Genomic DNA, 72089 nt, shown 5'->3' with positions numbered 1-72089 from the left:
AATAGCAGTAGATTGTTCAGCTGTTAAGCAAGTATTGTTCTCATTTTTCTTATTTATTTGCCATCAGACTATAAATTCACTTGTGACAGTCTATGCAAAACAGCTTTTAACTGTATCTTTTACAACAAGGATGCCTGCCGGTGAAATTACTTCTGACTTACTTTGATTAAGGAACAGTAGCTGGTGTTTCTAAAATCCATTCTGAGATACCTTAAGCAGGCCTGTCAGTGTTGACAGGAGGTGAAATTATGTAATTTTAATTCTGACATCGCTGAGAATGTAAAAATAATTTTATATCTTAGTTTTCAGAGCTCAAAGCCAGACCTTCCATCAGAGCCATGTTCTACTAACAGATATTCTCTTGTTCTGCAACCTTTTTTTGAGGAAGGAGTTTAGTGAACCGGTCTGCTCTGCCTATGGGCAATTGAAACTCTTCTGACAGCTTGCTGAAATATGCTTTGATTCCGTGACAGCGATGAAACTGATTGGGCTGTGTGCTTATGGTTACCTCTGTACTCACAGGCCTTAAGAGAACAAGGCTTTGTACTTGATAAGATGCATGCTTTATTAGCTTTATGTAGCAAGGTTTTGGTAGTGGGGGGCTGCAGGACTAGACCCTGAAATAGCAAGCTTGTTTTATGAAAATGTAAATTTGCCTTCCTTGCCTCAGAATACTTGAACTTGACTCTCTTAACAATCCATTTGGCTCCTCTCAGGTCACCTGACAGAGGATCCAGGAATGTTCTCCCGGACAAGACTATTTGCACTCATGAGACTGTGGCTTTAGTCAGAATAGGAGAGATGGGGCAGCTTGAAAGTAAGACAGAGTGCCAGTCCAGCAGGAAAAGACAATGACGACACAAAGTGTGTTTTGGTTTCCTTTGACAAATCTGGCCTGATTGCAGGTAGAAGCAGGGTTATGATTCTAGACAGCAGGTCTCTTTCCCCCTAACCTTCCCCAAGTTGGAAGCCAGTAATTTCTCCCAGTCTGTATGCTTTTGAACCAGCATACAGACTGTCACGGTCTGATTTCGGGTGGGAGGAAGGCCCCCTTGCGTTCTAGACTACCTCAGACAAGTCTGGGAGGCTAGGGGCGGCTGGACCAACCTCACATACACTGGAGTGTGGTTTTGTTCGTATTGGGAACAGAATTAAGACTGAAAGCGGAGTCAAGTGCCAGGTAACTTTATTAACCCGACAAGAAGTTTGTAAATGGAAGAGAAAAGAGAGAAAGAAAGGAAAGAGGGAAAAGAGTTTCAGTTGCAATAGCTACCACCACAGAGCTGCGGCGTCCCGACAGTCCAGTTCACTTGGTGGTGGAACGATCTGTCCAGTGTTGTCCTTTTGATGTTGATTCCATGGATGTGTATTCTGTCAATGTGTATTCCCCTTTTATATTCGTGTACTTATTGTCTTCCAAGAGCTGGTTTTCCTAGCTGCACCCCTCACCTGGCGGTGATATGTATGCCCATCACCGAGTGATATGCATGCCCATTATCGTCTCTGGGTGCATACCGGGGCTTAGGGCTAAATTTCTCAGAATCAGCTCTGCATTCAGGTTCACAGGACAACAGGAGTTGGCTTGCAAGATAATGGGAAGCCAATGCTCGGGTGGTGGTTTGATGTTTCGACAATGTTGAGACAAATACTCGACACAGTCTTTTACACAGACAAAGTATGAATTTAGGTGCAAGTAGAAACTGAAGCTTGAGCTTTCATGACTGTATAGAAATAATAATGTCGGAGTATCAGGTACTAAGGGTGTATCCAGTACCTTGTACGAGGTCTTCTTAGAACCTGGAACTCCGAAATTGGTATTCAGAGCTTTACTTGAACATTTTTAAAGATCTTTTTTATGAGCTTAATATTTGTCCCTGAGATTAAAAAAAAATACTCTTACGTGTCTGAAATTCATCTTGAGTGGCCTTACTGTCATTTTTAATCTTCTGTGGCTCCAGACTTTATCACGTGTTTGATGTGTTTATCAAACACCCTGAAAAATTTCCATTGCTCAAAAGGTAACTTTTTCTCACATCTCGTCTTTGTCTTATTTTGTGTCTTGAAGAGATGTGTGTAAAGTTTCTCTGAAGAAACTTGTCACTGAGGCCTAGATGTCTCCTTTAAAATAATTCATTTTGTAAATGGCAATTCAATACATTTTATATAAGGGAATTGTTACCAACTAGACATGGGGATAGCAGTGGATTTTTTTTCTAGTGCACATACTCAGTTGCTTCACGGAATTTCATTTCACAGTTGGAAACTTGACTCCTCACTAGAATTGTATGATACTGCCAATTTTTGCTTTGACTGTTTAAGTGTTACAAACTTTGAGATAATAGAGCATATTTAATCCATCTTAAGGGTGTCTTGTTACTGTAAAGAAACTGATTCTTGTCTGTGAAAATAAACGGACTGAAATCCTGGAAATCTGAAACAGAAAAGCCTCATTTTCCTGTAGGTACGCAGGTTGACTCAAAGATTATTTATGCCTCATCTTAATCAGAATGTAAGATGAATAATGTTGTGTTCTTATTTAAAAATACACAGAACGAGAAGGTTGATGGTCCTTTATACTCACCTGTTTCCTGGTATTCTGGTAGCACACAGCACACCTAAGAGCTAAACAGGTTCTCCTATGGTTCCTCAGAGTGAGGAGCAGGGCCAAGGCAGCTGAGGCATGGGCTTTTGCAGTGAATGCTTTGCTGGCTTTTGCTTTGATAGGGCAAGCACGTGGCTTAGTAGCTATTGCTGAATCTCGCTTCAATTCTACTGTTAAGCTTTTCAGGTAAATATGATGCATGGGAAGAAACATTCAAGGTTAGTTTTGTCTGCTAGTAGGACTACAGGACAGAAATACAAAGCTTCTATAAGAAGCACAGTTTTCCCACAGTTGTTTTTTACTTATGTGCATGATGTCATACACGAGCTTAACTTCTCATACAAAACATTTTTATTGCCAATAGCACTTTCTCCTAGATTGTATCTAAAGTGTGAGAATTGCACATGTAGAATAAGAATGTAGAAAATTATTGTCTCTTCAGATTGAGGGTGTGAGCCACAAGTTCATCCCAGTTCTTGTCCCCGCTCTGTATTTCTGAGATTTCTTTCCTGTGGAAACTGCTTGCAAGTCATATGACCAGAGTCAAGAGATGTTCTAGCATTTGCTCTTTTTCCCCAAATCTGAAGTCTCTTTCTAGTCCTGTCTTAGCAGACTCCTTGGGGCCATTAAGAGTGTCTTAAACTGCAGTACTCAGTTTCCTCTCTTGAGTATTGATCCATAGACAGTGATTTTGGGGTGAAAGCAGGAAGGAAGCAGAGCACTTGGGCTGGGGGCAAATACATCAAGGAAGGATATTTGGAAAAAGATACATGACAAAGTGAATGGAATTATAGGAGATTGGATGATGCATATCCATGAGATCAACAGTGTCAGCTTGTGTTCTGTGCTACCGCTCAAGCTTGGATTCAGCTAGGCTCTTTGGTGTACAAATGCATAGTACTGTGTAGTACTGAAATATATGCTGAAGTGCTTCCCAAACTGAGATTGGTCTTACAAGTGAGCCCATGTTTGGATCTGATGCATCTGGTTTGGTGTCTAAATAAAAGGATGATAGTAATACATTGTTCTGTTATCAAAGTCACCAAAAGGTGTGTGAATAAGGAAGTATTTATTAAATGTCCTGTGATTAGAAGGGACAATATAATATACATTTTCGGTTTTTATTTACTGTGTTTCGTGTGTTGTTTATTCTTTTGCCTCCTGCTGAGCGTAATATATGTGTTGAGAACATAAATATTTTTCACATCTGTCACTTTCTTCTTTTAGTAAAGCATTTAAACAGTAAGCCAATGCCCTGAATGTAGCGTGGAGGCGTACTTGTGTTGGTGATACATGTGATGATGCTAATGTATATTTAAACAATAGTTTGTAGGTTTTTTTGGTTTTTTTTTTTTGTCAGAATATTTTTCTGCAAGTCTTTGTCCTCTTGGAATCTTGGTCTGCTAACCATTCTTAACAGTCCTACCATTCTCTGCAATTCTGCCTTTCTCATTTTTCATGGCTGTAGTTTATGGACTTTCTCATAGCATTTTCTGACAATTTAGCATTTTTATTTTTATTTTTTTTTTTAAGAAGCTTGAGCCGAGATTACATAACTGTTCTCTCAGAACTAGGCTGGGTTCAAGTTGGCTGATCACTGAAGATTACATAGCCCCATGCTTTAAAGGAAGACTCCCTTGCTCAGGAGTCCAGTAGTGATCTCAGCCTTAGGGAGCTTTCCTTAAGAGGTGGCTTCATTCCACATAAAGCGCAAATATGAAGCAGTTTTCAGTTCATGCTTGAATTTTTGGCAAGCATAAAGAGTTGAGTTTGTAAGACAAAGTCTGTATCTGAATTTTATCTGTGATTTAGATTTGAAGGGGTCAGCAGCGTCTGCTGTCTGTATGAATTTATACTCTTCGATCAACAAGACAAATGAGCTTATTGTTTTTCTTAATCTTGTGCCTGTAGCTGTATGATCTTTGGAGTGAGTCTTGTCAAGTCTCAGACTGAGTGGTGCAGAGATTATTCCAGACTTGGCCACAAGACTGCTACAGAAAACACAAGTGCAGAGACTGTTCTGCTGATGTTTAGTGCCTTTCTTTGTTGTTCCTGCTATGAATTATTCCTTCCCCTGAGTAAAAACTGCCCTCAGCAATGTGTTCTAATGATTCTCTTTTTCAGATAAATTGTAAATAAATACATTTTTTAAAAAGATAATCCCATGACAGTTTTTCTAAGCAATATGCCATGGTTTCTGGCTAGATTTCTGTTTGCCTGCAGACATTTATAACCTTTTTAATTTAACTACAAAGACTTAACTTACAGTATGTGAGAAGATAATGAATTGTTCTTGTTTCTAGTCACTGGATCTCATTCTAGAGGAGCAGAAAAAGTCAATCCTTTGCTGGTGTGCATGTAAACAAACAGAAAACCTATATGTGCTATTTGGTATGGTGCAAGGGCTCTATTAACATACTTTTGATAATCATGGTATTCTGATTGCAAAGCTGCGTTCTGGTTATTTAGTATATTTAGTCCTTCCCATCAGGACTTCCAGAGGTGTAGCTACTTAATGAGGAAGGCCATGCATGATAGTGATTGACGTGATACTGTAGTTATCATGAGTTCTGCTGTGTAGGACTGTGAGTCACTATAGTGGCATACAAAATAAATGAAGAAATACGTACAAATACGTAACAAATAAATAGCTTTTTTTTCTTACCACTTATATAGTCTTGTTGTCTCAGAACTTTGTGCTACAGTAGAAAGTGATGAGCACTGGGAAGCATAGAGTCTTTATGCAGTGCTGTGTAGAGAGTTAGAGCTCACAGAACTAATCTAAAATGTAAAAATGCCACAAACTTTTAAAATAACAATTTTGCATTGATTTCAGTAGAACCAGAATTGTTAGGAAATTTGACTTGTCAGCCATTCCAGGAGTTTGTAGATCCTTCTTTGTAGTTAGGTAGCAATATCTGAGACTCTGCTTTCAGTTTCAGCCCTGGAACTGACCATCCTGTATTTAGAGATTGGTATATCAGAGTCATCCTATCTAGATGAGGAGTAACCTCTACACTTTTTTCCAAACTTGCAGTAATTGAGGAAGCTTTACGAGCTGGCTGGAACTGGAACTAGAGAAATTTCCTGGGAAAATGACTGAAATAATTCATGAATACTTTCCTGCTGGTAAGTTTTTTTTTTTATTGTTTGAAATTAAATTGTGTGTCAATATTTTAGATAGTATATACCAGAGAATCTCAAAATGAGCCGTCTGTGCCCTTGCTTTACCTTTTAGGGAAGAAATGGAAAATGAATGTTACATCACAGGAAGTCATTTAGTTTGACTTAGTTCCATTTTAATTCAAATGAGTCAAGATTTTTATGGTCTGTAAAAATAACTCTGCTTTACAGCTATGTCAACCAGTAGAGAAAAGACTTTAACCAGGACCTATAATGCCTACAGAGATGCATGTAGAAGGATCCTTGTGGTTATAACCTCAGAGCTACACTGAGAGCAGCAGCTGATGGCAGAGCATTTACACAGCTGTACTCCCCTGTGAAGTAGCGCTAAGTGTCTTGCAACATTAAGATTCTCAGGGTTTGGGTTTGTTTTTAAAATCAAACACCAAAACTTTAAGGGTGGTGTAAATAGTTTAAAGAGAAACATCTTAACACAGTGAACGAGAGACTGAAATGTAAGCCTGGAAGGGTAAAGTAAATCACTGTAGAATTGCAGTTTTGGGGCTGAACCGTATACGTTATTTTTTTCTGTTTAAAAACAGGGACAAAATGTTGTCTACTTCTCCGGAAAAATGTGAACTCCTAGGTAGCAGAAAGAGTTCTAAAAGTAAGACAGTGCATTTTCCTCCTGTTCCTCTGGGTGTTAGATAAAAGTGGAGGAAATCTAATGTCTAGAAGAGATGTAAATTAAAAGTGAAAAAAAAAAAAGTTACTCTGTGCTTCAGTTCAGTAGAAGAATTGTTTGAAGAAAGATAAAATACAGAACTCTAATACAGAATAGAAGGCAAAATAGTGTAAAACAAGAATACTTGATAGCAAATTCAGAGAGAGATTCTAGAGCTTGTAAGATGAGAAGCCTGTCTGTGGCCTTGTATCTTACTTTGACAGTTCTATCCGGTGAAAGCAGATACAGAAAACTGACCTGCTCTCATGGAGGGTAGATATAAATGACTAATAAATGTGAGAGGCAGTGCATGTTTATTTGAAAGTTCCTATACAAATTACTTAATATTAGGATAGAAGAGAAATTCAGAAGGAATTTTCTGAGCCTTCCACTATTTCCATTTTTGTCTTAATATGTGACTTGGAGTTAGGATAATCAGAAACAAATACAGAGCCTATATTATCTCTTAAAAAAAGTAATATGTATTTTTTTCCTTCTTCCCATAAAAGATGGACAATGTAGTGATTGTTTGCTTTCTGCACAGTGCTTATATCTTATTTTCTTAGCACTGAAGAGATGTGAGGAGTTCATTTCATCTGTCTTTGGAGAGATGAGTTTGAAACACTACCCATACTGAAAATGAACAGTTGTTATTTGAGTTATCGTTAGTCAGCACTGTTTTCTGTGGGTTTTGCTCCTAAGCCAGCTGCAAATAGGAACAAGGTAAGAGCCATGGATTAATATATATAATGTTAATTATTTTATTTGCACCAAGCCAAATTCTGTTAGTTTCTTCCGTTTCATAGGCTATGTATTTATTTGGAAAACAGACAGAAGAGGTCGGGTCTGTATGTGCAAATCATGATTCTCAAGTCACTTTCTCAAAAAGGAGGAAAAATCCAGCATGTGAGGTTGATCTTTATATAGTAATGTGTTTTAATATGTGCAGGAATTGGTATACGGTCTCTTCTATAGAGAAACCTGTCAGAATCCCCTCTGTTAGGCTGAATTACTTAGGAGAGGAGATTATAATAAATACCAGGTGTGATGGGTTCACTGATGTTCAGAGCTGCTCCAGTTTGCATATTCCCAGTGTTCACTCAGCTTGGGAAGCTGTTGCATCGCCATGGTGCTGAGCCAGAGCTGATGCTGCAGTACAAGCAGAAAGCATTGACACTTGTGACCATCAGCTGGAGCAGAGAATACAAATGAGTTTTAAGAGAGGCAAAGGGGGAGGTGAGGAATGAGTGAGGTGAATGTTAAAAATTTAAATAATACCTGTCAGCTAACTCAGTTGGACTGGAACAAGTTAGGAGATGCTGACACAAAAGGGATGCTAGAAAGTAGGTGGTCATGATGAGAAGATGGGGGAGGTAATCTCTCCAGCTGTTACAGCAGCAGCCAGAAAAAAAAAACTATACTGAAGGACCTCTGAAGGTCACTAATCTATCAAGAGCTAACTAGCTTGTAAATGGTGCTAACATTTCTATTGTATGTGCAAATGTTGAAAATGTCAATTACTACAATAAGCAGTGCAATTTACTTGTGCAAACTGATAAAACACAATAGGGAATATCCAGTTAATATAATGATTTAATTCAGCCATCTAATGAAAAGAAATTTTTCTGCTCAAGATTAGGAGTTGGATTAGATGCTTTCTTACACAGCAACAGAACAGTAATACTAAGTGCTATAAAAAAGGGTTTCTTAGGCAAAATGTAATTTAAATTGTAGTAGTTGTAGGTTTCCTTTAAATATTTTAGTACCTAATAAATATTCCAACAACAATGTAGGTGAATTTTAACAAAGTGTCTTGCTGGTACTACTCATGCTAATTTACAAGATTTATAGCAATTACCGTTCCTGAAAAGCTAAAAAATAGTGAGTTATTTTGTGAACACATAAAACAAGGCCTTTGAAAAGATTTAACAGGACTCTTAAAATGAAATATTTGGCTCAGATATAATTTGAACTGGATACAAAATTAAAGTGCACTGTCATTCCTGACATTCATAAAAATAAATTATTGTGTATTGTTTCCTTCTCTTTATTTCTGAATACAGATCAGTTTGAAAGAAACTAGATGCTTTCGTTCTCTTGTTTCTGAGGATGTTGGGAGATTGCTGTGTGCACATCCAAGTAACCAATTAACCCTGGAGTCAAAGAAGCTTGTCTCATAAGCTTATATATGGTAGAAAAGATAGATTAGATTCAATTTTTAATGGCATTTCCCTGTGTTTGCTAGGATATCAGATCTGCAATCATTTCAGCATGTATGATATATCTAGGGATTTTTTCTTTTGAAGGGGAGGCAGAGAGAACATAAGGAGGAGTTAACAGTATTTCAGTTCAGAGGTGAAAACTTGTTTGTAGTGAAATCAGTGAGAAAAAAAATCTGTTGCTTAGTGGGCCAGGATTTATTTCTCACTTACAGTTGGCTAGGAGTTCCCTTTGTGGGTTTAAATGAAAGACTGTGCTCTTCCCTCCCACTGATGTTTATTTAACTGTTAAGTTTTCATGTATATACATGTATATGTGTATATACACACACACACACACACACACACACACACACACATATACACACATATATACATATCATATGGTCCTTGGTAATTATTACTTTGTTTTTAATGTAATTTAGGGATCCCATATTGATCACTGTAAGACTTGAATTAATAATCATTTTTTATAATCATCAGGAAGAAAAGCACTGTAAGTCTCTGTTTTGTAATTTTGTACCAAGTCTCTGATAAATACTCTCTACTAGAATCAAAATTCTTCTCTCAATGATGTGCTTTTACTTACATAAAGATATATAGAGGTATAAAGAGACCTTATAGTGGTCTTCCAGTGCCTTAAGGGGGCCTACAAGAAAGATGGGGAGGGACTGTTCAGTAGGGCCTGTTGTGATAGGACGAGAGGTAATGGTTTTAAAATAGAGGGGGGTAGATTTAGATTGGATATTAGGAAAAAATTTTTTACACTGAGAGTTGTAGAACACTGGAACAGGTTGCCCAGAGAGGTGGTGGACGCCCCATCCCTGGAAACGTTCAAGGCCAGGCTGGATGAGGCTCTGAGCAACCTGACCTAGTCAGAGATATCCCTGCTCCTGGCAGGGGGGTTGGACTGGATGGCCTTTGAAGGTCCCCTCCAACCCTAACCATTCTATGATTCTATATGCCATACATAAATGGCATAATGCCATATATAAACTGTTTGAAATTCAATGGGGAAAAAACTTTGTTAGTGGATTCTAAACTAGCAGTTTATAATTAAATGAATTTGTGTCTTTAGAAGATGCAGAAGAGCTGTGTAAAGTACTCGCAGTATAAAGCTATACAAATTAAATCCTCTACCAATGTCATAATCTTTGCTGAAATTAGGTAGTTAAAAAAACCAGCCACCGCCACGTTATGTGATTTCCCCACACACATCCAAAACATTCTTTGATCATTTTAAGCTCAGGTAAAGAACTAGAATTATAAAAAGTAGTAAACTAGTTCACCTTGATTCCAAGGGAGAAAACAAGTGAAAGATGACAGAGTGGATTAAGCCAACCAGGCATACGTAATAAAGCATGTTATATGTAGCTATAATTATGCAAGCATAAGCATGAAAGTGATAAAATTTCTCTCAGCCTCATACTGCAGCCATGGGAATAATAGAGTTGTATACTTCAGCCGTTCTTTTCTTCAGGTGTTCAAAAAGCTCTGTGCAGTAAAGCAAGTATTCCACACCACATTAGAAAATAAACTGGATGATTTTGTTGCAAATAATGTCTTTTTAAATAGCAATACGCTGACAAATCTGTTCTTTTCCTTCTCATTTTGATACATCCCTCTCTCTCTATAGATATATCAGTGCTGTGTCTACACCTTTTCTTGCAGTTGTTTGCAGATGATACAGAATCAGCGGCCCAAAGGGCGAAATGAAAGAGAGACTCTTACTATTAACTTTTCATGTGGTAGAGAGGCAGCTGAGTGGCAGGCTGGCTGTAAGCCGTGTTCATTATTGCTTCTGCTCTAAACACATGTATCTTCAGCTGATCCTTGACTGACCCATGCAATGGCAAAATTTCCTAGTCGTATCAACAAGTTAGTCCAGTTACACCACTTGCCTCGTATTCAGTGTTGACAGGAGTCTTCTTTTTGAAACTGCCACAAGCAGGCTTGGGATCAGGAGGTAATTTCTGCCATGGCGTGCTGGAAGAGCAGACAGCTGCAGGGCAGGAAGCAGTGTTCTTGCTCTTCTGGCGTGCTGAGAAGAACATGCTGCTTACTGGAATGTTTGCCTAGAATCCCAGATGTACAGGATGGAGGAAATGGGTGATGTGTACTTTCTTCATTTGCAAAAACTTTCTGAGAAGATTCATGAAGTGTAGCTTACTGCCATGCTGTCATGGAGTTTTGCTCAGGCAATATGCAGTCAACTGCAGTTTTTAAGATTGTATTCAGCCTAAATCTGTAAGTCCAAGTAGGTCTACAACTTTAGCATGGTTGTCAAAATAAGGAAGGCCAACCTGAGAGTCTGCCTGGTTGTGGAAGGTGATTCTTTCTCAAAACTCTTAGTGCTGGGAAGCTCAGTATTTGTGGATGCTCTTTTATTTACAAAGCAAGATGTACCTCAGTCAGCATGAGATGTATTTTGCCATCTGGATGGACATCAGTTGTTATTTCCTTTAATTACTCTGAACACGCAGAGAAAGCAGCACTGTAAGTAAAGCTGAGTTGAATTTTGTATTTTGGTATAGATTTATTCACATTATCTGTGAGTTATACAGAGTAATTTAATGCAAATCCCTTCTTCCTTGACTACTGAATTATTTTTAGAAGTTTTGAAGTAAATCTGGTAAGTCATTTACAGGTTGTAAGTATTTCTGAAAATGAATGTTTTAAAGATGTGTCACTTTATGCAGAATAATGGGGAGCAGGGTAAGGAAATGAAAATAAATTTTTGAAGATGGCTTGAAATAATGTGAGGTATCCCCCAGTGCTAAAACGATACAAGTGCACATATATTCAGTACAAGAGAGACGTAGACATGCTAGACAGTCCAGATGCTGCAGAGAGTCCAACAAAGGGCCATGATGCTGATGAGGTGACTGGAGCATCTCTCCTGTGAGGAAAGGCTGAGAGAGCTGGGGTTGCTTAGCCTGGACGTGGCTCAGGGGGAAACTCATTAACGTGTACAGATAACTGAAGGGAGGCTGCAGAGAGGGCAGAGCTGGGCAGTTTTCAGTGTTGCCCAGTGATAGGACAGAATAAACTGTATTAATTTAGTTAACTGTAAAAATATTCAATATCATTAGCACAAAACTATGAATATGTGTTTCTTAGATACCTCAGTGATTTTTTTTTGCATGTCTACATACTTGTGCTTCTCTAGTATCATTTGAGATCAGAATACTATGGGTTTACCATTGTAATATTTTTGACCTTGAATTAAGGGGTGCTCTCAGTGTTAGTTGTTTGTTTGGTGGTAAGTCAAGGTTTAAAAACAGATACGAGTTTCTGTAAGACTAGGAAACAGATCAGATTGGCTAAATAAGGAATATATTAAATGTTGCCCAGCCAGGTACAAAATACTCAAACTTTGTTTGAAAAAATTATTTCTTCGTCATTTTAACCTACTTAAATTGTGTTGTGGATCTCAGCTTCTCTATCAGGAGGGAGGGGGAGGCAAAGAACTGTCAGAGTGTGAGAGCTAATACAAATAAAATTCTTATAATGGAGAGGAAATTAATGTTAAAGGCAACAGAGATGATATTATACCAGCTATCCTTAAATGCCCAAATAATTATTTGTAGCTTGATTTTTTTTTATGTTTGTTTTGCGTTTACATTTCACAGTTCTCAGAAAATTTAAGTGTGACTGAATTGATATTTTCAGCCTGTTTTCCTTAGCCAGAGGAAATTCAATTAACAGCAAGGACAGAGGAAAAAGATAACAAATAATTATTACCCTTTTTAGCTTCTTTTTTTTTCCATGTAGGTTTAGCTTCAGCAAAACTAGATTTCAGAGAAAGATATTGGACACTTGAGGAGCTTGTAAATAGCATCTCCAGCTGGCTTTACTGATTTTGCGTTAAACAAATTGTGCTTTGCAATTTTATAACTGTAATGGGTCCTTTTTGGTAATTTATTGGAATGATGCTCCATTTTTGCTTAACACATTTTTAAAGCTGTTATTTATGGTTTACATGTTTGAAACATCAGGGCTGTGTTTAAGTATTTTTGTAGACTAGCCTTGGTGTCTTAGCATAACATTGATAATACACATTCTGCTGGCTTTTTGCTTCTGGAAATGCAGTTTGAATGACTTAAAACAATAAACAAAAGAACAGAAAAATGAGATCAGACGGAGCGTGAAAAAGGAGGAAGCTTTTCTTGAAGAAGGCAAGATGCAGAAAAATGAGAAAGTAACAAAAGCCAGATTTCCTTGGGCTAAAGGAAGGACACCAAAACCATTTGTACTTAAGTGTAATTGCCTCATGACACTGTCTGTTTTTAAAGATGCAACAAAAGTTACTGGCAAGAGGAAGTATTCCCATGTTTCATCGTATCCTTTTGGATGTTTTCTTTCTCAAGAGTGTGTGCTCTGACATTCTTATCTGTGGCATTCAGTATTGAAATTGTTTGTTGTCATAAACACCTTAAAATTATACTTGTGCTTGAACTGGACTAAAGTTATGGAAGATCAGTGTGGTCATTAAAGATTTCATTGGTTTATTTATAAAAGTAAAGACTGCAACCCTTTCCCTGCTAGTTTGCATACTGGGAAGCAATATGACTATGATTTTGATTACAGTGGCCGTGTTGTGAGTCTTAATGCTGTAGATCAGTGCACTGACAATCGAGCAGTCTGCGTTACGCTAGCTGAGACTCTTGCTTACAGTCTTTATGCTGTGTTTTAAGCTCACCTGCGGTATTTCTTAATATAACTGCAAGCATTTTCTCAAGAAATGGGTACAAAGAGAAATGGACAAAGTGGTTGCTGTGTTTAATAAATGAGTCTGTATTGTACATACTGTAGGGCAAGGGAGGGGGAAAATAACGTGTCAGACAGGAATAAAGGGAGCTTCCAAAGTTTGCAATTCTGTCCTGCTGAAAATAGTGACTTCTTATAACTAAGTGCTTTTTCAAGCTTGGCCGTATGACAGAAGCTGACCTGTTAACATGTTGGGAAGAGACTGTGTATGTATCTCTCCTCTTTCTCCCTTTCTCTCATACTGTGGTTTCTGTAGGAAGAGAATCTCAGTGCATAGGTTGGAAGTGAGATCTCGTGTACTCTGGTAAAGTCTGCCAGATTTTCAGTCTGAGTGAACCTGTTGGAGAGTGTCTGCTCCACAACTACAATAAAGATGGATTTTTGTTTTTGTTTTGTTTTTTTTTTAAGTGTGGAAAGAAATTCTGTAAAGTTTCTGAAAAATCCTGACAGACATTTGGGAATCAGCACTGGTAATTCATCCAAGATATATAGGGCAAAATTCTGGGGATTCCTTAGTTCAGGAATCTGAACTTCCGAAATAATTTACTAAGACAAAGGAATTTTGCCAGATTAGGGGATGAAAATTAATTGCAAGTATCTGCCTTGTATAGCAGCAAGTGTAGGAGAAAAACAGACTGGAAAAAAATGCAAGTCCTGGCCCATTTTGAATTGGTGAGAATTTTGCGAGTACTGGCAGGATTTTACCCAAAATATTCAATTTCTGGCATAATTTCTGGCTAATAAAAGAAATATGAGTCTCTTAAACTTGTGTTTGCACAATAGTGATAGTTTATTTTCCAGAGATATATTTTGATAATAGCATAATATAGGCATACATCCTCTTTGTTTTATTTCAAAGGCCATTACACTGTAGAATTTATGCAACATAAGGTCTAGGGATATCTCCTGTTGACTAGGACCTTGTTCTGCAGAGAATTCCTTGAAATTCCAATTGCAGATTGTCTGAGAGGTATATTTTTGTCTTTATTTATATCAATAAGTTCTGGTGGGCAAGCATAGTGTGATGGTATGGGCATACTGCTTGTTGCCAAGAAATTAAGAACAGTAAACAAACCTTAAAAATGTATTTTGTGTATTACAGAGGGTAAAGCTTTGAGGTTAAATCCTTGCTCCACTCTCAGTGGAACAGGCAGCCAGTGAGTCAGTAGAATTTTTCGACAGGTTAATTTCTGATCCTTTTAAAGGTCTCGTTTTGATGGATCCTTGTTTACCTAGATGCCTGAGGAAGTGATACTGATACTAAATAGCTTAGGCAGTATCTTGGAAATGTTTTTCTCTAGTGTGGCTGGTGATATCTCCTTGAGCAACATTACTTAGGTAAGATTAGCTATGTGCACGACATCTGCATTATATTTTGTTTCATGATATGAGCGGGTTGGCTTTTTTATTTTATTTAGAGTTTTATTGAGTGAGACACAGCAAGGAATGATAATTTTGTTATCTGCACTGGGAGAAAAGGAGAGAGGAAGAAAAAGCAATGGATTTAGAAACTACTCTAAATATTTTATCCCTCCTCCCTCAAGGAAAAAATGCATGCCATTTTATGGAGCCTAAATGTGTTTAGTGGGAAATAAATGAACATTGTTTTAGAGAGAGGACTTCCTAGGCATAAATGTAAGTCATACACTGAGATATAGAAACTTGTCACTGTTATGGCAGTGATTCTCAGAGAGGAAGAATATAATGTGTAGGACAATTGCAATTACTTGGAGAGATTACCCCCCTGCCCTCAGCTTTAGTTTCTTTTCAAATATGTGTTCTGTGGCTGCCTGAAACAATGACAGCTCATCCTTGTCTTAAGTGTAATCTACTTTCTTTCTTTTTTACTCATACGTGCAGAGCACCTATGTCTACACAGATTCATTTCTCTCTAGGCAGTTTTTTTCTTTCTTTTTCCTTGCTGCTGAAGATAGATGTACCTAGGACCAAAAGCTGGGATTGATTCTACTCCATGCTGCCATGCTGTTGAGGATGATCTTGGGCAATACTGGATCAAGGAAGGTGAACATGACAAATTTCTGGTTTGCAGAGATAGCTGCTATTTTAATTGGAAGGTCTGAGTATCAAAAGCAGACAGATTTTGCACCACAGGTAAGACCACAACTAAAACAACCTGGAGCTCCACATATAATTGGTGGAAAGAGACCAAGTGTGATTTGGAATGTTTAAGCAGGGAACTAACTTTTTCATCAACTGTATAGATGTAGATTCCTAAAACAGCCAATCAATCATTAAACATAAGTAATGCAAATATGTTTCAGTTCTTTGCAGCACTGGTTGCCATAGTTAGACCAGTATTGTCCCTTGACATCCCAACTCAGGGCCTCCCAAAGAACAATCATAAGGGAAAAATCAAAGCTGGGGAGTATTTAAAAAAATAAAACCAATAAACTTAAAATTGTTCTGGCTTCATTACTTTGCAGTATTTTTTGTTTTTCTGCAACTTTTCTCTCATAATCCTTTGGTTTTTTTTGGAATTAACAAATTTTCTGAAGAGAGATCACACAGAGTGCCATCTAGTTGCAGGCCTCCAGTCATGACAAGTGTAGGAAGATTTTAAGAACAGGTTAAATAAGTTTTGTATGAGGATGCAAGTCATTTTCCCTGCTCTGGGGCAGGGAGATGCCTCAGGTGACCTCTGAAACTCCTTCTATCTGTCTTCCATGATTCTGTGATTTGTGGAGTTATGACTCATTTCTTTGTCTCTCCTGACTGGAAATAAAGCTCCTGATCTTTTTCAGTTTCCTATGATTGCTACAGCAAATATGACCTTACCTCACCTCTTGCAGATCTGTGTTCCCTCAAGAGTAGTGGCAGAGCTGACCATTGAGCTCTAGGCTTTTTCAGAGCACAGTATTTATTTGAGAGAAAAGCAAATGGAAGGAAAATATAGGCAATTTAAACATGCCTAGCTACTGGAAATTAACCATTGGCTACTTGAGATTTTCATCAGTTTTCAGTTCTGTAGTGGAGCATTTTCAACTGCTCTTGAGTGAGCCTCAACCAAGTTTTGTCTACCTGACACCAGACAGAGCTGTGTGGATATACTGATTTGGTCTGAGAATCATCTCTGTTAGCCTTGAGTTAGTAAGCCTTGCTCTCATTTGGAGTTGGCTTTTTATTTCTGCATGGTGACAGATTTATACAGGATCATGCTGTTGAACTCTGAGTCTTAAGATGCCTTTATATTTTTGAGTTTTAGACTTACTGATTCTAAACAGGAATATATATAATTTTACAGTGCTGCAAAAGGAAACTTCCAGATTTATTTATTTGCTATGTGGTGTATGTCAGTTACCTTGTGGTGTTTCCAGGCTCCCAAAGACTGTGATGATTCATTATGTTTAGAAAACAGATCTATTTCAAAAGACCACAACATCAGATATACTCACATTTAAAGGCTCATGCTTCCAAGAGCTCATGTTTGTCCCTAAGATGTAAATAGTTTCCAATCATAAAAGTTGTTTTAATGAAAACATAAGTTAACTTTGTAAATAAAAGAAATGTACTTTTTGGAAGACATAGCTTAATTCCTTTTCTAAGAAGAGGACAGCTGTTGGTCTGGAACTATGTGTGTTCACACTTACAGCAGATAAATATTTTCCTGATTTAAGCAGATCAACATATGAAAGTCTGATAGAGTTTCATTTCTAAATGGGCAATTTTTGTCTTGTTTTTCTCGGTAATAAACCTGCTGCAACACACTGGACTTTTTTTTTTTTTTAAAAAAAAGCTATCATTAGTCACTATGGAGCCAAATTACCAGTTTGGAATAATTGCCAATTACTCTTTGTATAAGGAAACTAGACCCAAATGATTACGAAATACTATCTCCATAATAAATGCTTCTAATTTCTAAACTCTGTATATAGCACAATCAGTCCATTTTCAGAGGAAATGACCTTGTACCACTGGAAAAACAGATTTGCATGTAAAACATTACATTACAGGGGTAGAATTCTAACAGTCCTTATGCAAAAAGAATGGGTCTCTACAGGTTGTATTCATGGCTGTCTTGGCGGGTTTTGAGATTTGTAATTGACTATTAACAGACTATTGCAATGATCTTTCTGCCAAAACGAACATCTGCTGATGTGTGAGTTGCATGAAAACCAGCTCTGTGAAACTCTCTGTGTACAAGACATCTCCAGTTTCGTTGCTGTTTTAATCTGCATTGGATTCAGTCCTTGCCTTGCACTGAGTGTTCACTGAAGGTAAGTTTATACTTCAGTCCACACAAACCTTACTCAGTTCTTTAACTGCATCTTGCCAAGTTGCATGTATCTCTAGTAAAAGCAGCAACCTTGCCCCTTTCTCCCCTGTGGTTGCCAAAACTTAGCGAAGAATTTGTAAACACTTGGGCACTTGGCCCAACTTGTGTAAAGACTTCTCTGCCAGCTGGTTATGTTAATTTAAGGTCTATTGTAGATGTTTACAAATTTGGAGGTCAGTTCTTACTACACCATCAGTCAGTGGCTATGGCCCAGCTACATCCAGTCTGCTTTTGGTAAGTTAGTTCATGTGCTGTTCTTACTGATGATGTCAGAAATGCTAAATAGACCTTTTAGTTCTACTTGTTTTAACTACAGAGTACCTTTGAAAGCAGCAGTCTCTACTCCTGCTGCTTTGCACATTGCTGTCAATCCCTTCTGCTTTTGGGTTTCTGAGATGACTGAGAGATGAGCAGAAATCCCAGAAAGAGGCCCCTACTCATGCTCTGAGTAACTGGGCTCTTTATGTGATGTACAGGTCATCTGCTTGTACATGATAATTATTTGCAGCAGTTTTATGAAGGCAATGGATCTTGTACATAATCTGAGGTAAGCCTTGTACTCTTAAACCTTCCGATGTTGAGAGATTTGCATATAAAGTAAGTAGAACTTGCACTGAACAGTAATCTTGACTAATTTGTATTCTGCCTAACATTTATGCCAGGCATGGCTGTTACAGTGTCCTTTTAAAAAGTGTCCCTTCTGGTGTTCTGCTGCATCCCTTTCAAAACAGAGCATAGTTCTGATCTGTGTTGTAATATGGATATTTTCCCATCAGTGGCAGCATCTCCTAATTTTAAGACTCATTATTATGACTGGAGGTAAGATAGACCCTGAAAGTGAAGGAGGTTGAAGAAGCCTACCTGCACTTACAGACTTACATAGTTGTACTAACAGAGATGTATCGGTAACAACCTTGGGCAGAGGTGCAGGGCTTTGTAGCTAAACATGAAGTGCTAAGTTAGCTTTACATGTTTTGCTGCTGCCTCAGAAACCTTTCAAGACAGGAGCAAGATGGAACTGAGCTCTAACACTGCTATTTTGCACTGATGCAGGCCAAAAAAGTGATTTATATTTACCTTTATACTGTGTTGGGAGGAGTGCCAGACCCCAGTATCAGCCAGCCATAAGCATCTCTTTTCACAGAATCATAGAATCACAGGATGGTTTGGGTCGGAAGGGACCTTTGAAGGCCATCCAGTCCAACCCCCCTGCAAGGAGCAGGGACATCTCCAACCAGATCAGGTTGCTCAGAGCCCCGTCCAACCTGGCCTTGGATGTTTCCAAGGATGGGGCATCCACCACCTCTCTGGGCAACCTGTGCCACTGTTTCACCACCCTCAGTGTAAAAAATTTCTTCCTTATGTCTAACCTGAATCTACCTCCCTCTGTTTCAAAATGTGCCCTATCACAACAGGCGCTGCTGAAGAGTTTCTCCCCATCTTTCCTGTAGGCCCCCTTTGGGCACTGAAAGGCCACTATAAGGTCTCCCTGGAGCCTTCTCTTCTCCAGGCTGAACAGCCTCAACTCTCTCAACCTGTCCTCATAGGAGAGGTACTCCGGCCCTCTGATCATCTTCGTGACCCTCCTATACTTTTAACAAATAGGTTTGTTAAAAACACAAGGGTTTTGTAATTCTACTAGCAATGACAAAGTGTCCTCTACTAAGGAAATTTGCAAACAGTGAAAACTTTTAATAGGTCTTTGCCTTCCCTTTCCTGCTAATTTTAGCAAGACTGGCATTAGGAACAAGTGAACAAGACACTGGTGTGAAGTTCCAGTCTGAGAAGGGTGGCAGACTCATGACAACAGGTGAGAGTGGGAAGAATCCTGTGGGAAGCAGCTGTGAATTCTTTCTGGTCCACAGGGCAGCTTCTGCAACAGTGCCAATGCACAGAGCATGGAGACCAAGCATCCTGTCTGCTAGCCCTGGCCTTGCTGCTTCTGTTGTCTGTCTTATTGTCTGCCAAGCTCCTGCTCCCTGATAAGGGAGAAAATTGCGGCTATTCAGCAATCCCTGCAGTTTGAGAGAAGAGGTGGGAAGTCATGATGAAGATCCTCGTCAACTCGTATGGAAGAAGCAACAGAGAAGCAAGTATGGAGGCAAATGCAGGATGCAGTCAGATACGCTGGCAGTAATGCTTTGGGGTGCGATGCTTCCTCAGTCACAGCAGTGAGAGAATCAGACTGCTGTAAAATTAAATTTGCAGCCTCAAGAATGAGGGCAAATAATTTTCCTGGTACAAAGGCTGTGGATTTCTGTGGAGTGCAGTAGATTTCTGGAGGGGAGTGACTGCAACTTGTCTTGTGTTGGCTCCCAAAATGACGTCTTCTTTTGCTGCTGTTGAAGACAGAAGAAATAGGTGCTGAATTATCCATTGGCCTGCCCCTGTAAGTAATTTCCTGTGGTCGTATGTGGCCATGTGGATTGCCAAGTAAATATGAGCAATATCTCCTACGCATTTAGCTTCAGTGAAAAACAGGAAACTGAACTACGGATAAGCTATTGTTTGAAATTCAGACTAGATCAACTTTATTGATCTAGGTAAAACATGATGATTCAGAACGTGATTCACTTAGCCCTCTTTCAAATTTCAGTGAATGGCTTGAACCAGTTCTGACTTTATTGCTGGTTTCTAAAATGTTATTAGAGACAGAATAATGTCAAAAAAGCTTTTCTCATATGTTCTCTTTTTAAAAAATGAATTACAGAACTCTGACTTATGTATTGTTTCAGGGTTGTAAAGTTGTTTGGAAAGTTTCTGGAAATGTGTTTATTGAGTATTATTACTTGTGGGTATAGTGTGATGGACCACAAAGACAAAAAGGGTACAGGTACTGTTGTTTCAATTTTTTTTTTTATTTTCATTGTAGGCTTTTTATTCTGTTTTATTTTTTTTTTCTTTTTACAAAGCTGTTTGTGTCATGCAAGACTCCATCGAAACTTTACAGCCTACAAGTACCATTCTACAAAATGGGTAGAAGGCTTGGTTTAGGGTGTAGAGAGGTATGTGCAGGGAAGTGCAAATGTACATAATGTCTTTTTACAATTTACAATAACTCTAATCCTGTAGGTTAGATGTGCTTTATTTTCTGAAGCTGTTACTTTCTTCTGTCGTAGAAATCACAAATGGATATTCAGTTGAACCATTAAAGAATAACTTTTTTTTTTATTTTTAACATCTTGTGTCAATGCTATATTCGCTCTTTTGGAATTGTATCCCCATTGATCTTTTTCCTTGTCCTACCCATATTTTACCTATGAAAAATGATGGGAGTTAGAGTAGAGGGAGAAATGTGTTCAGTGACTAGTCAGAGCTGTGGAACAAGTCATTGGAAAGAAGAGGGGGAGAAAGGGAGATAAATGAGCTAGACAGAGATGCAATTTTAAAATCTATTAAATACAGATGCAGCTGTGATGAAACCAAAAGAAAGAGTATTTCTTTCACGTAAGGGTTATCTTGACATTAATTAACTACTTGCTTTTGCCTTATATTTCTGACAGATGGAAAAAAATGTGCCTGCAGTGCATCTAATGAAGTAAACCTATAAAAGAAAGCTGCCAAACAGATGCCATACTGAAAAAAAAGAGGCACATAGCACTAAATGGGTTGAGGGTTCACAGTCTATTTATGTTTTCATTGTTTGCATCAGACTGTAACTGACCTTTTTGTGCATCTGACTACAAGCAGAAAAGGTTGAGAAATGGTCACCAGTTCCCTTCACTGGCATTCACACTTAAACTGCTTTAGTAAGCTACATGACAACTCATTTTTGATCCTAGATACTACAAATAATGGTGTATCTGCGGCTCTGGAAACAGCTAGTGCATCTCTACATTGTTTCCCCTAGGGTCTGAATGACTTTTTGGCTTGAGAGCATTGTGCCACGTGCATACGTGAGATCAGTCACCTTGGGTTTGCTGTATTCCTACAGTGTTGTACAAAAGCTAAAAGCCTTTCTGGAGCTGGGAAGTACCTGAAGGGCTTCCTGTAGGGTAGCCACATCCTACAGGACTGGACTGTGAGATTGTGCTGCTGAACCTGAGCTGGATTGTCTGAGCTTGTCTGAGCCATCATTGTACTGAGCTCCTGAGGTACCTGAGCCCGTCATCTGCTGAAAGGAAATCAGTAACATTTGCGGTTAGCACAACACAAAATACCTCTGTATTGCTTCTAGGTGCAAGCCAACTTTTTAAGATAAGTAGCTGAATTAAGAAAAATCTGCTTTAGAATGAGGGCAGCTGGACAGCTTTGATGTTGCTGGGCCTTTGCAAATCAGAAGCCATCCAAAGCCAGTCAAAATCTGATTGCTTTTTTTTTGAAGGAAAGTGCCAGAACTCTTGAAGGTTTGTGAGTAGAGGTTGTAACTTCCTAAATGGGCTGTAATGAACTGATTAAAGTTTTTATTCTCCCATATCAATCTTTAAGCACAGAAGGATTAATATTGTGCTTTCTAAAGCCTGGTGCAGTTAAGTGTACTGCTTCTGTAATTCCTGCACCCCTGATCTGATACAGCTAGAGCGTATTGACTTTTGTGCCAAGCACGATGATGTGTCTATCTGGATAGCTTACTGCAGAAGGAGATGTTGGGAATTAGATCTGCATGAGAGGGAGTGTTTTGTTGGATTTTACGTTCTGCTGGCTCTCGGAGATAAGCTGCTGTGCAATTTTATTTTTGCTCTAATGATCTGTTTCAAGGTTGCTCAGAGTCTTGGTTAGAAGTCCCATCTTCCTGTGACATGTTTTCAGATAATAACTGAATTTTCTCAATCTCTGAAAGAGGAGAGATGAAAAATGAGTGACGAAATGATGATAATTGATTCAACATATTTCCATTTTGTAAAAAAAGATAAGTTGAAGCTCAGAGAAGTAAAATGTCTTTTCTTTCTGTTGGTAGAAAAGAAAGGTTTAGCGTTTACTCTTATGCTGCATTGTGTTGAAAGGTTGACTGTATCTGAGATCAAGATTCGATTCTTAAGTGATGTGAGTAAGAAAAACAAGGACTGAATCAGGAGTCTCTTGACATCCAGACCTCTATGTGCAGTACTTGAATTTTCAGTGCTGCCTTTCCGTCCTGGTGTACCTGGAAGCTCTCAAATCTCAGGTGTGAGACTTTGCTTGCAAAGTGTATGTTTTTACCTTAAGAAAAAATTCCCAGTGTTAGTCATGCATGATTGCAAACTAATTAGCAAATATAATGAAAGATATGTTGACTTTAAAAAAATACTTTATATAGTTAAGATTTTATCTTCATTAAATAGTTGTTACAAGATTATTGAAGTCTCACTTTTAAGGCATGTGGTTCTTTAGTAGCCCTATCAGGCATGAAGTGAATGAAAACCATGAGTGACTTGTTTTCTTTGCGATGCAATCTTTCCCCATAAAAGGAGCATATTTCTCAAATCCATATAACAATGAGAGGAAATGTTAACTATGCAGAGAACTGTGTGTTTTCTTCATAGTGTACATCCGCCTAAACCATGTGTCAAATCAAATGACATTACAGCAAAATATTTATTTTTGATGTATGAATGAAATGTTGCATCAGATCTTGCTATTATGAGAAAAATATTCCCTAAAGTAAAAATTAAGGTTGTCTTTGTCAGTATTTTGGTGGGAAATCATCAAAGTTCTTTAAGCAAAGTGTATGAAATCAATGTCTGCCTGACTGAAGAGGGCAGTGGTGCCTAATGTGACAAAATCTCCTAATTTTCAACCAAGTACATTTTATTTCTCACTAGATTTCCTTTGATGGATAACCTGAAAGTCTTATATTACTCTTTTAGAAATGCTTTATGCAATTACACTTTAGAAAATGGTACTTCTGTACGTTAGCTTGTAGGAGATACCAGAGTTTGAACCATTGATGCATCAGTGTTCCTGAAACTGACTGCAAAGTCTGCCTCAGGTGAACTGAAATAACTCCTTGAAACCTTGCTGATTTTTTTTTTTGTTCTATATCTGTTTTAGACTTCTGATTTTATTTCTTTAGAACTTTTTAAAAATTTCAAACTGCTTTTTGTAGATCATTAGTCATTTGGGAGTAAGTCAAATGAATTTAAGTAATTTTGGGGACACAATATGAAAGCTGATGATTTTGTGCCTTTATGTTTCTTGAACCGAAATGTAGTTGTCTTACCTTGCTCTCTTAATGTCTTTCAGAGTAGATATGTAAAAAATGTAGGCGTTCAGAATCATGAGGCAGTTATGAAAATCATAACCAGAAGGAATGAAATAAGGAAGGAAAGTGTTTTCCTCTGTAGAAGACTACTTAAAATGAGCAGCTCACCTATTGTTAGCAAAAAAAAAAAAAGAGATTGAATCAGTAAGAGTGAAGAAAAAAAAATTTCTCCTAGGAATATTCTCTTGCCAACATTTTGCTACTTAACACCTTTGTGTATCAGACAATTTGCTAGAACTCTTGAGATATCCATTACATTAATTAAAGTGTTTTTCTTTGAGTTTTTGTGGAAGTCTTTCAATACATTTGCTTCTTTTGACCCAAGTGATGCATTTTAACTGTAGTACTAATGAGGCGGTGGCATAATATTCTAATTCAATTTGGAAAAGGTTTTTGTCGTATGAGCCAAGTTGGCAACATGTTTGAAGTTCCTATAATTAAAGCATATATCTTAGCTGAAATTCTGTTTAGCCAGTTGATTATTTTTTTTTTCCAAACAGCTGGCCAAATTGGCAAAACCCCGCCACAAAGATATCAGGCTAAAACTATTGATGCCTCCATTAAACATTTCTGATTAGCTGACCTCATAATGAACTGAGGTTGATAAGTGCATGAATTTTGCCAGAGTTACTGGTCTTTGACTTTTAGTTTTACCTTGCATTGGTTTGTTTTGTTTTATTTTTTTTTTTCCCTGATGTAAGTGAAATAACCTAAGCTGAGAGAGTGAAGTAGTGCATTTCATTGTAGCATTGCATGCTGTGCCTCTTGTAGGTTTGCCTGATGATGGCAGGAGAGATCAAACTTAGGTTGTTCTTACAGAAGGTGAAAACAGAGATGTTTCTTGTAGCTGGCATATGGTAGTATTTAATCTGAAGCTCAGAGGCTTGTGAAAGGTAATTTCCTAGCCTTTCTGCAGTTTTCTTGGGGAGTATCTGGTTAAATACCCATTTTTTTTGACAACAGGTGTCTTTCTGTGTAGCAAAAGGAATTGAAAAGGGACTGTTAAAATACACACATTGTACTGTTTTCTTGTATACAAAATCTGAACCTAAAATACCATTCCAACATGCTTAGATCAAATCATCTGAGTTCCTTGGGATAATTTTCGTTATTTCCTTTGAGTCACCAATTCAGATTATTAGTCCTTTAACAAGTCATGATTTGAAAGAAGTATAGCACTTAATCTATCATAAAATAGCTTTAGTTTTGTTTTGTTTGTGTGTGTATGTTTTTGGGGTTTTTTTTGTTTGTTTGTGATGGACAGGGTGTGTGTTCAGTGTACAAAAGAATGATAAAAGAGTGGGATCAGCAAGAAGAATCGGTGTACATAATTCGGAAGCATCACATTCAGATCACCTGTGATGAGTATTCCTTTGAATTATGTTGGGTTTTTTTATTTGTTTTTTTTTTTAAGAAAAAGTTTGAAATGAATGACTCAATGCTTAGAGCAAAAAGTGCATAGCACTTTAAGTCTGTCCTCTGATAAATGTACTCCTGATTAAGCATCATGCCTTTCGAGGAAGTTTTTATGTTACTGAAATAGGATTTCACTTCACTATTTAGTAAGGGAGGCCACAGTAGTGACAGCAGCTTCATCACAATGATGGCAGCTAATAACTTGGGACTGAGAAATGAAATGTTCAGTTCTTTATTCAAACTAAAAAATCCTTTCCTTGAGCAAAGGAGCACAAAATTCTTAGGGGAAAAAGAGGCCACTTGTCTTCATCATTAGACAAACTATTTTTTCCAAATGTGTTTATATATTACTTCCAGGCCCCCCACTCCTGGTTGTGTAGTCTTTTTTTTTGCAATAGGAGATTGTTATTTGTATTCTTCCAGAGTTCATACTGTTCTACTGTTCCTTCTTCTTATGCTGTGAGACTGTCAAAGTTTTGCTCAGATTTTGGTCGCTTCTGTAGGGATAGCTGTGCGCTTAGATATTCCCTTAGCTGTAGGGAATATCTTTATCCGCTTCCTTGTTAGAACCATGTTGGACTTGTTTAAGCTGCCATAATATACTGAAGCCCAAATTTAATCCAATAATGTTTTACAGGTTGATACAAAAGGCACTTAAAATGCGTGGTGAGTGCTTTGCTATCCCACTTAATCCTGACAAGGTCTGAGCCAAGTAGAGAGAAAGCATGCAAATGGGTTTTGATTGCCTTGGTTCTGACCTGTTTAGCTACTTTTGCATGAAGTAGAGTAGAATAGGGTAGAATAGAACAGAACAGAAGAGAACAGGAATAGACTGTTTCAGTTGGAAGAGACCTACAATGATCATGTAGTTCAACTGCCTGGCCACTTCAGGGCTGACCAAAAGTTAAAGCAGGTTATTAAGGGCATTGTACAAAAGCCTCGTAAACACTGACAGGCTTACAGCATCAACCACCTCTCTAGGAAGCCTGTTCCAGTGTTTGGCCACCCTCTTAATAAAGAAATGTCCAATCTAAACCTGCGCTGGCAGAGCTTTGAAGCATTCCCATGTGTCCCATCACTGGATCCCAATGAGAAGAGATCCGCACCTCCCTCTCCAGTTCCCATCCTCAGGAAGCTGTAGGAAGCAATGAGGTTGCCCCACAGCTTCCTTTCCTCCAAGCGAGAGAAGCCCAGAGTCCTTAGCTGCTCCTCATAGGACATTCCTTCCAGCTTTGTTACCAGCTTTGTTGCTCTCCTCTTGACACATTCAAGGACTGTCACATCCTTCTTAAACTGTGGGGCCCAGACCTGCAGACACCACTCCAGAGGAGGCCACACCATTGCTGAGTACAGCAGGAATAAACACCTCTTCTTATCAGCTGGTTATGCTGTGTTTGAGGATGTGATTTCTCCTTTTGGCTGCTGTGGCACAATGCTGGACCCCCAGATCCCTTTCTACAGGGCTGCTCTCCAGCCACTCCTCTCCCAGTTTATATTTCTGCCCAGTGTTACTCCATCCTAGGTGCAGAATGCGGCATTTCATCCTATTAATCATTACCCAATGCTCCAGTCTAGATCCCTCTGCAAGGCCTCTTGCCCCTCAAGAAGGTCAACAGCACCTCCCAGTTTGGTGTCATCAGCAAACTTCCTAATGGTGCATTCAACTTCTGCATCCAGATCGTTGATAAATGTATTGAACAGTAGTGGCCCTAGGATTGAACCTTGAGAGACATTAGGAACTGATTCGGGCTCAGATTTCTCCAGATTTGGAACAGGATGAGATTATTTCCTGAATTTCTGAAGAAATACTCACAGATCAAATGTTGATTGTACCATCCTTGCATATTTAGTAACATCATCCTTGAACTTCAATTGTAGCACCTCCAGTGTTTTGTTTTGGGGAATTTGAGTGAAGATAAGTCACTGATGTGTCATGTGACAGTCATTAAGAATGAGTACTGCAAAGTTTTTTTGAGTTCTTTGTTTGTTTGTTTGGGTTTTTTTTAACCTTCCTCTATACAGACTTTCCCAGCAATGTTATTCTTGGTCACTGACTGCTGCTTCATGGGCTTTCAAAACGGCTCATACTGCCTCTTACTCATGTAATAACTTTTTTTTTTATACTTGTTTAGCCTTTTCCTATAATCTCTGAAGTGCTTTTTCATAATCCATTGGCTGCACTAGGACACACCGAAGTCACTGCCTCTGGAATGATCTATATCTTTGCAAGTGGGCCTGCAGTTGAATACTTTATTGATTTTACCAAGTCTACCAATAAGGCAGGCAGTCCTTTGAAGTGTGAAAGCTTTGAAAGACATGAAGTTTGGTAGCAAATTTTGGAGGCCATTACAGCTTCTTCTTACAAGGTGCTGAGTGCTTTTAATGCTTATGGAAAGCACTGGGAGATGAGTTTCTGTGCTTCTGAGAACATCTCAATATTTTGGAGGACTGAGCCTTCCCTCAAAGTGTAAGAGCATCATTTTTCTTTGCACATAATTTCCGTGCTCCATCCTCTAATGAGAGGATTATATCAAATTGCTTCTATGACAGGTAGGAAATATAGGCCACTAATTCACTACAGGGGAAAAACGTTTGTCTACTGAGTATTTCTTAATCTCTGGAACTAAGCTAATCTATTCAGGGACAGGCAATAACTTAAAAATACTGACAGAAATGTGATCAAGATCAGTTCAAAAATGGGGTTCTGACATTTTTGCCTGTCCAGGAAAATTTCCTAATGGATATCTGTTGAGTGCATAGCGGGCTGATTAGTGCATCTAGCTCTACAGTGAGTTTGAGATGTGTAAAAACAGCTGATAGTTAAGACTTTAAGTAGTAACCCATCATATTCCTTTTTAAATCTCTATTGCTTCTAAACAAGGAAGCAGATACCAGCCTGTATCTTCATGGAGATCGTTGATTCTCATTCAGCAGCTTGATCTTCTTCTGAAGCCTCCGTGAGCCTCTGTAAGATACTTCTCCTCAGAAACTGAAATGTAGGATACCCAAGGAGAAAATAAAAGAATTTGTATGCATTTTCAGGGAAAGATCTGTAGTTGTGTACTGTATTTTACTACTAACTCATATAAGGAGATTGTTTTTTCTTGGACATATTTTTAGATGCTGAAGCTTTGTCTAATGGATAATCTCTAAATTGGAGCTGATTTTTTTGGAAATTATCAGGGAATTGTGCCTTAGGTTTTATCACTCAGCTATATGAGCCAAAAATCTGCTAATTTTAGAGTGAAGATCTCATTTTCCATAGTGTTACCTCATTTAAGAGAGCTTTAGTAAGCTTAATGGAAGCCCAGGCCCGTATAGAAATCATATTTGATATCAAGTACGAGGTAGGAAGGCGGATGTATGAGAGGGCGCCTTCCTTTCTTTATTACTCCTGTAGATTTTCAGAACAACTGTAAAGATTCTTGTTTTTTTTTTCCTTGACTACAGTAAAAAGAATGTCAGAGAAGAGTCAAGCTGTAATATGAAGTTTGCTGGCTAGTTTTACCATTGCATTCAAGTGGCCTTGGTCTGTGACTGAGGAGACGACAAGGGGCGATCTCCCAACAACTTGTTCCTATCCATGCACATGATATGTATGTGTACATTTTATGTATTGTGATTAGCAAATTTTAGTAGTTTCAAAATCTGTCTCTTAGGGAATGCCAAATTTTGCTATTGTATAGGAAATGCAAATTCCTTATAAATTCAAATGCTCTGTTATTAGCTCTGCAGCTGCATTTTAGATATAAGATATCAAAGCAAAATGTAGGGTTTTTTAGGCTGGAAGCAAGAACAACGACTTTGAGTGAGATTGAATTTCCTTTTTTCTAAATATATGCACATCTCAATTAAATCCATATACATTTTAAAACTACAAGAAATTTATAGTGTTATGTCCTCTGTTTTTCACAGATCTGAGCAGTATTTTTTCTTCACTGAAACACAGACATACTAGACATACTATGTATGATTTTATATATATATATATATTTATTATTAGAATGGAAATATAGTACCTTGTTAATATTTGAATAAATCTAACTTACCCTTCGTAGGGATGAGGGGGAGACATGTTAAATTTATTGTGAATTATTGCCAGAATGTAACCTATCTAAATTTTCCCTGAGTGTTTTCTATCGATGTTTTCCCTAGAGTCCTTTCTTTCAGAGATACGATCTTTTTGCCAGTGCCACTGCCTCATAAACAAAATTTAATAATTGAAGAAAGGCAGCGGTGCTTAGTTTATTATTAGCAATATTAGAATTTAGCAAAAAGGAGGTGTTTGCTTAGATGGGAATTCAGTTGCATGGTATTAATTTTATGTAACTCAGTTGTCTGTCGTTTGCTGATGTTGAACTTTATCTCTCATTTAAACAGTCTTTTTTTTTTTTTCCTTCTGGATTTCAGAAGGATATTGCTGAAATATTCTTAGTGAATCCTGTTAGCAAATTGTCTTTGGCTTAGATTAGTTTCTTCCTGTCATATAAAAGTCATGAAACTTACAAGAGTGCAGAATCTTCTGTGTCATCTGACCTCCTAAGGAGCAAGATCTCACTAGTACATAGGGCACTACAGTAAGGTACTAAAGAGACAGGTCTTTAATTAGTTTTATAGTGGATGTTATACTCACTTTCAGGCACTGAACTTCTTTTCTTATCCACAGCTCTTTAAATCTTCATCTTGGTTAATGCTTATTATTTCCGCATTATGAATTCTTGGAAGATTCTCTGTGGGGCTTCGTAACATTCTGCCTAGTGCCTTTTGCAGTTTGCAGGATTTATTAAATTATGCCCTAAGAGATGTCCAGGGTCTCTCAATTGCTGTAACATCCTTTCTACTAGTTACCCTTGACACATTATTTGAGCTTTTATATTTGTCTTTTATTCCCCAGTATTTAGCTATGGAATCTCTAACATTTATTTAAATATGCTTTTTTTTCCCTCCTATTATTGTTTGACCAGGTTCAGTCTAAATGTGTTGGTATTCCATCAAAATAATCTATCAGAAAGAACATAAATGCAATCTTTTTTTTTTTTATATAATAAAAAAAGGCTAGAAATGCTGAATATTTTACTGCTCTTTAGCCTTACAGAACTTTTTATTTTGTAATCATAAGTTCATCATCATTTCCATTTGTTTTCCTGGGCAGTCAGAAGTTCATACATTTTCTAAGAGAGTGCAGAAACAATGTGTAAATATTTTGTCATTTTCTATTTCAGTTACAGTCTTCTTGAAAAAGGAGTTAAAAGGAGAGTTTCGAAAGGAAGGTTGAAAAGGAAGATGAATAATGGAAGATGAGCCATTCAGTGAATAAATGAGTGGAGGAGATGATTAGAAGGAAAACTAAGATAAAGATGACAAATGAGGAGAATAGAAAGGGTAAACTAGAATGAAAGAATACTTATGCTGTTGAAAGCCTTCACTTAGAGGCTTAACATATTTACCTGATGAATGTTTTTAATAGGTGGCACATACTCAGTTATAAAAGCTTGGTTTAGAACTGGTGGCAGTGATGACAGAATCCACAAAAGCACATAGGGTGGGTGTCACACAGCTGCTGTGGCAGAATTCATGGCTTAGCTTTAGGTGATGGAGCTGTCTGTGAAATGCATGGAGCAACTTGGTTCCCAAGCACTGGCTTCCCAACAGCTGAGGCTGATGAGGGCCTGTTGTGATAGGACAAGGCATAATGGTTTTAAACTAGAAGAGGGTAGATATAGATAAGACAGGGAAGAAATTTTTTACAATGAGTGTGGTGGAACTCTGGAACAGGTTGCCCAGAGAGGGGGTGGATGTCCCATCCCTGGAAACATTCAAGGTCAGGTTGGACGGGGCTCTGAGCAACCTGATCTGGTTGGAGATACCCTTGCAGGGGGTTTGGACAGGATGGGCTTTAAAGGTCCCTTCCAACCTAACCTATTTATGATTCTCTGAAGCAGCTGCCCACTGGAAAAGTGTGTCCTAGGTCTCACTCTTCTGATAAAGCCATATGCCAGCTTTTCTCCAGCATCTCAGGGCTATTAAGTACTATTGGCTGATTGCAAGATAGGAGTATGTAGTTGCAAATTACTTGAGGCAGAAGAGAGCTTGCATGTTTTGGAGCTGACCTAGAGACTACTGAATTAAGAGGGAAAGGTCTACCTCCCTTGGGTATTTTCTGCATTCACCAAGATTGGTCAGTGGATTGGAGCCCTCAGATGATGTACGCGGATAAAGACAAGCTTGTGTAAAAAAGTTATTGACCTTTATGTGCTTAAGCTATGGAGTTTCTGAGCATAACCAGAAGCAGAACTTCAGACTTACTTTGGGAAATATATTTGGAAGACATAGGCACTTTCAGATGCTTCCTGATAGGTGATGGATAAGTATATTAAAAGACATGTAAGACTGAAGTGCCTACATTGGGAATTTGATGCGACTTAGGCGCTAAACACAGTGGTGGTTTGAAGTCCATCATTTTCCCTCAATTCATCTGGAGAATTTGGTATCTTGGGAGTAATACAAGAGACGTAATTTCTTCACCTATTAAAACCTTTTCAAAATGCGTCTTCATCACTTAATATTTGTAACATAGAAGCTCCTGTAAGTATTCATTAAGACTCTTGTAGCAGTGCTATGTGCTGAGCAGGTACCTAATAAAAGATACGTCTAGTTTTAAGAATATAACTTATTAACTAAATTCAGCCTTTTACTTACCTAAAAGCTTATTCAAAAATTTGGGTTTGGTTTGTTGGTTTTGTTTTGGTTTTTTTTTTCCAAATAGGGTTGTTATTTTGAAGCTGCTTTTTCTGCAAAGGTATGCAGTTTGTCTTAATTTGTTGAGGTTATGCGTTAGTGAATAGTGAGGCTAAATGAAAATAATACTTTGACAGTGTAGAAGTCTATATTTTTTTACCCAATTAGAATATCTTTCCCTCTTTTACAACCATAAGCCCAAGCTCCTACTGCTCTACATGCCCTTATTAACCACTGAGGAGAAAAGCAATACATCATAGCCACATTAATTGGTAAGGTCTTTTAAACCAAATAGCTACCAATTTTGATAAATGTATTTTACTCAGCTCCTGCTGTGTGGGAAAAATAACGTTTTAAGTAATGCAAATGCAGTGCTCTTAGTAGTAATTTTTGAATAAAGGAAAGAGTTGCAATTCTGAAGCTGGGTTTTCAGAAAATCCTGAGCAGTCACATTCATACAGCAAAGCTTTTAAAAAGATTTATCTCATCAGAGACATACAGAAATCGAAACATCCAGAATGACTTCTAAATTCTGAAGCATTTCCCGCAAATCCTGGTGTTAGTAAGTTACACTGTATAATAAATAAATATAGTTATAAGAAGTAAGATCTTACATGTTTATGACAAAACTTCTTAAGTGTTTGAAAGCTGCCTTTTCTCTGGGGCAAGTTTCTGTATGGAATAATTCTTTTTTCTTTTTTTTATTTATTTTTTTTTCTCTACAAGAGACAGCATGTGAATTTATTTGAGTGTGAATGGCTTATAATGAATTACCACAGTAATAATTGTTATTTTGCTAAATCTGGCATGAGCCTTTATGCAGTTGTATAGCACATTAGTAGGTATTTGTATCTAACCAGAGACTTGTATGATCACTTCAGAAACGAATAGTAACTATTTTCTTAAGAAGTTTGTTGGACTCCTAACTGGCTTGGGTGAAGGACTGAATAAGGCGCTTGTGCATTTCCTAGGTATTGGAGAATTGTCTCTTGTGTTATCGTTTGCTGATAGACAATCACTTGTTAAACTGTCTTGTGTGCCCTAGAAGGCTGATCCCCAAATGGGAAGATGTGGGTGCATGTCACTAGCTCCTCCTTCTTGGCCGTCAGTTTAGGAACATGCCGTACTTTCTTTGAAAATAGTGGAGGATGGGGTGGCAACGCATTAAGAGTAAAGAACTAGCTATAAGCCTTCATTGTACATTAAGGAGAATCTATCAGGAGGCTTTACTGGAAATATGCTACATTCGTGTACAATTGTGATGCATACGCCCTTGTCAGGAGAACATCAGTTATTTGAGGTTTTTTTGAACAGAAGTCCTATACCATTCAAGCCAAAAACCATAGACCTATCTGAAGGTTTAACACGAAGGTTCTTAAACAAGGACACAACCATGTAAACATCTGTCAGGACAATTACTAACATCATGGTTTCTATATAACATGCACATAAAAAAGAGATGCCTGAGCTTTCAATGTATTCCTAAGTGTACTTTTTTTTTTTCTGGAGTAGAATGGGATTGCTTCTGCTGAATTATGTTCTTTAACCAAGTACTACGTTACTTCAATGTGTGCCAGTGTGTGGTGAAGAGACAGAATGTAAAATCTGAAGATAGGCTGTCCTTTCCCTGAGTCCTTTCTTAGATCTCCTGGGAAACAGGAGAGGAACAAACAGCTCCTGAAGTTGGTGTGTGCTTTGGTATGTGCTTTATAGACTTTATCACAGCTTTGGTGTGACGTACTGTGTAATACGTTGTGATGCTATTCCCCAAAATACTAGTTAAATGGCTTAGTATTAAAGTATCTGTTGTTTTGCAGTGAATATAATGGAAATAAGGAATGAAATAAAAATAAACATGAATTGTCAGGAACTTTATATTCCACATAATTATTTTTAGTTAAAATTTATGTAGTAGAACTATGCATGGCTCACAAAATTTAGGTAGGCATTTGCAAACCTTCTCTTCCCTAATTTGCAGTTCTTCCAAACAGCAGTTTTAGTTTGGACCACTAGTAAAATTGATCCAGATGGTGTCCAGATACATATTTGAATATATTCCCCTTTTACCTGTATAGCAAAAGGTAAGCAGTAATTTCTCATTCTGGTTTATGTATGAGGAAGGGATGGAGGGTGGATGCAAAAAAATCTCTTTTCTGCAAAAGGATTGTAAATAAAGCATTCCCTGTGGATGCATATAAATACAGATACAGGCACACTTGCACTTATTTCTTCCATTAGCCCTTCTGTTGCACCATATCTGTTTCCCTGACGTTGTTATTTGAGCAGACTGTAACGCAAGCTCCTCTGGGCTCCTCCTTACCAAGGCGTGTTTCTGAGGCTGCTTCTGGATCACTGATGGAGAGACTTGAGAATTAGAGAGCTGTGGCACAATCACTAAACCTTCTGCCTGAAAAGCTCACAGATTATAGTTGGTTTCTATGTTGAATCCAAGTACTGCAATATTCAACTATTTTTATATGTTTTATGAAAGCTGTGGATTTTTTTCTTTGATCTTTTTATTTATAAAGAACTCCTGATTTAGTAATTGTGCTTGTATTACCAAAATGTTAGATACAACATCAGATGCATTGAAAGAAGTGGAAAACAGGAAGTCTTAAGTCACTTTCACAGGGGTGTGTTGTCCCACCAGGAATAACCCGGTGTTTTATGACACAATGTGTATTTTTCTTCCTAAACAACTGGCATGTGAAGGTAAAGCTTAAGATGTTTACTGAGAACAGCAGAGTCTGGTATCTGAACAATTCTGTCCCAGATATTTTCTTGAATGTTTAATAGTAAGCAGTTCTTCCCTGTAAAATTTGGAAATATATATCTATCAAGTATGTTGTCGTAACAGTAATCATTCTTCTAAACAAATCCCCAGCTGTGCATAAGCTGTTTTTAAATACCACAAAATATTCATCCAATCACAACCATTTAAAAATACAGAAAAAAAACCGTAACGTCAGTAGACTGGTGATACACAGTAGACACATCGAAATAGATGTTTGTAATATTGTGTCTAAAGCTAGAGAATATCCCTTCTACAGAAGTGTGACTCAGTATAATTTTTAACTGATTTATATTTCATTAAAAGCAAGTCAGTTGCCTGAGAGAGATGCATGTCACGGTACTTCTAGGAGTAAACATCTCTAAGAGATTATGCTCTTTCAAAACCCTCTGCTTTCATGTCATTCTAAACAGAATGCCGCTGAAATCGCCACACTGAGGTGCATTTGTACCCTGGATATGTTTTTCAAAATACAGCATCTCAGCAGATTCCTTCCTCCTGGGATCAGTGGCATTTACTTGTTGAAGGGCATGCCCTTTCCATCAGGCTGATCTTCAGCACAGCTGAGTGGGAACACAGCAGGACTGTTCCCTTAGTTTAACACTGTCAGACATTTTGCAGATGCAGTGTTACCCATGTAGTTATGCTCGTGGCAGGGATGCTCTGTCCATTTCAGGGAGAAGATAAAATCTGTAGTCGGGACACTTGTCACTATGCTACATACCACAGTGTCTTAGTTTATCAGAAAATCAAGATATCCAAAAAGGGATGTAATATAGCTACTTTCTGTGCAGGGAATACTTTATTAGGTGATAGTATGATGGGGTTTATGGAAAGGCATTACTGTGGCTTTAATTCCAGGATGTAGTTATTAGTGGAGTATTACATTAGCCTTGCAATGAAGTTCCATGCAGATGGAACATAAATACCTGCAAACTACTCGTAGCAGGAAATGCAAAGAAGATAAAGTGCCACAAGTGATGGCTCTTTATTTCTTCAGGTTTTTTTTTTAAGTACCAATATGTAAGTACTTTACAAGGGAAGGATTACAAAATAGATTCTGTGCCTGATCACTGTTTTATCTACCAAAGAATTATGCCTGTTTTATGCTTTCTCTGATAGCAACGACTGTAGAGACATTAGAAACACACGAGTGTAAATATAGTCCAAATAGCAGGTTTTATTTTTCTCCTAGAATATGGTAGTTTAGGACTGGATAGACAGTTTTGCTGAAGATTGCAGAATACAATATGATTTCCGCAAATCACCAGGATTTGTAAGATGAAGGTTTTCCATATCTTCCACCATCCCAACCTCCAGCACAAGTATACCACTTTCATATTTTATTAAATATACAATTTTTATTTACAGAAAGTCAGAGGAAAATTATATATCGCTTATTGTCAGCTAGGTGATGTTGAACTATTTGAAGGCTGATCAGGAAGACTCCTTTTCTCTGGAAGGTTCTATCTATCAGAAACAAAAACATGACCACTGAGGTGGTTTTCTCCTCAATTCAGCAATCTGGAATTTGAAATTTTGTGTATTTGTTGGCTGCAAAATGGTCTGGGAGTATTAATTACTTAAGTTGTTTTCCTTTAGGAACTGTATATTTCATTTTTGATGGTAGCAGATGCATCTGTGCAAAAATTTCACTTGGACTAAAATTATATTTTAATTAGAGGAAAATAACTTTATTTTTTTTCCAACACTAATTGAAGTAAGAATTATGAAGTTATTAGAAATTTGAGAGTAAATAGAAGTATATATGAAGTAACGGTATGTCAAGTTCTTTTGCTTGACTTTTTCAAATCATATATATTCTACTAGTTTAAAAATAGGAAAGGGATTAAAACAATAAGCCTCAATTAAATAAATAAATGTAAGAACTGTTAGAAGTTTTTAATTTTGTAGCAGTTATTCTTCTGTAGTGCAGATAAAAAAAAATCACCCTTAGTCATACCTAATAAGATTTTAGAGTGAATAGAAGTGCATTGTACTGAAAGGACCAAATAAAGCTTGAAGAGTGAGATGGTGAAAGAATACTTCAGATATAATACGTAGTACACGAAGACCTGAGGACTAGCACTGAAATTTATTCTTTCCCAGAGCAGTGAAGGATGTACAGATAAGATTTATGTGGTTTCTGAAGGAAGTTATTTACTCCATGAATAAGCACACCTTTCAGACCAGCCAAGGCCAATGAAACTGCTAGAAAGTACACTTCCTGCATTTTGGTGCTTTTTTTCCTTTCTTTCTCTGCTTTCTGCCCCCCCCTCCCCACTCCCCCCCCCCCCGCTTTTTGAAAGGGTGAAGATTAATATTTGTAAGTGGTACAGAATGGTTTCTTCTAGGCTTAGGATGGTTATCTCCCTCCTGCCCTCTGCACGGGTATGCATTCTATAAAAAAATAAGTGATGTCATCCATTCTTGTTAGATATTGATTATCCATATCCATTAAAAGGCTGTTATTTTTGCTGGATATCACTTAATTACTCTGTTTATTAAAGACTGACTCTTCAGTGTAAACTGGGGGCTGTGATGCTAAAACTGTAAAGATAGTAATTAGATATTCCTCCTAGGTTGTACTGAATCCTCTCAAGCTTTATATTAAATAACAAAGAAACAAACAAACTAGAATAATTTGACTAATAGCATCACTGGTAACTTCTACAGTAGAGAATTCTGCTTCTATTTGAAGATGAAGCACTTCTGCTGCTGGACTGGGCTGAGGGTTCAGGTGAGCAGAATTAAGCATGGCTGCGTGTCGGTTTATCTCTGCTAATGAACCAGCTTTCATTCATACTGCTTGTGTTGATATCGTTGTTGAAGCACCTCGCCTCAGAGGACTGGGAGAATAGGGAAAAATGAAACTGGGAATGTGCTGCAGTCAAGCTCTAGTAGACATTTGTCCTGCAGAAGTTCAGTGAGGTCTTTGGATACAGAATGATGGAGAGTTGTGATGGTTTTTATTATGCATGCCTGCTGAGTGTTGGAGGAATTATTACTGAACTATTGAACTAAAATCTACCAGAAACAGGTGAATACCGCTAGTGTTAGATGTATTTCTGACAATGTGATCCAAGTTAAATGAAGGAGACGGCAAACCAACAAAGTTTGTGCTAGACTGCACAAAGGGAAAGATATAAAGCCTTCAATATCCATCCCTCACTGCCACCACTGAAGGGTTTAGGAGGAAAGAATTATGCTCAAACCAGAGATTTGTTCACAACTCTCTTCTTTTCAGCCTGGGACAAAATGTTTAATTTTCATATCATTTAATGAAAGCAAAGCAGCTGAAAAGAACTCTGAGAAGAGTTTGCAAAATGAGAAGGCTATAGCACCAGTCAGTGCTTTTTACTTCAGTGTTGTAGTGACTGACACTCAAATGGGAAGATTTCTTCTGTACCCTGTTCTGTTTGGGATGATTTGAACCCTGATGCCCATTTTCCTGGAGAGCTTTCAGGTTAAAAGATATTTTGCAGTATAATTTTACCATTTAAAGCCAATTCATTTTGAGTGAAACACTTAGAAATTACTATAATAAGAACCTAGCTGTCTGCCCCTCAAATAAGCGCTCTCATCACTCATCTCTAGCACCATTCCTCGTTTTTGTTCACTTGATCTTTCTGACTGGAAACGTAAGTATTTTATACAGTGTGGAATTGCTCCAAGAGGAGGGGTTGGGAGAGACTCCAAACTATAATTCCTTATTGCACATTTACCTGTGAATTTTCTGGTAAGTACAGCTCCGGATTGGACTGAGCATAAATTTAAACTGGCATCCACTGTATTGTGGGAGAATGCCCTTATTCTGCTCTGCTAGCCAGCGGTAAGAGAGGATGCTGGCTCCGTTGTTGCAGTCTGTGAATTATATCACTGCCTGTCCCCACTCCCAGCCAGATAAACTGCAAATTTTTTTTCTGGATTCTGTTAAAATATGATGCTTTTCTTACCTGAACTTTTCACTGATTAAAACCAACAGCAGCAACAGGCTTTTGTATGAACTTGGTATTTGGCACAGGTGCCAACATATGAAAAGGCGTAAAGTAAAAAAATGTACGAAAAATGTATAGTCTATAAGTTGGAATTGGAATTTATGCCAAGAAACGGTGAGTGATTGGGAAGGAGGAGTGAGTTACAGGTTGGGACTGAAGACAGGGTGAGACTGAACTAAATAGCACAAGGAAGCCAGTCAAATAAATGGAACTGATCTAAAACTTAATATAATTTCCCTGTATACGTACGTCCATCTGTACATGTGTGCATCTCACTCCATGTTTAGAAACTAAGACGCACCAAGAGTATTCACAGCTTTGATAAGAATATATTTCACAAAGTATGGGAAATTTTAATTAAATTAATCACAATTAATAAGTACTCTCTAGAAGGAAAGGATAACTGTCTATCTCCATATGTCTCAAATCGGAATGTACTGTATTAAACAATAGTGGATCCCCTAGTCAAATAATTTGATAATATACTCAAATTAATAGAAAGCTGAACCTGCAGAAATAATCCTCAAATTAGACTTTCTAATGGCAACTATCCCCTTTCTCCTCAAGAGAAAAAAAATGAGAAACCTCCATGCCTTAAGGTAGAAAATACAATCTATCTATCTTAGTGTACCAGCAGCAATTGATTTCAGCCCTACAAGGCCAACAAAAAGCATCAGAGTGCTACTGGAGTACTAGAAGAAGCTGAAAAAGGAGAAAATAACGTATTTATGTTTCAAAGGTTTTTCTGAGAGAGATCCCAAAGAAACTGATGAAATTCATATTGGTGAAAAATTACCTGTCAAGCATATATTTTGTGTTGGTTTGCCCAGTGATTATGAAAGCTTCCAGCTTATCTGTGAAGAGTCACTGCTTTGAGGGAAATTTCTTGACAGCTGAAGACTTGACTATTTTAGTTGTCAGAAGACAGAATACTTACTAAACTGGCTGAATAGACAGATAACACTTAATGTGAGGCCAGTCCCCAGCGGTCTTCCATACTTCTGTAAAGTTTCGTGAAAGTTAGAAACTTGCTAATATGTTGAGTGCCTAAATAAGTACTTGGTCTTGATACATCTTTATAATGTCTGGTCTATTCTCATTTTCACTTCTACCGACAGTGTTGGTCCTAATCAGGTGTAATTTGCTGTAGTTCACCAAATTCAGTAGAATTATAGAAAAGTACATCTGGTCAGATAGCCTTGATGTCAGTAGGGTTACCCACGTGGTCAGTTCAGTTTGAATCTTTCATCACGTTAATACTAAAAAATGTTCACAGTGCTGTAAATAATCGCATTATAGCTGTGGACTAATGCCTCGTGAATCTTCACAGTATAGGTTGGAAATTCACAAATTCCCACTCCAGAAGGAAATGTGGGAAAAACTAGTGCTGCTCTAAAGAGAAGTGAAAACCAGAATTGCTGGATGACATGTGCTCAGCATTGACTTGTAACACAAAAAGACATTCAATATTATTATAGAAATTTTATCATTATTATTATTGGTTTTACTATTATTAATATTGAAATGACATAATGATATAGTTTCTTCAATAAGCTTTTCTATCCAAATAATTTGTGCTTTTACCTTTTGATTCTTGGATGAGTCATTGTCCACTTGGTTTTTACGAAAATGTAATATTTCTAGTGGCAAAATTTTAGGTGATTGCATATGTTTAGACATACTAGCTTTATTTAAGGATTAATTTCTGCAGCATTGGAGGATAATAAACTTTTGCTCCCATATAATCCTCATTACTAGACAATTTAAACTGCCCAGGAGCTATTTTTATTTTCATGGTATACAAGATAAATTTATACAATCAGACTAGCAGGAAAGCAGTTACATTATGCATATGTATGAAAGCAGTTGAAAATACCCAAATAAATGTTTACACTTTTTTTTCTTTGGTAGTTGTGATTCTGGAGCTGGCAGAACAGAAGCCTTTTATTCTTTATTGTACAAGTAAAATGAGTTTTAGTGTCTTTCCTTTTTAAAGAATTATTACGTTTTATACTCTCTATATGTAATTTTACTTATTTAAAATATTAAACAATTTTATATAGTCTCTGCAATAGAAAAATCTCTTCAAAATTTTGGAGACTATAAATCACATAATCTCCAAAATGCTGATGTGAGTGAGAGAGGGAAGTTTGCAACTCACTCCAATGCAATTGTTTAAATACCTGAAAAAGAGTCATAAATGCACGAATATGTTCACTAGAGTGATAGGTGTTCATCCCTTTCTACTAACTGTCGGGGTAGGAGACAGCATCTCTAAGAGGAAAAAGACAAGCAGTTTTGGAATGAGTGCTTTAAAATTGTTCTTAGCAATTGTTTCCAGGCCAAAAACCTGGTTTTGCTATGCCACTTTAATTTTGTCAGTTTCCTGTGACTCGTGTCACCCTGTTTTCTGCCACTTATTGTATATGTGTAGATATACAGATATTTATAAAATACATATGGATTTCTAAAAGGCTACAAACTCAAAGTCAGTATCTGAGGAAATTTTGTGATATTCAACTATAGGAATACATAAGGAAATTTAAACTGAATGAGTCCTGGCTCTGTCTCCCATGGTAAAAGTTCCCAGCAGTTCTAAAGAAATTAAGGTTATATCTCTGAAAACATTAGATGATGAACTTAGATTTTTTTTTTTTTTTTTGGTGGTGGCTTACTACAAGTGCAAAAAAACCCTATTCTAGATAGACTATGAGTAAAACATTCTACTTAAAGTAATAGTGACTATTGAAGCCCAGTGTGTTTGTTATGAAAGTCTTCAAAATTAGAGTAAAAAAAAATTGTGAAAAAATAACACATGTAATTCCCACACACTGAAATTTTCTATGCATTATTATTTTTAAAACAGTCAAAAATCCAGGGCTCTATTTCTTATGACAGCAAGCTTGACATGATAATTCTGTGCTATATTAAGAGAATAATATACTCTATTCTTTTTAAATTTAGTATCTTTTAACTTTATCCAAAGCCTTGTTGTGCTATTAGTATTTATTATTCTGGGTTTAGATTTGTTAAAAAAACAAAAATAAAATACTCGAACTGAACACTCTATTTTAAAGTATTTTAACAAACATCAGTGTCATGCTGGAACTAATTTCTACTTTATTGTTTCAGTTAAAAAATATAAAAGAGCTCTCTGCTGCAAGGGCACATTGCCAGCTCATGTTGAGCTCATCCACCAGCACCCCCAAGTCCTTCTCCTCAGGGCTGCTCTCGATCCATTCTCCGCCTGGATTTGTGCCTGGGATTGCCATGACCCACATGCAAGACCTTGCACTTGGCGTGGTTGAACTTCATGGAGTTCACATGGGCCCACATCTTCAGCCTATCCCAGTCCCTTTGGATGACATCCTTTCCCTCTACCGTGTTGACCGCACCACACAGCTTGGTGTTGTTGGCAAACTTGCTGAGGGTGCACTCTATCTATGTCACCAACAATGATGTTGAACAGGGCTGGTCCCAATACCAACCTCTGAGGAACGCCACTCATCATCGGTCTCCACCTGGACACTGAGCCGTTGACCACCACTCTCTGAGTGCGGCCATCCAGCCAACTCCTTATCCACTGAATGGTCCGTCCATCAAGTCCATGTCTTTCCAGTTTAGAGAGAAGGATATTGTGCAGGAAAGTGTCAAATGCTTTGTCCAGGTAGATGACATCAGTTGCTCGTCCCTTGTCCACTGATGCTGTCACCCCATCATAGAAGGCCACCAAATTAGGCAGGAATGATTTGCCGTTAGTGAAGCCATGTTGGCTGTCACCAACCACCTCCTTGTATTCCATGTGCCTTAATGTGGTTTCCAGGAGAATCTGCTCCATGACCTTGCCAGGCACAGAGGTGAGGCCGACCGGCCTGTAGTTCCCCGGGTCTTCCTTATTCCCCTTTTTAAAAATTAGGGCTATGTTACCACTCTTCCAGTCAGTGGGAACCTCGCGGGACTGCCACAACTTCTCGAATATGGTGGCCAGATGCTTGGCAACTTCATCCTCCAGTTCCCTCAGGACCCTCGGATGTATCACATTGGGTCCCATGTACTTGTGCACCTTTAGGTGTCTTAGATGTTCCTGAACCTGCTCTTCTGCTACAGTGGGCAGTTTGCCTTCTGCGACTTGAGTAGCATGGCTAGAGCACTTGCTGGTGAAGACTGAGGCAGAGAAGTCATTGAGTGCCTGAGCCTTCTCCATGTCCTGGGTAACCAGGTCTCCCATTTCCTTCCGGAGAGAGCCCACATTTTTCCTGGTCTTTCTTTTATTTCCAACATAGCTAAAGAAGCTTGTCGTGTTGTCCTTGACGTCCCTGGGCAGATTTAATTCTGTCAGTCAGGCCTTTAACCTTCCTTATCTGATCTCTTGCTGCTCGGACAATCTCTCTGAAATACCTGCATCCCCAGGAAAGAGAAATTTAAAGTTTGACCTCACTAAGTTAGTCGCAATTTTTTTTTTTTTTTAAAAACTTTTTAAGTTAAATCTGCATTACTTCCCCTTCCACAAAGGTTAAAAAATAGTTTTTGACTATGCACCACTCCTGTGCAAGTCCTTCCTTTCTGACATCCTTCTCTGCAAAGATCTTTGCCTTTGAGATGTATCTTGCTGATGTAATTAATTCTGGGTCAGAAGTGGTTGCTTGCCTTGTCTGCTGGTCCTAGACCTCCTCCAGTCATGGTTTTCAACTTCAGGACTGAGGAGCTGGTTCCTCTGGCTGCTACTGAGCTCCTCTGTGACCTTGTGTTTTCTGTGGAAAAGGGATGTTAATATTTCCCTGTTTCCCTTCACCTAGGAGGTGCCTTGCTAGCTGGCTAACTTGTTATTATCTTATAAAAAATATGCTTGTAGTATGTGCTAGCATCCCCAGATATTAAAGAATGTAGTCTGTTCAGCCTTTTTTCTTAAATAAATTCCATCTTTCTTTCTTTTTTTTTTTTTCTCACGTATCTTAGTCTGAACTGTGCCAAAGTTATTCCAAACTGTACCTGATGGTACCTGGTATCCATGGGCTACAGAGTGCTTAGGGAAAATCAGGCATTTCTAATGGGAGGTGAAATAACCAGTACTATGAATAATAAGCTACTTAGAGACCCATGTGTTGTGAATGAAGTCAGGGTTATGTTTTATTCTTCCTAAGAGAAGAATAATCTCTTTCTAAGAGATTAACTGCCTTAATCAGAGCTGACTGGAAGTGTGTAGTCCAGTAGCTGATCCTGGAGGTATGTGCCATGCTTTCTCCGATACGTCTTCAAGAAAAGAGCAAGACTCACACTTTTCTTTGCGCTTGTGGAGATCATAGTGGTGCCACCCACTTTGTTACCCTCTCCAGTCCCAGGAGAGAGGACCCAGACTTAAGTCCCTCCTTTGCGAAAGACCGTTAAATACACTCTTTTTTTTTTTTTTTTTCCTAATGATGAGATGTGATTTGTTTACCTGAACACTTGGGTATTTTTTGATCAGCACAAATCTATGAAAAGCACATTGTAGCAATAAACAAAATCCAGGTAGTAAACATATAAGATGTGCTCTTTCCTGTTAACCAGGTACCAACACAGTTAGCTCATAGTATCTCTAAAATTAGTTGCAGAGCATGCTGAAGGTACTGTGAAGCTGCAGCAGATCCCAGGGGATGTGATTTTGGAAATCAGAAATTGTCTTCCTGCATCCAAAACAGGGAACTGTGACCTTTTGTCCTTTTTAACAGCAAGATGAAACAGAAGAATGTGTTCGTCATCTCTCACTGCTTTGGGATCTAATGCTTGGATCCAGTGCACAGAGAGAGAGGTACAGACCAGATCTTTAGGGCAAAATGTATGGAATTCATGAGCGTACCTTGATTTATAACCAAGACCATCCTCCAGTAGGAATACTTGGGGGACACTGGTGAACTTCCTACTCTGAAGACAGGGCAACATTTGAACGTGGTTTCTTCTCTCTTTATTCAGCATAGCTCTTTAACTAGAGGGATGGATTGGACTCTCTCAATGGACGTATTTGTGGCAAAAGGCATGCATCCAACACTGGGCACAGTTTTTGCCTGGGGGGGGTTGGAGTTACATAAAAGATTTTCAACCTGACTATTATTCCTGTTAGTACAATATATACTCTCTTTTCAGCTGTTCCAGAAGCACCATCTGTGGCACTGGCTTCTTTTAGCTGTCATATGTCATGTAGTCTTTATGTTGTTTGACCACACAGTCTGGAAACATTCTTTTTTCTTTAAAAGTTAGGACAGCCTATAGAAATGCAGATTGATTAAGCTTCTCTGCTCACCCTCATCATGTTCTGAAAAGATTATTGATACTGTCTAGTCTCTTCCTGTGGTTTTTTTTTTTTTTTTTTTTTACAGTGAAGTGAAAAGTGTGGTCCTTCCTATCACGTGTGTCTAACTTAGTTTTGTTTGCATCTGGGAGTGATAGACTTAGTGTATATAACAAGCTCAAACCTTACGAGAAGAAAAGCAGAATGTTATTTAAAAAACCCCACAAAATTGATGAAACCTTCTGAAAACTATAGGATCCTGGGTAAGAGGATGCCTGCTGCTTAATACCTGGAAGCTAGTGATTTAGAAAAAGAAAAATATTTGATCCGCAGCGGAAGCTGGTGTGAAGTGGTAGAGATAAAATTTCTTCTTGGAGGTAAAATGCAAAAGAGAAAGGCAAGAAATTAGGGCCTCTCTGCTGCAAGGCAGACTAATTCTGACAGACCAGGCTTGTAGCAGAAGAAAAGCACACTTTAAGCAATCTAAGAAGGAGTTATCACCTATCACTTGTGCCTTTCCTTTGATCAGATCCTGCTAAGCCTCCGCCTGGTTGACCGTGTATCCAGGTTGTGTGGCAGTGTCTCAGTTCACATCCTGATGCTCTAGGAGCCACAGTGCAGAGGCCGTGGCCCAGAATCAGTTTGGCTGGGGTTTCTTCCTTGTTTCTTTGCTTGTCCCTGCACTGATATGGTCATCTTCTTTATACATAATGCATTTCTCATGTTCCATTGTTACTGGCTGACATTAGACAAGAAAACATAGGTGAACTGTTGCACATGGAAAATACAGCAGCCGCGTGCTATTTTGCTCAAAATAAATGCTGCCAAGCATTGGTCTTGGGATTAAGGGATCAAGTGGAAGTCAGACTGTCACGAATATCTTTTAGGGCAACCTTCTGTGGCCAGGGGACTCTGCAAAAGGATGGAATCTTGCTAGAAATGTGCTCCATCAGAGCGGCAGGTTTACCTCATCCTGTCCTCTTGATGTTCCCTTGCAATCACATTAGGCTCGTGCTTCACCAGCCCTGATTGCTTGTTGTTTCTGGGAACATCAGTTTGCTACAGAGCTCCTCAGCTGCAACTCCTTCCCACATTACAGTAAAAACAGTTTCCTGTGGGAATCAGGCTCCTTTTATCTTTCCAGATCCCTGATGTCGGGAGGTTCATCCTCTACCAGACTAATCCTGTTTCTCAAGCCCTGTAATAGGGTTTTTGAACTGAAAGTACACAAACTTTAGAACTGAAATGCTGTGTGAGCCTTCCTCCAAACTCTATGAACTGGAACGTAGGGAAGAAGGATTTTGTTGTTCTTTTGTAAATATTACGGGGTTTTATTTTTGTCAGAAGGATTCTCCTGCCATGAAAGCCCATCTTTCATTCTTTTTAAAATGCTGAGATCTAAAAGCAATGTCTTAAAAATCCTGCCTATAGAGGGAGGAATGCCTTAGGTAGGTAAGATGTGGCACTGAAATTGTTCATACAGCAAAAAAAAAAAACCGCCAAGAAGTCTATCAAGGCAGGAGAAATGAACCTGCGTTACTAAAAAATGCGGTGTTTCCCCACAGGGCAATGCCATGCGCTGCCATTTGCATTTCCCCGACAGTGAAACCACAGCGATGTAAAATTAATAAGAGTGTGCAGAGCGTGTTTAACAAATGCTGACACATACCCTGTGGTGACTTGGCATCCAACATTTTGCTCGAAATTGATAGAGGTGTACAGAGCTTACTGGAAAAAAAATAATCATGTAATATATGTAAATAAATGAACACATCCCCACAATCCATCAGGCTTTGGACAGGTCGGGATCTGTCATACACTGCAGGACACTCAGACTAGTCGGTAAAGCGTGTATCCAATACTTGTCCCCTGTGGTGGGACATCCTGAGGGCTGATCTTCCCATTCCAGATTCTTCAAACTCTTTTCCAGCTTCAACAGTGGTTCCATTTGCTGTCATGGTTTTGGCACAGAGCAGAGCACACAGTTCTTGTTCAGTTGCCTTAAGCTATCTAGTTCACAGCTACCTACTCTGGAATCTCCTGAAGTATACACATGGTCATCCTGAAATGTTTGGTATCCTGAAAACCAAATATTCTATGAAATATTTAGTCACACAAAGCATTAAGCTGGTGCAAAGCATCAGCATTGTTAATGTTTATATTCTTACCTGTCCTAGTGTGTGATTTTCAACAGATTCCTTCTTATGTGGTGAGTTTTTCTAGGTTATCCTACAGCATTGTGCAGAGATCTGTGTATTCTGTGATATTCAACTAGTTGTTGGAGTAAAGCAGAGAAAGGTCCCTTCTACTTTGTGAGATTTGTTACCTGTTGTGCCAGGTCTCATGCAGGAATAATGTAACTGTCAACTGTTTCAGGACAGTTGAAAAGCCTCTTTTTTACAAAGCACACAGGATTTTTTTTTTCAAGGAATGTCTAATAGATGTACAACCGGCAGTCATAGTAGTATCTGTAGCCAACCTGTTGAACATCAAGCAGCATTACTTAATGCAGTAAACCAGGCATGCAGATTTTTCAGGTGGCTTTGAACATGTACTTCTGAGGAGAGATGGAAGCTTTCAGAGCATCAGTAAGTGTGTATGCTAAATCCTGAAGACTACCACATGGAGTTAAGTTTCCTATAAGACATCCTTCTTAATGGAGCATATCAGTGTTACTACTTATGTGCTTATTTGTACTCTCAGTCCTATTCTTACTTTTCGGTGTAGCTGAAAGAGAAGTTGTTTTAGATAAAGTGTTCTTGCAGCTGAATTGCTCATTAACACAGTGGTTGATTAATCCATCTGCAGCCCTCTCAGCTGCACAATCGTCTGCTTCAATTAGCAGTTGTTGCTTAAAAAGGTGTGAATTGTGGATTGTGAGATAGAAAACCAATTATAAAACTGGACTTTTATAATAAGACACTTCTTAGTTAAATGTTTTTTACTCTAAACTGAGAAGAGAATAACCCTCCAGAAAAAAAAAAAAAAAAAGAGTAATAAGCACCAACATTGAAATAGACCGTTACAATAGTAAGGGGGTATTTCAAAGGAAGACTCCTCCTCCCTGAGTAAATGGGGTAAATGACTTGTTTTGAAGTAAAAACTGAGTACTTACTGGGTTGTGCTTACTAACAAATTAACAAAGCAATTGCAACAAGGCCTTTTTGGGGTAAATCCCTTAGAGAGACAAGCTGTCAGTCAATACCTCAGTTCAGTCATTAGCAGTTTGAGAAATCCCCATAATAATTAGAATGTTAAAGCTGAAAAGCATTATGCATATGACATTCTCTAAATCTGTCAGTTTTAGGAGAGATAAAACAGACACCTAGATCTAGTATCTTGAACGCCATGAGGAATACTACAATATTCAGAAATGGTTTTGCTCCTTTGTTTTGTTTTTGTGCTTAATGAAACTCTTTAAATTTTTACTCTCTGGTAATCCTAATCACTCATAAAATCAAAATCATTCACTAGAGCCACAAAGTTTATAATGCTAAATGTTTAGAACTGAGTGGATTTTTTTTTAACTTTCAACTAAAATCTATACTCAAATTTCTGTTTCTACAGTGCAGATAAGATCATGATAGTGGGTCAGGTTTTGAAGAGTTGGTTTGTCTGATATGTGTGTTTTGGAACTTTTATCTTAGCTGGAGAGAGATCTTATCAATTTCTGCTTCTAGTCACCTCTAAAAGAACCACTCACTAAACATGTATAAAGTCTTTGTACAATAAAAAGAATTTGGAAGAAAAAAATATCTGCAGAAGGGTGTGTTTCTGTCTGCACTATAAATTTCTTAGAAATGTAGCTCTTTCATATCTCTGAAAGTCTCACAAGACTATTCTTTGTAAATGCTGTAAGAATTTTTGGAGCACCCAGAGCATACGGGACTAGGAATTCAAATATAATATTAATGATGAAAAACTCTTCATACATACTGGGCAAATCCTGTACCCTCCCCTCACAAGCACCTGCCATGCCAGGAGCTGAAGAATTAATATGATTTTTTTTTTGCAGCAAATTAATCCATACTAGCTACATGGATACATTTTGGCTATTCGAAAAAAAGTTCGCACACTTACTTGACTTTTACAAAGCAAAAATTCTGGAGGAGAATTTTAGAAGTCTCTGTGAGAACCAGACCTTCAGAGGTGAAGAATAATACACCTAAGCCATCCGCTTCCTTTAACTATTTTGTCTCTTCACAGTAAGTGTTACCATCAGGCGAACACAAAGCGAACTTGTTGCAGTTTGAAGATCTTGGTGATGGGCTGAAGGCAGTGTCAAACTTCTGTAATTCATTGTTTATTTAGAAAACCTTTAGACTACGTGTTGTCTGAGGCTGGTAAATTTCCTGATGCTGATGATGACCTGAAAGATGACAGTCATGACTTTTGATGGTTCTGCCTCTTTGTGTTATTTTCTTTAGTCAGACCTTTAATAATTTTCATAAGTGTGGATGCATTTTTTTGTCCTTCCTGACATCTTTTTGTTGGAATGTAATGTTATTGGAATAAACATTTTGTTTTGAATCTTATAATTCTCATATTTATACTTTGCAAGTTGTTATTCCTCTTTATGTTATTCCTCTTTATGCAGTACTTTTTCCAGAGACACTTGAGTAGATGCACAGCAAGCAAATTGTATTCATATTCCAGTTGCTAAGTTCACAGCATCAATTTTCTTCTTTTTTTTTCTTTTCCATGCCTTAAAATTATTGTACAACACTTATGACTGAAGCCTGCGTAGCCATAATTCAACTGCCTTTCAAAACAATTAGCTCAGGTATTGCTGCAAACATGACTGTAGGATCAGAGAGCTCAGTGCAGACTAGCTGATTTGTGCCAGCTCACCTTCTTAGGTGGATATGGCAGTCCGTGATGAATTCTCTGCTGCTTGCACAGGTATCTGGTCCGAAGTTTGAATGTCTACGCTTTTAGCAGCAACCATTGCAGAAATGGGCTTGTTTAGTCTGGAGAAGAGGATGCTGAGGGGAGATCTCATTGCTCTCTACAACTCCCTGACAGGAGGTGGTAGGGAGGTGGGTGCTGGTCTCTTCTCCCAAGTAACAAGTGATAGGACAAGAGGAAATGGCCTCAGGTTGCAGCAGGGGAGATTTAGGTTGGATCTTAGGAAACACTTCTTTACTGAAAGAGTGATCAGGCACTGGAACAGGCTGCCCAAGGAAGTGGTGGAGCCACCACCCCTGGAGGTGTTCCAAGAATGTGTAGATGTGGCACTCCAGGACATGGTTTAGTGGACATGGTGGTGTTGTTAGATTCATGGTTGGACTTGATGATCTTGGAGGTCTCTTCCATTCTTAAGATTCTATGATTCTAAGTGATGCAGCATTGTCTTAGTAGTTGTAACTGAGAGTATGAAATACTAGGATATACTAATACTTGTGTCTTCATTTCCTAATGCTGATTTACCTAGACAGCATTTCAGAGTTTTAATCTTGCCTGTCCCTACTACTTTGAAAACATACAGGTAGAAGGCTGACTGGAAAACAGGGCACAGTGCTAGCAAGTCTGCCTCAATAGCTGGAATGTTTATGAAAAGTGCCATTTCTAGTGCCATTTCTACTTGCTACTTTTTCTCTTTGGAAGTTTCCTAGGTATGTAAATGGCAACAAGTTTTAGCAGAACACTTCATTACAGAGCCATCAGAACATGTCATGAAGCACTATAAGAGTTCAAAGGATCTTTTCGTATTATTTCTATCTGAACTTTTTATTTATCTTGTGCTTTGGAATTAGGGACTAGCTGTATGTGCTTGATCACGATCATATATATTTTTGTCTAGAGCAGCAAGGACAAAAATCTCCCATCTGTTATCTGTTCTATGTTAGGGAAATATTTTGCCATTTTGCCTGTAATTTTTCCTTCTTTACAATGGTGAAGGGAATATTTACATTATCTCTTTATAAAAACCAGTATACTACTCACTATTCTGTGTAGGAGAATAAAATCAAAGAGATACTTTTCTAGGTCATCTTCTCAGTCTTCGTATCAGAAGACTTCTCCAGCCAGAAGACTTAGTACCTTGTTGATGAAAGCGTGGTGACTCCTTTCCTGTAGTATGCCTGTAATTTGATAATAGTTAGATTTGAGTGAAGACTTGGTTTCAAGTTACTGTTAACATAAAATATAGTGCTATCAAATGAAAAAGAAATGATGGTTTAGCATATTGGTACAAGAAGTAGACATGAAGATATCTTACAAATATTTGGTTTATTATTTTTAAGTGTAAATTTTATTGTCTTTTTAATAATAGAGCTAGTGGCTGATACATTATCTATAGATCCAATCTTGCGTTAACCAGCTTTTAGAAATTTAGTTAATGAAATGTGCCTTTAAGGAGGAAATCAGCCACACAAGATTGTCTATGAGCTCTGTAGAGTCTTACTCTTCATATTTTGTAAAGCACATTGATCTTTCATTATAATAATTTTTCCTAACTCCAAAGAGAATAAAAATGAATTTTTCATCATGTTTGATTTCTTAAGAGGGAGAGCAAGAAAGGTGAACGAGTCAGTTTCTCAGTGACTGTTGCTCATGTGATCACACAGAGAATTACAGTCCTACTTCACCCCTCTGACAAAGGCATTCTCAGTATTTCAGAGAAAAAAAACCCCATACCATACGGATCAAACTGAGAAATGGCTATTCTGGAGTGGGATCTGGAGCACTCCTGTCAGCCAAACATGGGCAGAAGTGCCGTCAGCTTTCCCGACACTGCCTGACTTGACTTCTTCCTCCTACTAAACACACAGAACCTTCTCTCTCACCTACAAAACACTGTTCCATGTGTTAATAACATTTATTGTACTTTCAAATAAAAGAAGTTAAATGTTGCTGCAGTCATGGCTATATCACATCACTCCAGAGCATGTGTGCTGTTGGAGGTCTGTTTGTGGAGGTCTATTGGGGAAGCTGTTTAGCTTCCTCAACTCTTTTCTCCTCTGTCCCAAAGTTTCTTTTCCCTTTCTTCCCATATTTCCAGGAAAGATAACATGGTTTTCATTCAAGTTACCCCTACTTGAACTTCCTGAACAAAAGTGTTTGAAACGTGCACCTTGTATTTCTTCCTCTTTGACAAATCTGAGGCAAATAGTGAGTTGACCCCTTAGAATAAATTGTCAGAGGGTATAGTGAACCAAGATCTAGCAGTTATGTACATAATGTATGTACACCTCCACTAGTTCCACCAATTATTTCTTCAGTTTTAAATGCCAAAATAAACACTGCAGTTTGCACATATGAAAGTTGTACGTCATATGTGTGGCTTGCTGTTCTGGCTTGTATATCATGACTTATGGTCCAATATTTAGAGGGAATTGTGAGTCCTTGTGTGTGGAAGTTAAATTGAGATGATTTTGGGAAATGTTCATATTTTTAACAGCTTGAAAAGTTCTTTCCCTCCTCTTTCATAACAGGCCAAGAAGTTTGACCAAAGTACATGCGACGTATTGGTGGGAAGATATTCTTGCATTGGTAAAGACAGCTATTCTGAGTTGGGAAAACAATGAACAGGAATGCAGAGAAATGTGGGAGACAAACTTTTGTCAGTGTGATAGTAAGAGAAAAGAGATTTGGACGTTTTAATGCTTATTACTCCTGGGCAACATGACAGCACTCTTTAGCTGCCCTCTGGGCGTTCTGCTGTACCCAGACATTTTAATTTTTTTTTTTTTTCCCAAACAAAGTAAGAAAGACAATGGACTAGCAGGGACAAAGGAAATAATAGACAGATCACAAGAGACAGACCTGTGAGGGGGAGATTTAGGTTAGATATTAGGAAAAAATTTTTTACACTGAAGGTGGTAGAACTGGCCCAGGTTGCCCAGAGAGGTGGTGGATGCCCCATCCCTGGAAACGTTCCAGGCCAGGTTGGACGGGGCTCTGAGCAACCTGATCTGGTTGGAGATGTCCCTGCTCCTTGCAGGGGGGTTGGACTGGGTGGGCTTTGAAGGTCCCTTCCAACCCAAACCATCCTGTGATTCTATGATGTGGTATATTTCTAAACTGTCCTGTCTTTATCCTACAGATGTGTAAAGTATCTAAAAGTACAAGACCAGTCTGATTTTTCAGTTAGTCACATAGTGTGTTTTATAAGGCAGTGGTGGCCCAGAACTGCTATACAGGGAGCCTTGATACATGTAGTAATTTCAGATATAAGTCTCAAAATGTAGGAAACATTACCATCTAGAAAAGAGGTTTTTTCTTTGTTTATTTTAGAGATGTAATAGCACAAACAAAGATAGGTTTGATAGCAAACAAGGAATTTCAGTATTGTGAGATGGTTTTGTTGTTGAAAATAGTAATTTAGCAAAATGGAAACCTTTCGTGAGAAAGTGCTTATTTCAGTTAACTTCTCAGCAAATGTTTTTGAAAACAGTTATTTTTATAATATCATGCGCTTGCATTGTCACAATGAACGTTTTGATTGTGTTATCTGAAACAGTTTAAGTGCATGGTACTTAGAATTTTAATGAGAAATGAAACTGTAATCCTCACAAATATCCATAATGTTGAACAGTATTATTTTGACGTCAGTTGAACATTCTGATTAATTCACACTGAAAATGCACGTATTTTCTCAGTTCAGGAAATTTCATCTCAACTATTGGTCATGAAAGTGAAAAACCTTTTCCTGCTCAGTGCCAGCATAACATCTATTTCAGAAATTGCGTTCCTAACACAACAGTCTTACAGAATGGAGCATTTCAGTTTCCTTGTAAGGGATCTATCCTGTGCCTGATGAGCCAATGAATTTGGTAGTGATTTCAAAACTCCACAGCTTCTGTTTTATGACATTCCAGCAGAGTCGGGAATAGTCAAAATACAAAAATATCATGCAACTTCCATTATACTTCAGTTTATAAGCTGAGTTTCCCTGACTCTTTCATCTCTACTTTCTATTTTCTGTTAAGGGAGATAATTCTTTAAAGAGGCCAAGGTTACTCATTGAAACTTGGCCTCAGGGCAGCTTCCTGGATAAAACTTAGACCCTCATATATTTTACTGACAATATATTCTACATCATCTGTAGGTGACTGCCTTTGATTCATAGTTTTTAAAAAAATCCACAATATTGCTCTATAATAATTTACAACAGTCTCTGTTTGAATTACAGATGAGATAATTGTGGAAAAGTGACTTAGGATCACTAAGCTTATACATTTTTAAGCAATCTGTATTTTCAAAGTTATAGGCAGTGTATTGTCTATTTGTATTAGCTCTATGTAAATCCGTATGGACAGCAATCATGCTTGCATTTGTCTATGTAAATAAAATAGTTATCATTAAGATATGTACGATTTCCCTATTGTTTGTACAAGATTGGATGCAACAATGCTTGTGGAAAAATGAGTAATGACACAGAATGAATGAATGAAAAAAAAAAGTGAAACAGATAGGTAATTGCAGCTTTCATTTTAAGAAAACTGCATAATTAATTTAATGGTTACACATCTGTAGATGGCTAAGAAATACAGCTAGATCATTACGCGTCCTGTAAATAGAGCAGAAAATAGCAGGATAGTGAATGAGTTGCTACTTTTGCATTTATCAACATTCATTCTACCTTCATTAAAGACCAGGTGTGTGTATGTTAGTATTATCAACAAGAGAAGGACCTTTGCTTTTTGATTCTGAATTTGTGTCTGGTTCAGGTGGCAACAGGTTGAAGGTTTATTTCAGGTGGCTGTTTTGTGCCCTGTGTAAAGCCACTTTCGTGGTCAATGTTTAATTTTCTCGATAACTATGTTCATCTGAAAAACAAAACAGAAGTTGTTTTCTCAACTGGCACCTGCAGCACCTGTTTCCAGGAGCTGAACAGTCTAATTATTCCATCTCGAAGATCGATCTTTCAGTTGGTATGATAGAAGTCTGATCTTTTAGTGTTGACATTTCTGGGTTTGATCCCAAGTAATGATTGGTTCCTGCATGTCTGTGTCGACAACATATTCAGTCAAATAAAAACACCTGCATTTATATTTGTGAATATTAGAAGTGCTCTCTGTGGAGAGAATGCCTGCAGTTTTCCAGCTGGGGATAAAAATATTTAGCCCGTGATTTCACTGAAAATCAAGCAGATGTGCACATCAGGGATGCCATACTGCAAAGCACGAGCCATTCTCCATAGTAAGCTTTTCCAACTTCCTGGGAAGTCAGTGGCAGCTAAGGGTAATGAGCAACTATGGGACTGTACCCTTTGCTTTCTAGCAAATTAACTTCATGGAGACACCATTTCCTTTTCTTCTGAGCTGGCTGCAGAGCTTTCGCTGTATTATCTGCTGCAAAGTAATTGAATGTATGAGCTACAATATTGCCTACTGTGTCATTCAATTTATGTGGAATAAAAAAATCAAAGAAAGCTAAAATCTTTCAAAGCAGCAGCTATAGCAGGGTCCGACTTCTAATGAGCCTGAGTAACTTAGTTATTTGAATCCTGTTAAATAATTAAGCATTTTTTTCTCATGGCTGTTTTTCCACTCTGTGTTTCTAAGTAAACTCTACAGAACACTGATATCGTATGCATAATTTGTTATTTCGGGAATAAACACAGATGCATGCAAAAAACCTGGAAATTGGCTGGATTCCTAAGCACGAGCTATATGCGTCCCTTCTTTAATAGCCTGAACAGGGTTCAGAAGAAGATAAAGCCGTTGCTGTTCTTGCTATGAATGCACCAAGCACCTTGTTGCCTCATTTCATGACTGTGTTACAAGCCTCATAGTAGCAGCGGGAAGGGTGAGAGCAGCTTGTTATGTTAAAAATTTCCAAGACAATTCACTGTAGATAGGAGGCTAAGTGTGACGTGAGGATGCTCTTCTCTGTTGTGCCAGTGTGGTCACTGCTACCAGTTATGGAAGAACCTGAAAACTTTTTATGGTTTTAGTTTTAATAACACTTCTATAAGAACATGTAGTACTTCTGTGCCTGGGGCATAAAATATGGAGTGGCTGTGTGATCTGTCACTGCATGTTATGTATTATATGAAGAAATTGATCTTGGGTGTCTTGTGTCCTTAGTGGATACAGAAGGATACAAGTTCCTTCTAGGAACACTGAAACCGGACAGCAAAATTAAAAAAAAAAAAAAAAAAATCTGACGCTTCCTTTCTCTGAAAAGTTGCATTCTTTTGGCAGCTGAATGATCAACACCTACAATCATGAACAGAAAGGAACATCTGTGTGGGTATCTTTGAGTAATGATGATCACAATGGATCCGTTTATGTGCATCCTTCAAAATATATCCTAGGAAGGCCAAATCTCCTCTCTCCTGACTCAATTTTCTGTTGAGATAACCTCCTCCAGTTCTCTGATTTTCTCATGTAATTGATCCTGTTTTAAAAAAAAAAATCCATACCAGTGGCTATAGGGAAAACAATAGATAAAAATGCGTATTTTCCAGAAGGATTTGGGTACCTGCATAGCAGAATGTGGCGAATAGAGAGAAAAGCAAATGCCAGCAGATGAAATAACTGAAATTCATTTGTCAAGGCAGGAGTTCTGACTTTACAGATTCTAGTTTGTTAACACTTGTATTCGTATTTGTCTCATTGTGAGGCAGTAAAGACAAAAGGAAGGAAGCTGTACACAACTGTCATGCAGTGGTGGCGTACTTTTTGTATTTCTCTAGTGCTAAATAAGGTTAGTTCACTGAAAGCTGTAGCCAGTATTTCTGCATTCATCAAATTAGTATCAACTGTGCTTTAATAAAGAGCAAATCAGGAAATCTATGCAAGTCCTTACATTGCTGACAGTCATCACAGTTAAAATGAAAAATACTCAACAGCATCAGTTTTATTGCTTTTAGAATCACAGAATTTATATAATTTATTGAAATGAAATTAATCTTGGTACTCTAGTACAGCTAGTTCCTGGATTTGTATATACAAGTTTGGTGTAGTGCATGTGAAATTCATTTTTTTTTCCCAGCATAGAAACAGTATAAACAAAACCATAGTAATTTGTAAGTGGTATTTCTCAGTGCGTTCAAGTAGCAGATGTGAAAATCTGTAAAGATCTGATGGGTTTGCATATCCAGTTGATGTAAGTTTTCGTTAAACTTTTTTTTTTTTATGGTGAATATCTTTGAAGGCAGCATTCTAGTACTGTTTGTAAAGGGACTAGGCTGGGAGTGGAAGCTTACAAATCTACAGAACTCCCCAGTTGCTCCCGTACTTCCGTAACATTGCTTACTCACATGTCAAAGCCACTTCTGCTGATGTGGATGAAGAAAATCTGTAGGCATGGATCTTTTGGCTTTGACTTTATGTCAGGCAGCTAATCACCACAGGAATACAGATAACTGGTGATATTACCTTTTACTGTCCTCATTTTGGTGGTGAAAACTGCATCCTGTAAGAAACCTCTGCTTTCTAATTAGTGCATCTTTCTTACTGTCTATGACAGGGAAAAGAACCAAGGTCAAAGACAACAGCATGAAGCTGCAGTGGCTGTTTTTAAGACCACTTGACCAAAAAATAGCATAGAGTCATAGAATAGTTTGGGTTGGAAGGGACCTTTGAAGATCTTCTAGTCCAAGCCCTCTGCTGTGGGCAGGGACATCTTTCAGTAGATCAGTCTGCTCAAAAAAACCCATCCAGTAATGTATAAAACCAGTGTTAGGTTCCGAGGCTGATAGTCTTGCATCTCAGAATGGGAAAAAACCAACCGGTGTGCTTCATGAGCACATGGTGAAAACTCTTACTGCTGGCTGGTCGGCAGGGCTGAGTTCTCTCTGGTGCATTAGATGTCTCTCTTTTCTTACTCATGGCTTCAGATGGATGCCTTCATCCACCTCAGAGTCGTGGAAACAGAGGCGTATCATCCTCATTTTGAAGCAAATGTCCCTTCTGACAAAATCACCCCTCCATTTCTTGCCAGCCGGGACACAGATCCGTGGCTAATGGCAAGGGAGGGAAAGGAGAGTAGTAGTAGTAGTAGTTTCAGAACACTTACTGGGTTGTTTTCCTTGGGAGTTTTATGCAGGAGATGATGTTATTTCTGAATCCCAGTGAGAACTGGATACAAGCAAAGCTCAGCACTATCAAGAAGCAAGCACTGGGAATCAGCAGGAACATAACTTGTGGGAATATTGAGGTCAAAAGTTGACTTACATGCATTTCCAGTATTAACAAGTGGTTAAGCAGAGTTTCTCAATGTACCAGTTTAGGTGGGTCCAGTCTCTTAGTCCTAGGTGACACCTGAGGTCCTTTTTCACCTTTGCTCTTCGCATCTTTTCCACACCTTTGAGTGGACAGCCCAGCAATGCCGTTTGCTTCCTTGCAGGCTTCTCTTGAGGCCACTGCTGCTTTCACAGTAGGCTTTGGGACCATTCCCAGTGGGTAGCTGATCAGTTTTTCTAGTCAAACTTCAGCTTCTTTTTCTGCTTTTGAGAACACCCACACACAGGTGGAAACCGCAATTCTGATATTTCTGACAGTAATTTATTCTGCTCAGGTGCTACTTAAAATTCTTTGCGACAGGGTTTATATTTACATGATCGTTTCAGTTTTAGCAATGTTCCTGGCAGCAAGGAACAGAGACTTGGTGATGGAAAGAAAATAATGATTCCCTCATCCTTTTGCCAAAAATAATGTTTCACCCTGCAAAGAAAGCACGCAGCAAGTCTGGTTCATCGCTTGGTTTGTAGTTTAGGGATAACTGGAGCTGAGCTACTAGTTGCTTCCAAAGCTCGTCCTAACTCTAGAAGAATATTTTTGGTAGTGCAAGTGAGAGGTTGATAGGCAGCGAAGCCATTCCCTTTTCCTCTGCCTGTGTACCCTGAGAATTAAGAAATACCTGCAGAAATGTTATTTCCTGCCAGAGGCAGGGCTGTGTTTCCAAGTGTGGTGCCATGTTGCTGTCATCAGTTTTCTGACTCAGTTGTTGTATAAAGGGGATAACTTAACATTTACCACAATATTAAGTGTTTCTGGGGGGAGAAGAGTGAATTACAGTTGATAAGCTCATATTTTTGTATAAGAGAGATGTATAAGAGAGAAACTTGTGGTAGCTGTGTATTGTGGTAGCAAGTCTTTCACTGAGTTGCATTTTAGAACCCTGTAACGCTGTGCCATTTATCATCTCCATACAAGGTCTTGGGATTTTCTTGCCAGCTAATGGAAGGCTCCTCGGAATTGTTGCTGGATTGGATATCAGACTTCACCTGAGGATTACAGTGGATTCTGTATTATAGTGCTGTGTAAAATTGTGTATATTTTGAGAAGATGAAAATTCTGTCATTGGGAGCAAGTTCAACAATGGTATCTTGGCCAACCTGAGTTCTTTCAAGCGGTCAATAGCTTACATTTCATGCAACACTTCCATGGACCTAGGGAATTAAAAGACATTTGGGCTATGAAAGAGGTAAGTTACAGCCCCCCAGAGCTGTTTTGTTTCATATTGGGAAATCCAGATCATTCCAGTAGCTGAAGCTGAAAGATTAAGGTACAAGAGCATGCACGTGTGTCTTAACTACATCTCACTACGCAGGGAAAGTGAGAAGAGCTGAGAAGGCAACAGGGATTGGGTGAAAAGCTTGAGATTATTCCTTTTGACAGGGAAGAGTTTTTGAGTCTACTGCAAATAGAGAGTGACTTGGCATCCACCGCACAGCTGAGATGGTGGGCTGCTGAATACCACCTACCTAGCTGATGGTCACAAAACGTACCCATTTCTGGAAGAAGGAGAGAAGCTGATGTGAGCCACGCACCGATCTCAAAAGCAGTGATGGGCAAAATTGAGATGGGGGAGGCGGAGGCACAGTGTTGCACAGAACCTGTGGCTCTGAAATCGCCTGAAGAACTGTGTTTCCCCACAGTGCTGTCAAGGGAAGCACTAGCTAGACAGTATTTTTAAAGACTGAATCTATCTGGCATTTTTTTAGAGCAGGTTTAAAAATATCACTGAGGAGCCTGGACAGACTGTGAGTGACAAAGTAGGAAAGCGAGTTTGAAGTTTAAGTAGTCGAAGGCAGAGTACACCAAGTACGGAAACCGCAAAGAACACCCAAAGATGCTTTGTCTTCTGAAGATTCTGAATTTCCAGATCTAGTGTCACTATGCAAACTCACTTCTGCAGCCATTTAAAGTAAAAGGTTCCTGAATTATTCTTCAAACTTTAGCTGCTTCCTCCTACACCTTTTACAAAAAAAAAAAAAAAAAAGCATTTTTTCAACTGTCATGATTTTAAAATGCTCTAATTTTTAATCTATAAAAGTTTATAAATTATCTCACTATGTAGCAGGAAGACCATGGAAATGTGAGTTTTGGTGGGAGGCTCTGGATGACTCTCATGGCTCTGGATGCCCCTGATGCGTGTGGAGCTGTGTTTCGCTGATAGTTCCCATATCGAGTAACTTGACAACATTCTGAATAGGTGAACAGATGCTGTAGTCGTATCTAACCAGCATAAAGATTACTCTATTTTCTTAATTTCCTAAAGGTCTCTGGTTTTGCAAATGATTTAAAAAAACCCGAAACAACCAACCCTCTGAAAATGCGGTTGAGGTCCTGTTAACATGTCTTTAGCAAATTTGGTCCAGGAGCAGATGGATACTGAGAGCAGGACACTTCTTTTGTTACCAGGGAAATTACAAGTTCTAATTCCATTACTGTTTTGAAAATCATATTTACATTACCTTTTATGCCTCTGTGTCTTGTGCTGTGGTGATTGTTAAAGATTTTTTAAGGTGCCCTAATTCAAAATCTTGTGGATCACAGGAAAGGAATGTTGATCACCAAGTGAGAGGAAATACTAACTTGAGTGGTTTCATGCATCATTTTCACTATTTTATTCTCAGTTCTAGTTGCAACAGTAAGATCTAACAGAATCTATTTCCCTTGTCCTAATATGTAATAAAATTTTGGAACCCATTTCAGTATTTTGACCTCTTCTGGTCAGTATTTTCCTAAACTACTTAAATCAGTAAAAACTGCACTGCTTTCTTCCTTCTTTGGACTCTGGTTTTTGTTTTGTTTGTTTGGGGTTTTTTTTGGTTTTTTGTTTTTTTTTTTTTTGTAGTTTCTCTGACTGTCTTTAATCTACAAGTGGCAGTCTGCAGGCAGCTTTTAGTTTTCTAACCCTTTTGATACACCGTGCTGTTTCATGACTGTTCTTACATTTTCTGTAGTTCTAAAACTTTTTTGTACTGAAATTGCTTTGTGAATATTGTAATTTTCAGATGACTGTGGAGAGACTTTTTTTTTACTTTTAGGTTAGGTCCATAAATTCTAATAATTTCCCTGTACTTTTTCCTAAAATTCTCTGGAATCTTCCAGGGCAAACTAGGTAAGTTTGAACTGATCTGAAGCTCACTAAAGCCAGTGGAAAGGTTTCCGTTGATGTTAAAGGGTTTTGGATAGTAGTATATTTATCCACTAGACATGCAAGAAGTATGCGTGACTTAGAGAATGACAGATGTGTAGATTTATACTTTAAAAATATTCCTTTAAGAAAAGAAAAACAATACTGGTTTAATGTTGCCAAGAGTGATATATAGCTAATTAGGGAACTGAAAATTATTTGATTAATGCAGTTCTCTTTGTATTAGACAAAAGAGGATTACTGCACCTCACCTCAACAGGACAGTTTTAAAAATAGTTAAATGCCAGGTTCCAAGGCAATTTCATTTTCTTATTGTAATGAATGAATTTAACGCTTGAATGTTCCCTAGAAATAGTCATCCCAAGGCAATTTTATATTCTTGTTGTTGTGAATTTTTGATGCATTAATCTGTCTAGAAATAGTAGTGTTTGGAACAGAATACACAACATTTAATGAAAAAAAAAAACAGTACTTAATCCATAGTAGCCACCAAGACTCTTGAAATGTAAATTTGAATCTGGAGGATGCAGAAATGGTTAATTCAGGATGGAAAGAGTCAAATTGAACTGCTTATTTTTATGAATTCCCTTGGATGCTGGAAGATTTAAAGTTGCAAGGAAGAAGGAAAGAAGAATTACAAAACATTACGAAAAATAAATATTACATTCTAGTCTTGATAAAACTGTGAAGACTTCAAATGTCTTAAATGAAAGCAAATCAAATATATTTAAAGCAAGTGGACTATTTAAATATATCTTGTCATCTTTAAATGCATAAAGTTATATTTGCATAGTACATCTGCATCAGGCAAATGATGGGTGTCAAGTGATTTATATAAGCAGAATACTGCTTTTACAATATACTTAGTTTTTGGCTGTATGATCTTCCATTTTACAATGGAATTTTGTCATACTGAAGGTGAATTTAAGCAGAGCAAAAGAGGGCAAATGAAATAAAAATTGCTTACTTTTCTTACACCCTATAAATGCAAAAATGCGCTTCTGCTTTTATTCCCGCTGAAAGGAGAAGTCTTTTCAAAGGCAGTGGAGGTACAAGAGGTAAAAGCACAGCATTAAGGCAGATGATTTACATGGGGTAAGTTCTAGTCACATATTTAATTTTTACACTTTTTTTTTCCCTTTCTTTTAAACATATTGCGACTGTGACAAATTTAATTTTTGCTTTTTTTTTATTCTGTCTATCCATTATATTCTGGCCTATGGGAAGGTGCTGGAGAGAAAATTCACTACATATTACAGTTTTAACTAAGAGAAATATTCCAACAAGATCACCTTTCTGGAAAGTTTAAAGGAGGACACACAAACCTCAATTTTTCACTAGAGGGTTTTTCCATGAAAGTGATTTTTTTGAGTTGTATTTGCCTGTAGCTGATTGGATATCAGGAAAAATTTATTCACAGAAAGAGTTGTCAAGCATTGGAACAGGCTGCCCAGGGCAGTAGTGGAGATATTTAAAAGACATGTAGATGTGGTGCTTAGGGACATGGTTTGGTGGTGGACTTGGCAGTGCTAGGTTAACAGTTGGACTTGATGATCTTAAAGGTCTTTTCCAACCTAAACAATTCTGTGATTCTGAATACATATTTGGCTTACAGTTAGAATTGCCCTATTGGAGTAGTTACAAAATGCCCAGGAAAAAGAAAAAAAAAAATTCTGAATGCTTCACAGGGTGTTAATCTCCTTTGGCATTAAAAGTTTTCAGTGTAGATCTCTATGTCAGGTTGGCCACCTGAGGCTGTCTGTGTAGTCACAGGAGAGAAAAAGGCACCTGACCTGTGTCTAGATAGTCTGCGTAAAGTGAAATGTACCACACGACTAGAAATTCTGTCCTGTTGAATACAGGAGATTGGAGTGATTACCTTAGATACAAGTACCAAACACATATTAGTTGTTCATGTGACACTTTCAGGTGTTATGCAAGGAACTTGCACCGCAGCACTTCTGAGTCATATTTATTGCTGACTTAATTGTTTATTATGAATAATTTCTCTCAGGCATTTTATTTTTCTTCTTACAAATAATTACTGAATAATTATGGTATTTAACTAGCTTTGGAAAAATTTCAAAGTGCATGGTAAATACTTAATAAAAATAGGGATTTGAGGTTTTTTTTATTGTATCCTAAATTGTTTTCAAGATATCTTTTTCACTATTTGAATAGTTTACATTAGGTTCCTTGTGACTGGATTAATTACAAGTTGGTTTTGGAGAGCCTTAGACCTAGAGTGTTTGAGAAAAGTCTAGAGACATCATTTATATTTAAAAAGCTTATTTGTTTTGCAAATGTCAACCAGTGTGTGTTATTGCACAGAGTTTATAGCTCCTGTGATGTCCTTCAAAGTTATTTGGTAGAACAACTATTGTGCTGGGGTCTGCAATTATCATGGTTATTGTGATTATGCTTGAATTTTTGGACAGGTTTTATTGCATCATCTCTAATATGCCGTGGTATTTTTATTATATCAAAGACATATTTTATCAAGGTGCTATAATCACTTTGATATAGGAAAAGGTCTATCAGCACTGAAATCCTGAAGTAGAGGTACAAAATTCCATCAAGGACTTCTTCATTTCCCACTCTGCCCCCACAGCAAGGTGGCTGGGGTGGGCAAGATGCTGGCAGGGGACAGAGCTGGCACAGCTGACCCTAGCTGACCAAAGGGATGTCCCACATCATATCATGTCATGTTCAACAAGAAAGGCTGTGGTGAAGGGGGGACACGATGCGTTTGTGATAATAACATTTATCTTCTGAAGCAACCACTACACATAGAGATGTCCTGCTTCCTAGAAGTGCCTGGACATCTGTTTGCTGATGTGATATCGTGAATAAATTCCTTCTTTGCTTTCCTTCCATGCTAGTCTTTTGCGTCGCCTTTTAAAACTGTCCTTATGTCAACCCGCAGTTCTTCTCACTTTCCATTTTCTGCCTGTCCCGCAGGAAAGGGCAGCACATGAGCAGCTGTGTGGGTACTTGGTTGTCGGATGAAGTCAATCCAAAACAGACACATATTTCCCTGAAGTGAAATTTCTTCTAGGGCACATCCATTGTATAAAAAAACAAAGATCAGTTTTGAAAAATATGTTAAATCTCTGTTGCCTTTGGATATTTTTCCCATTTTTTTTTTAATTCCATTGGGATCAGTAGTGCCAGTGATGTAGAAAATGCTTTCCTATAACACTGCTATGAGGATTTTTTTTTTACGAGATCATTTTAAAATTATGACAAATTGCATGTCAGCTTCCAACAAACAAATTGCGGGGTAATTTAAACTATATTTCTTACTATCCCTCTTTAAAGAAATATTTAAGAAATACTTCAAAAAGAGAAAAAATATTTTTCAGTGTATAGTATTTATCTTAAGCCTCCCAGTAAAGCTTAGAATTAGTCTCCATGTGTGCAGTGAATTCAGATGAAAAAAAAAACCAACACGGTATTTTCAATATCTGGAATGCATTAACCCAGATAACCTACAGGAGTTAGCCATGTGACTGGTAACAAATGATTGGATAGTTTGGATCACGGCACAAAGAATTTCAGATTTCATCTGAGAGTCTCCTGAAGGCCCCTAATGCTCTGACTGGGAAGACGAAGGGTGCAGCGTGGTGAAGCAACAGTTATAACGGCAAGGATCGGTTTGGAAGGCCGGCTACAGAAGATCGCGCATACATTGGTCAATGGAGAGAGGCAGGAATACATGGCTGTGGAGACACTCTGCAATGTGTGAGAGGATTCCCTTTATTCCAGCCAATAGAGAAAAATGCTTTCACAATTCCTGTTTGCCTACCTGAGCAAAATACCTTTGCTTAGACCACTGTAGCCAAAGGAGCCGAAGATGGCTTGTAGAATAAGTGCATATTATTTTTTACTCTCTTTGTTCCCATCCTCCTGTTTTCCCAATTGACCCAACTGAAGATCTTCTGGAAAGAGTGTGACTGATCTGAGTGTGGTAGATGTCTCTTGCCTTTCTTAGTCTTCCTGCCTGGTAAGATCTAAAATTAAGGCCTTTCAAATCAAGTTGTTCTTTCCAGGAATTCTAGCTTTCTTTCTCTCCTCACTTTCACATTGTGATCGCGGTATCTTTAGCTCTCAATAGCACCTTGTGAACAATAGGAAGGATGTAGGAAGGATCTGCAAGACTCTTCATCTTCTTCAGTGCAAGTCATACAGACACAAGACTCTATGAAGACTTTTAAACTATTAGTTGAACTATTTGCTTACTGCTTGAGTCTAATAGTGAGTGTGACTGAAGATCTAAATACACCTGGACTGTTGCTAATCACGGGAGTGAATCCTATCATTTGTGCCTTAGTATGTAATAAAGTCTCCAGATGATCTCTTGTCTTTTTCAGTATATGTCCATTATAGTACCATGGGCACTTTTGCTAAACAGAGCAGAAGTATCTGCACGGATAATTAATCTGTCATGCTTCTCTGTATGTTTACTATCTCCATATCTGCGTCTAAGCTAGTTGTCCAGAATTCCTTTAGTGGAGAAAAAAGGACTCTTGAAGTGCAAGTCACCTCTGCTTCCCTTATTTTTTCTTTCCTTCATGCCTTCCAACTTCCTCCAGTCTTGTAGATTGTATGGACTCCTCTTTTATCTTATCTACCCCACAGAGACACCTCCAGGCCATTTAATGAGTTTTCTATTTCTCACAGTCACAATTTTAATTTAGATGCTTCATTTTAGGTGTCTGTATCAAAAAATGACGGCTACCATTCTTAGAGATTGTCAGTGACTACACTGAAGTTATTCTTCCTTTCCATTGTCTCTCTACCCACCCAACCTCCACCCCCAACCTTTCCTTCCTCGTTTTATTCACCAGATTTTGCAGGGTCGGGCTGCTTAAGGTCAGGGAGATGTCTGAATTACGTTGCTGTCAAAGATACTCTTGTTCCTTGTCTTGGACAAAAGATAGCTAAAGAGGGATTTAATGGAGAAGGCATTTCCTGCTGATGAGACAGATGTTAGAAAGAGCAACTTATAAAACAAGCTATTTCTTCCACCATCACAGGCTACATTACCTACATAATGCAGTGAGCACCTCTGCTTTGACAGGAAACGGGAGCAGTGTCATGCTAAGGTGATAGGCAGAAAGTTACCACTGTTAGCATCAAACGACCTTTAAGCTCTTTGATTGGCTTGGATTTTTTTTTTTTAACCTGCCACTTATTATTTTTTTTTGTGTGTGTGCATTTGTTTGGTTTTTTTTCTGTAACAAAAAGCTTACTTAATTTTTCAAAGAATCATCAAAAAACTGTAGTGTGAAAGGCTGAGTAACAAGATGGAACAGAATCAATAGTACTGCTGATTTCCCTTGGCACAGTGAGCAGGCTGATGAGTACAATAAGAAAAGTGGCTGCAGAAGAAAGTGAGTTAACCAGGTGTAACATTGTCCAATTCTTTCAAATTTCTGAAGAGTATGGAGGATGTGTGAACTTTTGACCCTCAAGAAGGGTTTCCTAGATTTACTAATTATAATTGCAGTAGGTGTTGTTAGTCACTGTTTTTGGAAACTACAAATAGACAATTTAAAAGGGAAAAAATATACTTATTTTTCTCTCTGTGAATTTTGCATATGACATGTCTTCATTTTGTTAATTTTAATGTGAAAATGCCATTAGTTGTATTTTCCCACCTTTCTATACATTTCAAATTCAGTTATAAGTCTATAATGATCTTTTTTCCCTTGACTTCAATATTTCCCACTGCAACCCAGTTATTCCACAAAAATCCCTTAGTATAAATCAGAGATTGTATTTAAATATTCTTATCTTTTGTTAACACTGACTTTTCTGTAAAATCTATTGGCAGAATATTCATGTTTGAGAAATACACATCTAATTTCTCATAATTTTGTTCAGATTAACCCAATGGGATTATATGATTATATATAAAAACCTGGGGAAAGTGGCAAAAAACTGTGAAGAACAAAGCCTGTGCAGTGCAGCATCTATCAGTACGTGAACATGGGAAACTGTCACCGTGCTATTTCTGCTTCCATGGCTGCTCTTTGGCTTTCTAGCTCTGCATTCATAACTATTGGTGTCTTCATTTATATTATAAATAAGCCATTCTGGAAAAAAAAAAAATCCTGAAACTTCTTAAAATAATACTATTACTTCGTTAGATTTGGATCAGGCATAAAACATAAACTGCAAAAACCACAGTGGTAGGGAAATAATGGCAGTCTCCATGCTGTATTTATTTTTCTAATATAACACTTACAACCAAAGTGTTCATGTTTTTCTTTTCTTCTGGAAAACTGAATCTGACAACCAATGAATATTTTACTTGTGATTCACACTAATATCTGAACTGTGCATAAAATCAAACTATATTTATTTGAGAATTACCGTGTAAGGCTGATGAAAATAAAGAATGTGGGCAGCACACCATCTGTCATTTTTTTCTAGATCATACACATTGAATTAAATGCCCTTTTTCATTGTTTCAGGAGCTAGCATTTACGCTATCATGAATCCAAGTTCATGTTACCTTGTTGTTAACAGATTACTTATATAATCTATTTTGACAAACAATTTTCTAGCAACATTTGCCAAAACAATGTTTTCATACATAGGATGCATGAGAAAGGGAGATATTTTTCACGTTAATATATTCACGTTACTAAAACGGTTGTGCATTACCTGCTGAAGGCTTAGTATGGAAGAGAAGAGGATTGTCGTTTCACCCGTAATCAGAATAACACAACATTGTCCAAAATATCCATTTTTTTCTTTTTTTTTTTTTACTGTGAAGAAATAATTTCAAAGATGTTCACAGAAACAGTGATGGATTGACCTTGTAGGTCATTATATTTCCTTGCTGACAATATCTAAGATACTTAGTGTAGTTTCTGAATAGCTGTCCTAAGTACTCTGCTAATACTCTTCTGAGATAGGATGGTTGCTCACCATCATCTACCTCCTGACGATAAGTCCAAAAACAAGAAGCTACAAATATTGAGAAAGAGTAATTTGAAGGTCTCCTTTCTTTTTTTTTTTTTTTTTTTTCCAGAAGGTGAGGTGTTTAGAAAAGTCAAAATAAACTTAGCTTTTGTAAGATAGTGCATTCCGGGTCAAGAGCAGCACGTGTGAGCATCAGGGCCATCCATCAGGCTGCCACTGACTTGAGAAGCGCAGTGATTTCCCCCTTGGTGTATACCTCTGAACCGAGCCTATATAAAAATTACAGTACGGCTGTCTAAACCTTATTCTGAAGCCCATCTCTGTCTGTGTAATAATTTGACAAGAATCAGAGATGCGCTCCTCTGCCTGCCTGATCAGTGATTTCTACATTTTCCCATCTGCAAGAGGGGAGGTTTTGCGCTCCTGCTTACGGACCCCTCTCCGAGAGCCAAGGATTCCAGTTGAAGCTTGGGCAGCATACAGATGAGTTAAATGCGCTGCATAAGGAAAAAAGTGAAAGAAAGGGCCCGGAGCTGGATAGTCGCTAATCTTCATGTGTAAGACTGGGGAATTGACTCGGTCTGACCCCCGTGCTCCTGTCGATTAAACGCAGTCTCTTGATACAGTTCATTAACTGAATTTCTGGCTGGGGTTACAATTTGAATGCAGAATACGTTTTTAGTTTCTTAAATTAGATCATGGCTTTCTGCACCGCTTCCTTCACTGGACCAGTGGCTTTGCCTGCCACACTAAGATTTTGACTGCTTTGTTTGCAGTTTATTCTTGACTCAAAAATTTGTGTGTAGCAGGATGGCTGAGATGAAGTGCATCACTGTAGCTTCAATTTATCCTTATGTTTTGGCTTTGTAATACCTAGAATTCTTATGAGGAATTCAGAACTAATGCAAAATTCCCCCAAAGGCCAGCTGTTCTTTACTATTTACTTAAATTATGTATTATAATAGTGCCACTTGCCTCTTGTTTTGTTTCCAAGATGTTAGATTTAATAGCTCAGAACTGCTGAATGGAAAAATAGATTGACATCTTCCAGTGCTGTAAGTTACAGAAAAATAAAATGTAAAATGAGAATTAACCTAGACTGATAGATGAAGATTTTACCTGTACCAAATCAGGAAAATGGCTGCTTCAGGGGAAAAAGTAAATACATTTCTATGTGCCAAACAAGCAGCAGAACTCTGAACGGTGATAACACTATTGAAATGATCTCACAAGTCAGACCAAGCTTCTGCTGTCATATAACTTACATGGATAGCCCTTAAAATAATAATAAATTTATGGCACATTTTATTGATGTCTTTGTGATACCCTTATCATCAGAGACATATTTGGTTATTTGGAGCTCAGAGATGATTACTATTTTTTTCTCATAGCAAACAAAATAAGAAGACTTCCCAAAGACTTCTCCATTACGTGCATATTTTTCATGTTACACATATTTATTTCCTCCATATTTGAGAGTTAAGTTAAAGTATTTATTGTAGATAGCCAGAATAATTTTTCAATAGAGCACTATTGGCATACCCAAAGGCCAGTGACACTAGTGAAAAAATCTTTATTAGTGTTTGATTCAGGCACAGGTAGTGTTTTCTGTTCATATTGAGAAGACTTAAAATCAGAGTAATCTTTGAGAAAGAAAACAGTGAAATATACAATTTCCTTCCTTCCAGAACTCTTAATTTTTCCAGAGATGAGAGGACCAAACTCAAAGGTAGTGTTCAAATATCATAGGGACCTGGATCCCTGCACATCACGGGATCACGAGACAGAAGGAAAAAGAAGTCGCTGGTGGTGGTGGCTGGTCAGCAGAAGGAGATGCTGCAGGCAACTGGTTTATAGAGCACATGGATGCAGAGTTAATTCCATAAAAAGATGCAGAAGGATGGGCTGAGCAGTTGAAGCACAATCTCAAGAAGGAATAAAGGGAACCAAAGCACCATGATATCTGGGAGGGTGGGTGAAGGAAAAAACAGTGATCAATTTCTAGTACTTATTTCTCTGAGATTATGTGATTCCTAACTCACTCTGATATCAGGGAAATTAGAGAGGACTTTATCTAGTTGTTCTGGTTTTGTTAGTGAGGGAGGGCCTAAGGTGGCAGCTTCTGTAGGAAACTGCTAGAAGTTGCTCCCCTTGGTTTAGTGAACTCATCCAGGCCTAGGGCGGACCCACTGCTGGCCAAGGCCGAGCCGATTGGTAGCAGAATGTCCCGTGATAACGCCTCTGCGATAACGTATTTAAGAATGGGAAAACAGAAAAAAAAAGGGAGAAGAGAAAATGTGAAGCAGCTGAGCGGGGGGCAGAGAGGGGGAGGCGCGAGCCTCATGGGCCTTGCAGGCCTCACCCTCTGGCCTCTCGCCGGGCAGCCGACTGGGCCCCACTCGGCCCGACCCGGCTGCAAGAAGTGGAGAGGAGATGAGAAGTGAATAAGATGTAAAAAGGATCCTGAGAGGTGTCTGCCAGCCTGTTGTGAGGAACGGCTGCAGACGCCAAGGTCAGTGAAGAAGGAGGGGGAGGAGTAATACGGCTCCTGGCCAAGATTCCTCTGCAACTCGTGATGAAGACCATGGTGGAGCGGGTTGTCCCCCTGCAGCCCATGGAGGTCCACGGAGGAGCAGAGATCCACCTGCAGCCCGTGGAGGACCCCACGCCGGAGCAGGTGGAGGCCTGAAGGAGGCTGTGGCCCATGGAGGGCCCGCTGGGACAGCTGTTCTAGAGGGACTGCACCCCGTGGAAGAGATGACCCACACCGGAGCAGTTCCATGAAGGGCTGTGGCCCATGGGAGGGACCCCACGATGGAGCAGGGGAGGAATGCAAGGAGTTCTTCCCCCGACGATGACACAGCGGCGTAAAACAAACCATGATGAACTGACCGCAACCCCCATTCCCTCTTCCCCCCTGTGCCGCTCGGGAGGGGAAGGTAGTAGAGATAATGTTAAGCTTGGGAAGAGGGAGGGGTGGGGGGAGGTTATCTTGTTCCCTGTCTCATTCTCCTGCTAATTTTAGAAATAAATGAATAGTTTTCCCCAAGTTGAGTCTGTTTTGCCCGTGACGGTAACTTTAAGGATTTCTCCCTGACCTTATCTCAACCTCGAGCCGTTTTCCTTATATCATCTCCCCCTGTTCTCTCGGAGGGTGTGGGGAGTGAGAGAGAGACTGCGTAGTCTGGTCCCGATTGGGGCTGAACTACGACACTAGTATGTTAGAAAATCATCATACCAGTCAGAAACTGGATGCTTGATCAGTTTTCCGCAAGCACCAGGTAAGTTGTCAAGAAGGCAAAACATGCCCTAACATCTGACAGGAGATGAACAGAGATTTGGAGGCAGCCGATCGTGGGTCATACTTGATTTTCCATTTAATCAACTCAGACTGAAAGAAAAAAGTAACAAAAAAAAGAAATCCCAAAGCCATTAGCAATTAAAGAAAGGGGTTGCAGCCTCACCAAGGAATCAATTTCTTTCTTGCTCCTCTCAAAGGGCGATCTTCACCCTAAAAATACACATAGTTATCAACATTCCTGTACTTCGGACTACTTCTGACTCTCAGGAAAACTATTGTATTTATTTCCCTGTAGAGTACCATTCTGTATGAGCTAACCTTTTTGATGTCAGCTATTATCAGGGCCTCCTACTACACTGAAAAGGAAGCTGAGTTGTTTTCCAAGGTCCT

This window comes from Chlamydotis macqueenii, chromosome Z, assembly GCF_036417535.1.
Source record: "Chlamydotis macqueenii isolate bChlMac1 chromosome Z, bChlMac1.mat, whole genome shotgun sequence".
Taxonomy (NCBI): domain Eukaryota; kingdom Metazoa; phylum Chordata; class Aves; order Otidiformes; family Otididae; genus Chlamydotis; species Chlamydotis macqueenii.
Note: the sequence above shows the minus strand (reverse complement) of the source record.